General features: G+C 33.8%; 3 protein-coding genes and 2 long non-coding RNA genes across 5 annotated transcripts in view; 1 reads left to right on the forward strand and 4 right to left on the reverse strand.

Annotated features, from left to right (window-relative positions):
- The first annotated feature begins 15,881 nt into the window (after nt 1–15,881).
- Nucleotides 15,882–26,440, forward strand: LOC128183706 (uncharacterized). Its single transcript, XR_008243646.1, has 2 exons — nt 15,882–23,967; nt 24,317–26,440. It is a non-coding gene; the product is annotated as an uncharacterized LOC128183706 (long non-coding RNA).
- A 6,806-nt stretch (nt 26,441–33,246) lies between these two features.
- Nucleotides 33,247–37,417, reverse strand: LOC128183707 (uncharacterized). The gene is made up of 2 exons (XR_008243647.1): nt 36,788–37,417; nt 33,247–33,547 (listed from the first exon to the last, which is right to left on the reverse strand). It is a non-coding gene; the product is annotated as an uncharacterized LOC128183707 (long non-coding RNA).
- A 720-nt stretch (nt 37,418–38,137) lies between these two features.
- LOC128183703 (uncharacterized) lies at nt 38,138–41,990 on the reverse strand. Its single transcript, XM_052852825.1, has 2 exons — nt 41,067–41,990; nt 38,138–40,730 (listed from the first exon to the last, which is right to left on the reverse strand). The coding sequence occupies exons 1-2, from the start codon at nt 41,233–41,235 to the stop codon at nt 39,073–39,075; spliced, it is 1,827 nt and encodes a 608-aa protein (XP_052708785.1). The 5' UTR covers nt 41,236–41,990; the 3' UTR covers nt 38,138–39,072.
- A 6,722-nt stretch (nt 41,991–48,712) lies between these two features.
- On the reverse strand, nt 48,713–55,266 carry LOC128183702 (uncharacterized). The gene is made up of 2 exons (XM_052852823.1): nt 55,032–55,266; nt 48,713–52,779 (listed from the first exon to the last, which is right to left on the reverse strand). Exons 1-2 carry the CDS (start codon nt 55,264–55,266, stop codon nt 51,113–51,115), a joined length of 1,902 nt encoding a protein of 633 aa, XP_052708783.1. The 3' UTR covers nt 48,713–51,112.
- Nucleotides 55,267–68,831: 13,565 nt separating this feature from the next.
- Nucleotides 68,832–70,000, reverse strand: part of LOC128183704 (palmitoleoyl-protein carboxylesterase notum1-like) — a 15,181-nt gene continuing 14,012 nt past the window's right edge. The window contains exon 13 of the mRNA XM_052852826.1: nt 68,832–69,993. Coding sequence (XP_052708786.1) covers nt 69,701–69,993 — 293 coding nt within the window. The 3' untranslated portion in view covers nt 68,832–69,700. The remainder of the gene's footprint in view (nt 69,994–70,000) is intronic.

Consider the following 70,000-nt stretch of genomic DNA (forward strand, 5'->3'; position numbering starts at 1 on the left):
AACCACTGCACCAGAAATGCCAATATTTACACAAAAGCTTGTATATATAGTGAAGATTCTAAATTGTAACAATCGTGACCCTCGGACCAAAACTGGGGGCCCCAGGCGGGATTCAAAGTTTAACATAGATATACCTTAGGAAAATGTTTTAAAAAATCTTCTTCTCAAGAACCACTGCACCAGAAATGCCAATATTCACACAAAAGCTTGTATGTATAATGAAGATTCTTAGAAATCGTGACCCTCAAATCAAAACTGCAGCCCCAGGCGGGGTTCAAAGTTTAACATAGAACTACATATGAAAAATGTTTAAAAATTTTCTTCTCAAAAAACCACTTCACCAAAAATGCCAATACATACACAAACGGTTGTATATATAGTGAAGATTGTAAAAATCGTGACCCCTGAATAAAAAGTGGGGGCCCCAGTAGGGGTTTAGATTTTAACATATATAGGAAAATGTTTTTAAAATCTTCTTCTCAAGAACTATAGTGCAACTGTTTGGGATATTACTATGCATACATGTACATCCTTAAATAATGTAGATTCAAAAAATTGTAACTCCCGGACAATTGATGGGCACCAAGAGGGGTTCAAAATTTAAACATTTTAAAAAACATAAAGGAAAAGTTGAAAAATTTTCTTCTCAAGAACTACAATGTTTTAGTTTGTGGAATTTCTATGCCTTCGCTCATGTAGATTCCTAATTGGTAAAATTGTGACCCCCGGACCAATACTGGGGCCCCAAGATGGGGTCAAAGTTTATTATAGAAATATAAAGGTAACGTTAAAATATCTTCTTCTCGAGAACTACAATGCCTCAATTTGTGAGATTACTATCATGCATACAACCTTGGATAATGAAGGTTCGACAGTTTTAAAATAGTGACCCCTGGACTAATACTAGGGACCCAAGATGGGTTTAAAGTTAAATGTAGAAGTACCGGTATATATTGGAAAATGTTTAAAAATCTTCTTTTCGAGAACTACAATGCATCAATTTGTCAGATAACTACGTAAGCACCCTCAAATAGTGTAGATTCGAAATTTATAAAAGCTGTGACCTCAATCTAATACTGGGGCCCCAAGAGGTGTTCAAAGTTTAGCATAGAAATATAGAGGAAAAATGTTGAAAAATCTTTTTCTAGGGAACTATAATGCTTCAGCTTGTGAGATAACTATGCAAGCATCCTTAAATAACGAAGATTCCAAATAATTAAAACTTTAGCCCTGGACTAATACTGTGGCCCCAAGAGGGGTTCAAAGTTTAACATAGAAAGATATATTGAAAATGTTATTAAAAAGTTTTTCTCGAGAACTATAATTGCTACAGTTTGTGAGATTATTATGCAAGGATCCTCAAATTGTGTAAACTCTAATGTAGTGGAACCAAGAGTTATCTTTCTTGATGTTCTGTACAGTCTGAGAGTTATTTCTCTTGAAGTGGAACTCTGCTACGTTCAGTTTTTCAGGTTGTGTACGTGCGGCCCCTACCGCAGTGCTACACATTTTCATTCCTATGTTACTGTTTTAATGTTGTTCAAGCCAACCATAAACCTCGGACCATAACTGGGTCCCCAGAAAGGGGTTCAATGTTTAAAATAGAAAAAGCATATGCTACGAAATGTAATGTTACAAGGAACTGCTGTTCAGGTGAGCGATGTGGCCCATGGGCCTCTTGTTTTATCTTTTACAAGCCTGATACTTTAACCACTAAGCTATGACGATATACAACTGAATCAATTGATTACAAACAGTTTAACAACATTTAAATCGCCATCTTGTGACGTAGTGTCTTACAAAGTCTCGGTGAAGTGAAGTACCTTAATTAAATAGTGGTTTCATTAGACAAAAATTACAGTGTTAAATTTTATGAAAGCCTCAAAATACAAACTTGCAATCAACTCTAAACAGTTTTTTTTAAACATTGACTTTTTTATCTTTCTAAAAACGAAATTTGTTGATTTTATTCATCTTTGTGGTGTTTTCTATCTTTAATCATAAAATAAGAAGATAAAAATAAGATGTGGTGCATTTTTGCTTTGATTGGAAGGAATCGCCAGAAAAGTGCAACTGCAAAAAAGAAAAGAGAGAGAAAATGAGATAGTGATTAAGTAAGATGTTTTGAAGATAATCCTACTTATTCATGAAAGTTTATAAATTTCTGGACATGTAAAACAAAACAAAATATTACCCTATGATACACTAATACAGTAATGATTTAAAATCAATGAAAATTAAAATGAAATGCAAATAACGAATCACAGAATTTATTTGTAAAGGACTTACTCGTAGATTCAAAACAATTTCTAAGAATTCAGAAAAAAATGTCGATTATATCACATGAAACGCTCTATATAATATACTCAGTAAACAATATTTGCCAAATGATTTTAAGATTACAACAAAAAGCCAGACATTTCACAGTATATGCATTTGTGAATTAAGGCAATTTTTTATGATTTTACTGCAACTTTAACATTACTCCTAGATCAACCATTGTACTTGTATCATCCACATTTATTGTTAAAGTCAGTTTTGACAGCTTTGTTGCTTAAATTCGGTAGCACTACAATGATGCTTAAATTCACTAAACTCATGGGTAATACCAGTCAGAACTGACCATTTGTAATACCAATATATACTAACACAAAGCATGTAAATTAATGCATAGAATCTAGATTATCACAATAAAAACAAAATGTATATATACATGCATGATAACCCCTTTATTGAATTGTCTTGTGCGACTTTCAATTTATCAAAGAGAAGATCTAACAAACCCTTAGAGTTTTGTTTTGTTTTTTGTTTGGGGTTTTATTGGAAAGATAATTGTTATTTTTTTAGCTTAATCAAAATAATGTTTTCTATTGATAATTTAACCATTGAAAGTGCTTTCTTTATTTTATGATAGAATATTTTTTATTTCATTAATTTGATGCTAACTTGTTTTACAAAACGGTTTTAATTGACTTCGTCAGTATAGTTTTTAGGTCAAATGAGTAAACTCAGGTGACCTATTGCTATCCGTTTTCGTCCGTCGTCGTGCGTCGTACGCGTGCGGCGTGCGACGTGCGTCGTGCGTTAACAATTTTACATTTTTAACTTCTTAAGAACTACGAGGCTAATTGTTACCATTTTTGTGCGAGGTATATCTATGGTAACAGGAATCTAAATTGTGAAATTCGTGGCTCTACCACAAGTGAGGCCAAATATGCAAAAAAGCCAAATTTTCAAAACTCTTCTTCTCTACTCCCACACATGTGAGGAAAAAACTGGTTGCATGGTTATGATGTCCATGAAGCCCACTACCAAAATTGGGAAATTCATGGCCCCTGAGTCAGGGGTTCTGGCTCTAGGGTTGGGCCAATATGGCCATATAGTAAAAATGTATAAAATCTTAGAAAATCTTCTCTACTACTTCTAGATATATTTGTTAAAAACTAAATGCAAGATTATGATGTCCATGAAGCCTTCTATCAAAATTGTGAATTTCATGACCCCTGTGTTAGGGGTTCAGGCTCTAGGGTGGGACCAACATGGCCATATAGTAAAAATGTATAAAATCTTAGAAAATCTTCTCTACTACTTCTAGATATATTTGTTAAAAACTAAATGCATGATTATGATGTCCATGAAGCCCTCTACCAAATTGTGAAATTCATGACCCCTGTGTCATGGGTTAAGGCTCTAGGATGGGGCTAATATGGTAATACAGTAAAAATGTAGAAAATCGTAGAAAACCTTCTTCTCTACTTCCACAAATGTGAGGGGAAAACTGGTTGCATTGTTATAATGTCCATGAAGCCCTCTACAATAAAATTCGTTTAGTACGAACAGGGATATAGCGAATTCACGGATATAGAGAAGTCTTTTGGAGTCCCGGTAAAATTCTTAACAAATCTTCACGAAAGTTTACGGTTATAACAAATTTACGGATATGTCGAACTGATTTTGAGTCCCGTAGAGATGAATTTTAATAACATTTAACACTTTCATAACGAATGACTTTACAGTTTAAAAAAAATTTGCGCTACCCTTTAACATAATAGTTTGAATGAATTTATTTTCATATAATTTTTTCGACTTACAATCCAATTATTAAAGATATGAAAGTAATGCATTTTATTCGAAGCCTCAATTAGCAAAAAATTAGAGTCTGGTCTAAGAAAACATGTATACAGTGAATTCGCTATACTGTGGTTTCACCAATTTTCGTTGAATACCAATTTTCGTTGATTTCGTTTTTAAGTTGATCCATGAAATTAAATGTTCATTGAAATACAATTTCTATTAACATTTTGTATTGATGGTGTCATTGACCACGAAGTTACGTATCCTTGAAACTGTGATTTTCACTTTATCCACGAAAATTGATACCCTTGAATATAAATGAAACCACAGTCGTTATTATTACGAATTCGTTATTCGGATATAGCGAATTACGGATATAACGAAGTAAATCCATCATTTCATAGGACTTCGCTAAAACCGAGTTTTAATGAACCAAAATTGGGAAATTCATGACCCCTGGGTCAGGGGTTCTGGCTCTAGGGCGGGGCCATTATGGCCATATAGTAAAAATGTATTAAATCTTTAAAAATCTTCTTTACTCCCACACATGTGGGCAAAAAACTGAATACATGGTTATAATGTCCACTAACTCCTCTTCCAAAATTGTGAAATTCATGGCCCCTGTGTCAGGACATTCGGGGGGGGGGGCAATAAAGTGTTCATATATATAATATTAATGTTTAAAAATTTTCTCTATTCTCACACATCTGTATGAAAAACTGACTTCATAATCATCTTTACCTGGAAGTCCTCTACTAAAATTTTTCATTTCATGTCCCCTGGAGTATGGGTTTTGACTCTAGGGCAGGGCCAAAATGGATGTATAGGTGTTAATGCATATAATGTTTAAAAATTATCTTCTTTACTCCCACACACTTAAAGAAAAACTGAATGTATGATTTTGTAGACCAGATCTTTTAATTTTTTGCAAAAATTATAGGTTGCATGGTTCTTTTTAAAAGATTTCAGGCAGGGAGATGGTCGTCATTACAAATTTATAATTTTTGTACTCCAGAATGAAACCCAATTAAATGAATATATGAGATTCCTCGACAAGTTTGTGTATGGGCTATATGCTACTCAGGTGACCGTTAAAGCCTATTGGCCTCTTCTTACATTGTAAGATTCATTGTTCTTACTTAAAATTTCTAAAATTTACAACAATGACAGGTATTTAAGCACTGAAAATGATGTTGCTATGGAACTTGTATATCCTAGCAACAAACACACATTAAACGTGCACTGTACTGTGATAGTATTAACTGCTTATATCTAAACATGTTTATAAAGAAGTGACTGTAAATTCCTTAATAAATGCGAGGAATTAATATCCACGTGAAATCGCAAGAAGCACATCTCGTGGACTTTAAAATCTCGCATTAATTTTTTGGACAAATATAAACTAAATGAAACTAAATAATAAAAATTCGGCGTTTGCAATTTTAAATTTTTGCGATTTCATTAAAAAAAAGGATGAATTGCAGAATTAGAATTAGTGTAAAATAAGAAATTTACAGCTACTGAAATTATATTTTGAATAAATTGCTCCTTGAGTGATTATTAGGCGGAGTAGTTATTAAACCTTTGATAAAATGTTTACTGCTTAATTAATTTCTAACCAAGTTTTGGTAGATCATGTTTTTGTCAATCAGAATTAATGTAATCTGAAATTGTAATGTTTATTGATATGAAGTGAAATACAGTTGCAAGAAGTAACTTTAATTTTATGTACATGTACAGGAAACCGAATATATGTCGTCCTATCAGAAGACCTTGTTGACCTATTAGAAGTACCGATCAAAATTAAAGCGACAAATTACAATGAAATATAAACGTATTCAGTCATAGCGGTTGAAAGTTTTGATATTTATTCCGATTGTTGAAAAAAATAATTTTATGTTTCCGTCGCGATTTCCGAGATAACATTCAAAATAAATTGTTGAATTAATGTCGATGGCTTTTCTGATGACATCTATCTTGTCTTTTTTCATATGTAAATGAAAGAAAAAATGAAACATTATTATACAAAAAATGTTTCATTTCTTGTAAGATTTAAGATTATTTTCAATTATTTATCACAATTGGAATCAATTTATATTGCGTCGGTTTATTTGCATTCACATATTTTAATGTACATTTTAAAGAAAGAAATGTGTGACATTTCCTGATTAATGAAACTATGGAGTCGGAATGACATTGAAGAAATGGGTACAAAGATAAATATAAATTGATAAACGATTTGGAGAGTACAGAATAACTAGTTCCGGTTTAATAACATACATTTTCGAAAATATCAGTAAGGGTAATTTTATGATCTTTTGGGACAATGGCCTTCGCAAAGAGGGGGGGGGGCTAATACGTACTCAGGTGAAATGGATGTTCGACTTCCTCACTTTAATCCTGATACTGCTCTGTTCAAAATTCACCAATTAACTAGACAGTAAACATATGTCTAAACAAACATATTAATGTTCAGACCTACTCATGTCCACTTTACAAACTGATTTCAGAGATTCTAAAAAAAATTTGTAGTTACTCTGTTTTCGCTCGGACATTTATACATGTATATCAAATAAATAATTGTATCAACAGATGGTATTTTTGTGAAATTTGTGTTTATGAAGAGATTGGCTTCACTTTGCTGACAAATTACATCGCGTTGTATTGTACTATTGTTGTTACATATAATACGCAAAAATGGCTTCATGGATGTGTCCAAGTAGCCCAGTGGACCTTGTACTTGATTCTCACCGCTGCCACCCGAGTTCGACCTCTGTGATCGACAGTGGCTGTATGTGAAAAGGCTCTACTGTGTCTGCATGGACACGTAGATTTTCTCGTGACACTCCACTTTATTAATGACCCCCTCATGCTGTGCCAACGAAAGATATTCATAAAAGTAGCGGAACTTGCTTATCAGTCGTTATAAAATAAATAGATTTCTGCTTTAAAATAGCTACAATGAATTCATAAAAGTCAATTTTGCGTGTTTTGAAAAAGAAAACTTAAAATTCATAATAAACCAAAGTCAAGTTTCTTTTAGAGAATTTCGGTACTTTTGAAGTAAACAAATGATTATTTATAGAAACCTGTTAGGGTGGTGCTCGGTTTGACATATGTAAACACAGTATTACCAAGTATAATATAAGGCACATATAAGGATAAAGAAAGGCCATTTATTAACTGAATACATGATAAAGCAAATTATGCAACATGATAAAATGTTAACTAACTAAATAAAAGCAACATTTGTAAGTAAACAATTTCACAAAAAACACTTTTAAACATTAAAAGTATGTTACATGTTATAATACAAAGATATAATCAAAAACATTTGTCAAAGAGTGGGCGCCATCGGCACGCCATAAACAAAATATTCAAAATCAAGACCAGTAGCCTAAGGAGGTGGGGAGGGTGATGATTAAAGCTACGCTGTAAACATACGTTCTCATCAGAAGTAAGAAGTAAAAAAATGGAGACTGATGCTATCTAGTTGCGCATGTGCGTGGCAGAAAATATAGGAGCCCTATATGGGCTATACGCAAAAACGTAAAAAACAAATGCATAACCGCTGTACGCAAGAGTCTCATAAGGCATAAACAAAGCAGCAAAAATACATACATAGCTATCAGTTTTTATAAATGTTTTTATAGATAAAAATTGTTTTACATAATCTCATTGGGGGGGGGGGGGGGGGGGGGGGCAGGGCTGCCAACAATCCCTAGTTTCTCTTTTGTTCTGTCAAAATCTCTTTACTATGTGATGTTACCGGTATTCATGTTAATCTGTTCTTTTTCAGTTCATTTTAATATATAAAAAAAAATCAGTTATTTAAACCCGCCATGTTGTAACTTGATTTGCAATGATGGTTTACATAGAAACCAAAATGATGTGTTCCCCAGCAGAATATAGGGGAAATGGCCAAGACATAGATTGACTTATGTCAATCTGTCATGCTGTAAATTTTGAATCCACTGGATGGTTGTAAATACAAAATTTTCAATATGTCAAATTTTAAGTTGTAAATTTAATTTTTACTGCTACCCGGTAAATTTTAAATTTACAACATGACAATATAGATGTAACCATACTGTCTTGTTCCGTTTATTTCATTGTTTTAATAGTGAATTAATTACATCAATCTATCTAAAGAATCAAATGACAAAGTTGAGGCTTTCAGAAACCATGTGATTGCATTTGTAGGCCATTAACATGTTTGCCAAGAGGTAAACCTGAAACATGAAATCTTGCTGAATATATTAAGATAAAATATTTATCCATATAAAACAGATGAAACAAATGAATTTAACTGAATATCGATTGTATTTTTTTGAAAGCGTAAGTTGCACATATCATAAAAATCTTTCGTTTTGTTTCAGAGCTGTCGATAATACCAACTGAAATGCCAAGTAGATTAAACACGAGATATTAAGAAATACGAGAAAGATTTAATTTGCCACACAGGTACGTGTAAGTACAAAAAGAAAGTTTTCAATCTTGTTCTTAAATATTTTGAAGTTAGTCAAGTATGCAAGACCAGATATTTATCTAATTACAAGTCAAAAGCAATCGTATGTTTTTAGCGAAGGCATTAACTTAAATTTACATTGACACTCTATTTTTTATCTTTATTTGTAATTATCGAAATACATTAGGGACAATGAATGTTAACGTTAAGTAGGATTTTACGGCATCAAAAACCACACGGATATACAAAGCTGTTAAACACTTCATATCATTAATTGTTGGTTATATAATTATTATATTTACCAACAATTTTATGAGTATGAGTATTATACATGAACATTTCATTCAAGACCAAGATATATCTTCTCGGTTTGATAGAATCTGGTATATCCGGCATTTATATCTCTTAACAAGGTCACTACATAAATCTTTTGTACACCTGAAGCGTGTTTAACAGACCGAGCGCTCGCCAAAATGTGTGTTGCGGATACTGGGATTTGGGCGAGCGCTCGCTCTGTTGAACACGCCTCTAAATTACTTTTTTTTTAATATAAAAGAAGCTCAATTTATATTCATTCTATAGTATTGAATAATGTATTCATTTCTTTATCCTAGTCTTACTGAAAAATAGAAACAGAATATAGCTTACTTAGTACACATTGTTTTCCATTTACACCTTTTTCCCATCCGCAAATACAGATCTACATGAATGTATATGTTTGTGTTATTTTCTTTTCAAAATGTAAGCTAAGTGAGAAGATACGTGAATTTCAAAGCTATAACTTATGTGTACTAAAGTGATTATACACCAGTTTGTACCCGCAAAGAACAATTGAATATTTCATACCGATATTACCGGAAAGACAGATTTGGGTATATGTTTAATAATATCAAAAAGGAAAAACAAACTTATTTGTATAATTTCAAGTTGTACCGATCATATCTTTATGAGGCTCAAAGAAAATTACTAGAAAAATAGTTTGCGTTGCTAATCACAAAATTTTCTTCTCTTCATCCAATCACTTTTCCATTTTATGTACCTTTATTTCATCCTGCATGAACCGATAATGTGTTTATATATTTACAGGTCCATTTCCGCTTTCTTTATAAATGTACTATAAATTATACTGCATGCAACTTTTGTAACTTAATTTCTTATTCGAAAATGGATCATGAACACGTGAGTTTTATGCTGTGTTAATTCACATAATAACATTTCAGTTAAAAAACCTGCTGTTGCACAATATTTTGACACCAATGATTTGTAAAATAAAGTAGACGCAAATTAAGGTTGAATTACATGACTATATCAAATTCAGTTTCTTTTTCTGCGTGCTTTATTTATAAACTGAATACTTTCTTTAATAGTAATAGTAATTGCGTGACAACACAGCCCGATCATTTTGGGTGTTGATAATATCTGAGTAACTGTTTTGAAACGGATACAGTGTGTGTGAAAGTGACATTATATTCATCTATTTTAAGTAGACAACATAACAATACTAAAAATAAACCTTTTCATTTTTATTAAATACAACTTTTACAAAAGAAAGAAACGAATACAACTTTCTGGTATTTACTTTTTAATAGATTTGATCAATACATTGCTCTAAAGGTATAATATTTAAACATTTGCATATTATCAACAGTATAATTTTATTATATTGTCATAAAAGAACATGTACAATTACATACACACAAATAATACAACTACCTAACAAAATGTGTTTACTAAAATAAGAAATTATTTGTATTCAATTCAAATCACTCACAGGGAGGAGGGAATGGGTAGGGAAAAAATATAAATATACAGGATAAAGGGGTGGTACAAGAAAAGATGAAAGTTATTATCTATTATTCTTACCTTTGAAAATGTTTGACAAATATTTATTGTTTTAAAGGAGAATATATTTTTAAAAAAGAGTCTGTTGATAATGAAATGTTACAGTACCTCAATGTTTAAAAATGTTAGAATGTTAGAAAAACTAAATTAACTTGCACACACACACACACACACACACACACACACACACACACATATATATATATATATATATATATATATATATATATATATATATATATATATATATATATATATATATATATATATATATATATAGTTTTAATATTAAGATGAATGTATTTCAAAGGCGATGTATATCACTATTCATCTATTTGTCAAACAGAATAGATTTGTAATCAAATCTCAGATTTAATTGTAAATCTTTAAGAACGCATTTGATTATGCACCACAGTTCTATTATGCGGTAGCATTCAGAAAATAAATGGCCTGTTGTTTCTGGTATTACAATTGTCCACAGAAAGAGCAATTCAATGAGCAGAGTTGATTAAATTTCAACTACATATTACGTAAATCTTTGCTACAGAAATTGTGTGAAGTAATTTGGTTTAAAGCAATTGTTACCTAGTTTCTTGAGATATAAACAGCAAATTATAAATCTCGTTCCATTTTTTCTTGACACATATTCTTCCCATTTTTTTTAGATGTTGGCAACTCTCGATTTTGAGATGATTTCCTTACAGCCTCTATTTGAGTATATAAAGATTATTACAGTTTTGAGATATGTAAATTAAAATCTTTCTTAACAACACTGCCATTCTTTTGATAAATTTTAATTCCTGAGGTAAGTCCTGAATATTGACGAAAATTTAATTTTCGTTGAAAAAAGGTGTTAAAATGATGAAAAGAAAGGTAACTACCATGTGCATTCTATACGTCACTAATGAATCTTATCCATATTTTTATAAAAGGAGTGTTCCCTTGTCAATTGTAATATCCGGATTATATCATAATTGGTCATTCGATATGTTTTGAATTATTTACCTTATAAACCTGTATCCAACTTTAAAGGACATCCTTTTCAAATGTATTTCTATCTTTTAGAATTTTGACGAAGTGTTCATAGATTTGAAATAAAAACAAACCTTGATTATTAAGTGATATCATTTTCTTTACCGTTTTCGGTTCTTTTGTTCCAATTCTCATTCAATCAGTCATGAATACCTTGTCTTTCAGGGTTTTTAAAAAATTTATCATCGGCTTGATCATTTTCATCTTTGTCTTTTAAAAAGATCCTACATAGTTTTGTTTTGTTTTTTTTTTTAAAGTCTTGCTTGGTTTATTGCTTCGTGTGAAACATTCATCCGATAATGACTTTAAATGTAATTGTTTAATTCTTCTTGATTATAGAACGCTCGAAACAAAAACAAAAAAAAAAGCCATGTTGAAGCATATGCAATATTTAAACAATGAAATGCTTTCTTTTACAAAAGTACGTTAGCTAAAAGAAACAGCCAAATCGTCTCCTGTGAGACTTTGAGTCTGGAATCGTCATGATTATTTCGTGCAGTCCGGGATTTTACTAAGGTCGCTGTAGGTTCAGACCAATCGATATACAGGGCGTGTCAATTTCAGTCCTGTCACTTTCAACCGCTGTAGATTTCGACCAATCGATAAATAGGGCGTGTAGATTTCAGTCTGGTCAGTTCTATAAAGCTATGCATTAACTATAAGTTTCCGTAAGAAATAGAGGAAATTATGCTTGGTGTATATATATATATATATATATATATATATATATATATATATATATATATATATATATATATATATATATATATATATATATATAAATATATATATATATATATGCAGCTCCATTTTAAAAATAATTGAGTGGTTTTGTTAGATAAATAGTAAAACACGCGTGTGTCGTATGAAATGTTTCATTATTTTTCCTGATTAAAGGATAAAAGCAAATTTGCCTTGGCAAATAGATACTTACCTTTGAAATAAAGTTAAACAAGTAGAATATTATCATTTCTACAGAGACGACGTGTTGGGTTGCTGTAAGAGTTAAAAAGTGATAGATCGGTAGGAGTGAAATATGACTGTCCTTTCTCCGAAACGTCGTAATTCATAAACGATTTGATATCAATCTTGATACTGTAACAATAGTTAGAATGTCCAAATTTTTACGACTTACGTAAACCACCACAAGAATAGCTTATAGTATACATGCTACAGGCAAATATTTTCTAAAGCATTAAAAATGCATTTACACCAAACACTCTGCCTTTACTAAAACATGTTATCCCATTGGGTCAACATATTTCAATGTTTTATAGTGATGAGAGTGTTATTAAGTAACATTTTCAAGATTGTTTTAAGTTCAACTTCCAATTTTCATTCCCTGTGAAAAGATATGTGAACAATTTTAGTATATAAAAAGTGTCACAGTATATGACATGTCGAGAAAGTATATTCATAAGACACATAGACTAAGCTTGTTTTCAAATCAACAAGTTTATTCAGGTTGTCTTTTCTATTCAGTCAAATTTAATGTAATCATTCTCAAGGGCTATGATACTAGACTCTATGACTTTAAATTTATCTACTTCGATCGTGATGCTTGTAAAATCACATTCAGATGTTTATTTCATAAAGCTTTTCTGGTGGAAATTAATTATATCAATAACATCAAATATCAAACAAACAGATCGATCCACCAATTCTTATATAATGTTCAATAATTAGCCTGTCTTATCTTTACTTCGATCTGTATACGAACAGTCTTATTGTTCTCTAATTTTTATGTTTTAACCTACCACGAGTTATAATAGTTTTATTTCGGATAACATTATTTGCATTCTTCCTTATGTTTGCTGCTTTTTTAGATGATAGTCGGTACATATTTACAATTGATTGTCGTTATTGCTAGTAGTTGTTCATTTTACTTATGTTTTGTTTTCTAACAATGAGGCAGTGATATCTTATTTCACAAACTTTCTGCAAAAGGTTTACATCGGCTACAACTTTAAAAGCATAGGATAGATAACAGATTAAGGGGATTAAGATACCAAATACAGTTACATGAATGCTGTAGTTCTCTGATTAAAATAAAACTTTGCAGTCAAAAACAATGTAGGGTAGTATTTACAGTGCATTTTGCATTTCATAGTGTAGCCAAAAGGAATCAAAATGATAGCTTATTCAGTAAAACATGTCTAAACTAGAGACGAGCTCGTTGCAAGCAACGATTAGGTTTTCCGTCGTAGCTGCGTCATACTTGTGACGTATTACAAAAAATTGATAGGTGACCATCGTACAATATTAGATGTGTAAACACTGAGAAACAAAGTATTATATTTCTGTGACCGCGTAGATTTTACGGTGATAGAGAATTCGTCTGGATCTGCATCGGTCGTGTGCAGTACGACCCGGGTGAGGGAATGTTGGCGTAAAGTGTATAAGGTAAAAGGTTGGGGCGCGCTGTGGGCCGTAAGCTAAAACGAAGGGTAGGATTGCCGTATTCCCGAAGGTCCACCAGTATACAGTTCCAGAGAACTAAACAGGCAATTGATGCAGGATTCCACATTATTGGGCGACACTCAACGATGGCAACATTATAACAATTTAACAGACAGACATGTTACAAACAAGTCGGATATGGCCAGAAGTGGCCTCCGGACTCAAGACTCTGGGAGAGTCGGACGTGTCCGGGGCTGGCCGCCGTATTCCAGACTGCGCATTGACAATTGTACATAACTATTTATAAGAATCTTAACAATGAGTATAAATTGCAATAAACAGGTATTGATATAAGTAAGCTGAGTGAAATGTTCACAAATATAAACTAATTAAATAAACTCAATGAGTCTTTGATGTCCAAGAAATGAAAATCTGATAATTGCACAATGTTGTTTTAAGAGATTAACAGTCCTTGAGACATGACACTTTGTCTCTTTGAAATCACATATAAAGTCTGAAAAGTGTCAATCACTAAATAAAAAAAGTAACTATGTAAGAAATAAACTGTGAGAAAAAATTACGAAACAGATGTTGAATTTTACAAGTAAAGTAAAAAAAAAAATATAATTGAACAGTGCATTTTGCACGATGATACTACATGTTTATAAGCAAATACAGATCTTAACACGTTGTCTCTAGTTTGATTCGCCGCATTTTATTCACAGAGTGGGACTGTGGTTATGCCCGGTACGATAGTAAAAAGACCACTGGCAAACGTTTGACACGCATTTTTATCGAACGCAAACGCCAATGAATCTATTAGTATATATGCGGAGATCCTGGAAATTTTACAAGGGGTTTTGAAGAATAATTTTGTATTTCGAGGAGGGGGAACATGCGCGGATCAGAAAATTTTTCCGGGGTTGGGGTTGAAAAGTCAGACGGTTATTTGAGTTTGCCAAGGGATGTCCGAGGCATATTTGGTAAGTTTATAATGTACACGTAATTGAAAGACATTTCGCTGGGGGGGGGGGGGGGGTCTGGAACCCTTCCCCTTCTAGATCCGCGCACGAGAAGACCGATGCCGGTAATTTTACTGTAATTTTAACTATTTTTATTTAATTATTCATGTTCATAATTATCAGAAAACCAATATTACCTTTCAAAGCAGTTAAAACTTAAAACTTAAGATACGAACCATTTAGTCTCGGTGAGTATTGCGTCCGCGTACGAAAATAATGGCAATTTTTAAGAAATTCGGATGGACGATCTGTGTCCTAGGTCGTCCATCCGATTCTTTTTCTGACTAGAAGCTACAGACCTGCAGTTAGACATTTTCAAACTCTTATTGATTATGTCAATTTGTTTGTCTCAAAGAATCATTTTTTAAATCAATAAAGTTTTACCTTAAAAAAAGAAAGAAATCGGGCACAATTTTCAATGTTAGCATTTTACAATTTTATGGTCTAATAAAATTTCAAGAAACAACTCTTCATTTCTCTATCCGAAATATTGCATGAAAAAAATTTACATCGCATTTTTTAAATTACAAAAGGATATTCAAAATGAACTTGGATTAACCACTAACAAACAGGCATAAAGAGAGACTGAGAACCAATTTCTTCTCTTTTTTTTTACATCAAAAGAAATTCAAAAATAAATCAAAATATATATTTTTTCTTTGTATGCGTTAATGAAAATGTAGATCAGCAAGGGGGTTCTTTTTCGTGCAAGTACCTACTTAACAGATTGTTACACGGGTCTACAACGATGACAAATATCGAAAAGGCAATATTGTGGTTGAAGGATGAATGTGTAGTTTGTGTTTTAAGTTTATTTTTGATACATGTAATTATATTTATCTGGATCGGTTATGTTTGTTATTAAAGAGGGGAATAAAGAAATGAGTAATTTCCAAGCAAGTAGCATTGTTTTTGAAAGTGGGGGGGGGGGGGCAAACTCATCCAACAAATCTTGACAAGCAAAAAAATATTAAAAAATTGAATTTTCCAAAATTCTCAAAATTTCACTCATAATTATATACCATTTTTTTTACATGCTACCAAAAGGGGGGGGGGGGGAACTCCATGATAATTCAATTTTTTTTTATGTAAATTTTATAAAAATAGTTGCTTCGAGAAAAAGTGAGGAGAAGACATCTTTATGTCATATAACATGTGAAACTGATTTCATTCCACCCACAAGTTTGAAATAATGAAATAATTTTAATGAAAACAATATAAAGAGACGTCATAAATCCCATATCAAACGCCATATAACCACTTGATTCTGTGCGTCTTTTTAATGAATTTAGAAACAGGGGCAAATTCTAAAATGTATTTTTAAAGGTAATGTTAGCTGCAAGTCTGTAGACCTTGTATGAAAAATTTCGGATGGTAGTCAATTTTTCCGGGATACAGACAGAGCGGTACATGTATGCAGCTAAGGTAACTAAGAATGATCCCAATAAAATACTTTGTTGAGTAATGCAAGCTTTTAAGAAAGCAATACTTATATTTGTTTAAAATATAACACCCAAATACTTCGTCTTACATTCGCTATTTGTAGAACAAGCAAAACAGTACATGTATCAGTCTGACCGGCCTCACCATATACATTGTTGGAATGTTATTGTCCTAGCATTGCAATGCTCTGCATGTACACAATTTCTTTTAAAATTCAATCACTTAAAGTGTTCATCTATATGGCTACACATAACGTACACACGTGATTCAAAATAACCCAGACGGAAAACGGTAAAGAATTCAGCCATTGAGTCTACGTTTTATAGAACTTGTAAGAAAACACAATGCGGGTCTGAATGTTTGTTGATATGTCAATCTATCAATGTACAGTTTGTTAATTATTTTCGATTGCTAAGGCTACAGCGTATTTGATGAACATTGAACAACATTTTTTCCATGCCACTTTTTTCCATGGAAGATAGCGAATACAAGTATAAAGCATTTATAAAATTTATTTAATTACCTCTTTAGAATTGTGTATGGAATAAATAATTTATAAGTTGCTGCTGAAGGTTGTTTGGTATTTTCGTTTGTAGATGCTTTGCAAGTAAAAAACCTGAAACGCGGGGCAAGTCATAACTAATATCCCTAATAACCGTAACTTAAAACTAGCGGCTTTGGATTCAAATATTATCGTATACGAATATTAAGTTCACTTTTTAAAATCATCTCCACGATGATAATTATATTATATCCATCGCAAATCAGTATTTTTTTTTGCTTTAAAAGAATTGTTCTATCGGGAGCAATCCCGCGTTCGTTTAAATTGTCATGTCAGTAATACACATTGTGCTTTATATGACGGCCGTGTATAGGTATTGTAGAAAAGTTGAATTTAATTACCATGCATTGGAACCATTTTATTAACACATCTCCCAGTACTGAAACAATTCAAAATGTCTCTGTTACAGTAACACAGTGGGGCGTTAATCGTGTACGTCCAGCTCTACAAGCACATGCACTGTCGTCTAGGCGACGGCCTGAATACAGCTAGCGACTCTCCTATCGATCGGTTACCAGGGGCACAGTTATGAAACAAACAACAAAAATAAGGTCAAAGAGGTTTATCTATATGAAATGAAAATGTACATATGTATAAAAACATTTGGGAATTTTATGTGGAATTATTTTTGCGCGCTACATGTATCAGTTAGTGCATTACAAGAAGCCCTTTCATAACCTCATAAACGTGCGCACCCCCACAAAAATGGACCGAACTGACAACAATTGTTTCTGCAAATACTGACTATAAATTACGAAAACATTAAATTGAATACTATAGAAGGATTCAAAATTATTTTCTTTACAACTTTGCTTCAATAATGCATTAGAAATATTTATTCCTTTTTAAGTTATTGACAAGAAACTTTGGACGCCTCTAACTCCCTAATTATAAGGGCCAGCCCCTTTTTCGGTATACCGAATGAAAGGTCTGGGCAAGACCAAGAACTTTTAAAATACATGTTATAACAAATTTTTATCAGGTAGAAAACTAACACGGAAAATACGCGAATTTTTTTGATTTTTTTTTCTTACCTTTGTTTCAACATCTATACCACCCCTTTTATTTGCATTTAAATAATAAATAAAATATATCTCGCACAAATTCAATGTATTAGCTTCCAAACCAGCCCATCTTTGAGACTCTGCCAGTCATCGTTAAAGCTAAACCCCCTGGACAAAAGAAGTCGTTAAATTTTACTAAAAGGGGAATAACTCAAAACCGGATAGGGATTTTCCTCAACTTAAATATGCAACGACAACATCACGCGGCATGTTATCAGTCCTGAAAATTTCAAAACAATCGGTGAACAAACGAGCGAGATATTAAGGATCAAAGTTAGCGTCTAGAAGAAAAAAAAAATAACTAGAGCAAAGCTCGTTGCAAAGCAACGAGTGGGTTTTTCGCTAATGTCGAAAGCAACGCTAGAAGTACGTCTAAGAAGCAGAGTTCTTTATCTAGTAACAAAGAAACCTAAGTACAAAAAGATAAAAAAAATTGAATGATTCTTGGTACAACTTAACATAATCCGAATGTTTTTAAGTACGACTTAACCAAAAACCCTTAACCATTTCAAGAACGACTTAACAAAAAAAACCAATGTGTTTAAGTACGACTAAACAAATTTGACTTCATTTTAGGTACAAGTTTACTTTACCTTGAACTAACATCTTTTTTCTTAACCCAGAATGCAAAATTAAAATTTACGTAAAAAATCAATTTTGTTTAAAACATAATTCTGAGCAACTTTTTCTCTTCACTGCTTTTCAAAGGGTTGACCTTTCGTACTGTGTGCTCGTTGCGTCATTAATTGTCAGAAACTTATCGATGTTAAGTTTACTGTACCTCTGTGAATATTTTCTATGTAAAATTACTATGAACCAGACAACATTGAAATGGTGAACATTTCAAAGGGCCCCGCTTATGTAATTTCAGAGAATTCTGCTTTGACCTTGAGCTATAACTTGAAATTTTTCCAGCTGGCATAGAACTTTTAATTCAATTTCATTCCTCCTAACATACATGCATTTTTGTTCAATCTGACCAAGATTAAGCATATTTGGAAAATAATCTACTGTCTAAAACTAATTTTAAAAAGATCTGCTATGACCTTCCAGGGCTCTACATTAACTTTTTTTCCTACTTGTCCATTCGGACAAGTGACCAAAACATTTACTTGTCCGAACTTCAACTTCACCTGTCCGAAAAATTTTCAATATTAAAGATCAAATATTGTCAACTTGAGAACTACAGTACTCTATTACTAAAATAGTATCATTTATTGATTAATACTCTAGCTATAATTAATAACCTGACTTTTTAAATGGAAACTTAAAGTGTCTTTCCTATAATTATGTACATGTATTTGTTCTATATAACATTAAACATGATTTGTCAGCTGTAGCTTTGTCATGGCAAATTACAAGACATCTTAAATTTAGCATCAGGTTTAAAAATACATGTAACTGTTATATTGATTTCTCAGCTGTTTTTTAAACTAAACATGGAATGTCATCATAGTCTATCAATGATGAATGAAACCTAAAATAAATTACATTTCTTTCCATAATCCTTTATCTTTGCTACCTTTTCTTCCTTTCTTTTTCTTAACATATGTGTTTGGTACTTTGTAAAAACTAAGATCCACACCTTGAAAGTTGTTTGAAATTAGTGAACTTCAATCCCGATCAAGAGTAACTCAATTGCATTGCAATTTGATGTCGGGATCGAAATTCAAAATAACTAATCGATAAACTTATAACGAGACTACAGATAAACTTATCACAAAACTTTCTTTTCTTTTTTAAATGTTGGAGACTTCTTACTATAAAAAATGCACTTGTCCAGTCAGACAAGTGGCCAGCAATATTCACTTGTCCGCATATTTTTTTAACTGGTACCGGACAAGCGGACAAGCGTTAATGTCGAGCCCTGCCTTCACATTGACAGACTTGGTTCAAGGTCACTGCACGCCATTAACCAATAAACTCTGTAAAGGTAAAATATTAGCCAAATTGGGGCTAAAAGGAGAGTATATCTATGCTCTTAAAATATGGATTTTTGTGTGATCTGATATGACCTTGACTCTTCATCTACAAATATCATTCGAGGTCATTGCATATATTTTGATCAAAGGCATCATGTGGGTGAAGTATGAGGCTGAATGGAGCAAAGGGAGAGAAGATATACTCCGGACAAGGATTTTTAAAAATATAATTCTGCTATGACCTTCACAGTTTCTTTTCACTGAAAATAGGTTCAAGGTCACTACACACCCTTTCACCCTTTACTCAAACGCTCTGCTTATGTGAAGTCTGAGCCAAATAAGGGTTAGTAGAAATTATATATGCTCTCAAAAAAGGATTTTTGCATGATCCGATATGATCTTCACCCTTTACCTAGAAATTTCATGCAAGGTCACTGCACATCGTTTAACCATAGAGACACTCTGTGAGTATTAGCCAGATTGGACCAAAGGGAAAAAAGATATGCCCCAGACAAGGATTTTATATATATAATTCTGCTATGACCTTAACCTTATACCTAAAAACATGGTTCAAGGTCACTGCACATCCTTCAACCAAAGGAACCCTGTGGATGAGATATGAGCCAGATTGGGCCAAGGGGAGAGAAGCTATGCTCCTGTCAAGCCATCTCGGATGGACAGACGGACAAATTGATCACTAGAAGGCGCCCGCATAAACATGCCTTTTATCTAATTTAAAATAGTATCCATGCTATCTGCCCATGGTGAATAGTCATCAATATTTACAATATTTAACCAAAAAATAGCTTTTAAAAATATTTGAAAAGGTAAAAATTGTAAAAACCCCAGCGGGATTCGAACTCATGACTTACAGGTTCCTAGTAACCCTCTAACCCACTGTGCTAAGGAGTTATGTGACCATTTTTGAAAAGAAACTACATGTACTTATATAATTACACTTTATTTTATTGTTTATTTCGATAAACAATACGTCACAACATGGAAGTGTCCCATATCACCTTAAACTCGGAACACCTCTGACCTAATAAGATCGCATCATTAAATACAAAGTTTGATTTAACTCTAATTTGTTTATCATCAAGAAATTGTGCATCGCTGACAAATAAAGTTTTCTTCTGTATAATGAAATACCAATTAACTGACTATTCGGACAATAGCAAGTTTATTGTCCCACTCCACAGCAACTATTTCCCCTGGCTTTGCCTCATTAAATAGTTGCTGTCTTTGGGTACAATAAACTTGCTATTGTCCTCATACCCAGTAAATACTAAATAGGCATATAATATCCCATCCACCTACATTTCATGTTATATAACCTCCCGTTTGTAACCTTCAATTTCACTGTAAAGTCAACATATCTGTCATAGCCGCAAGTTTCACAATTTATTTCTGCTTCTCATGTACTTAAAATCAGGGGCCTTAATATTGCTTACCAATTCCAACAAGTGACATCCCTCTAACTATTGATAATCATTAAATTTCATTTCATGAATCTACGCAACAATGATAAACCTTCAAGTACAGTCACTCTCAATTTTACAAAAATATTGACGGTACTTTATCCGAAACTGTTCCTTGTACCTTTAACTTAGTACACTAACATTTTTATGAAAAGACTAAGAAAGCTAATGCAATTCTGAGAAAAAGAATACCACATATTGCCAATTCCATTGAGGTTTAATAAAAATATGGCCATTTAAGTGAACCCACCATTTCCAATTTCCTTTAGTAAACACAGATTTACAGGGTTCTCCATAGTAAAACATCTTTACCTGACCTTTTAGAGGTCAACTTTTGTTCAACCACCTTTAAAAAGAAACCTTATTCAATACAACATACCCCTACATGATATAATCATGATAAAAGCTTCACATCACTTAGAAATACCCTTACATGTATACCCCCCACCCCCCAATCTTTTGATTTTCATAAAAAGTCATGGTTTGAAATGTTTTACCTAATTTTATGAAACGTGTGGCAATTTCCTTGAGTAATTTCTCACACATATGAAAACAATCATCAATGATTCTAAAATTTGATCTTTATTTGTTTATTGTATGATTTGTACCATTTTAATTAACAGATAGACAGCTGTCCTGCTTGTGATTTCTTGTTTTCATGAAAAAAGTAAGCTAACAATCATATTTAGTGAATATCTAATCTATTCTGATTTCTAGTCTCCTTCTAACCATGCTAAAACAGTAAGTTACAACCTACAAGTTAGACATCTGCCTTAAATTAAAATTAAATTCAAACACACCCAGGTAGCTGGAGACAGATCGAGTTGATTTCAATGAAAAATTTTCAAATTTGACATGTTTTTCTACTTTTTTTTATGCATATATACCTTAGAAAGGTAGAAATAGGTTGTTTCTTGTTCATTTCAAAAGTAATTATCATAGCAGATGTTATTTCAAAGTCAAATGTACATTTACATATCCTACATGTAATCTTAATGCAGACAATTAAATAGAGGGGGGGGGGGGATTTTTCAATTATGTAAACACATCTAAATATCTTTATGAAATAAAAAATAAAGGAAACATAATTGCATACTTTTATTGAAAAACAAATTTTCACAGCAATTATGAATTTCTTTATAAACAGCCTTAATTTTGTTTTCATAATTTCTTATCAAACACAAACCACAACATGGCATGATGCTTTCTTCAAGTTCCATTATTGTTTATGCATTATCGGATTTAATTTGAATTACCGGTAAATAGTCTGTAGAACACAAAGGAATATGCATGTGGATAGAGGTGACAGGTTAATCTCAGGAGCTGACCCACAAGAATCAACAGGTACCGGTAAAAGCCATGTGGTAACAAGAGTCTGTTTTGAGATGAAATAAAAAAAAAAAATAATTAGCTGCGTTTACATACATGTACTAGTAATAGCTGTGTTTACATTAACATATGCATAGTATTTCTGGAAAAAATACACTGACCATGCAGTGTAATAGGTCCCTTACCAAAGTAAAATTATTGCTGCAACAATGCCGCAATATTGCGGCAATATTGCAGCAACACATTTTTGTTACCAGAAACCAGATTTTGAGACTAGTGAAATGTTGCCGCTAGCTGCAACAACTTCTGGTAACATTTTGGCAATACTGCTGGAGTGTTGCCGCTAGCGGCAATAACTTCTGGCAACATTCTGGCAATACTATTAGAGTTATTTCTGTTAAAAATTATTGCCACTAGCTGCAACGACTTCTGGTAATATTCTGGCTACACTCAGTATCATACTGCCAGAAATAATTTTCTGGTAACATCTACATGTATTTGATCATTTAAATCATGAACTAATTTATATACATATAATATACATGTATATAATTCGATCTGGCAATACTGCTAGGCATCATATTTGATTTCTGCTTTAATTATAATTTAAGGAGAAGCCGAGCAGTGGAGGGAGGTTAAAAAATTGTAAATTATTTAGATATGATTTCAGTTATAACACCTCGAAATTTGCCAGAAGTTTACCACAAACTTTTCTTTTTCCTCTGATGTATTATGCTTACCGAGCTTGCAAAAGCTTTAGCAGAATTTGGACCTATAAAATTTTACACATTCAGCACAAGTCTTAAACTGTCAATTATAATTGCATGGTTACGATGTTTCACTATATAGAAGACTGTTTGAATCACACCCTCCCCCCTCAACTCATGTTTTACGTGAATACCGACCTGTCTGTTCTTTTGTAACGGTATATTCTTTTTTATTAAGTTAAAATACCAGTCTACTTAGATTTGAGTATCCAAACTGCTCGATGCATGTTGAATTAAGAATTTTCGTATGCTGTTTGTTTCCACTTTTACTTTCGTTTCAATGTTAAGTTACGCGCGCGCTGATTGGTCGATCAAATCGCTAGCCGCCAATTTTCACATTCGAAGCTGCCATGTTGTCTGCCATCGAACCTCCTGCCATCACTGGAGATGGTGAAATGAATGAAATACGGGAATTATCTGTAAACAAGGTTAAAAAATACACTGTCAATGGAGTGTTTATCTGTAAAAAAAAAATCAACGGCTGAACTGAGGACGAATCTGAGTGAACGAATCGAGTGTTGACATCCCCTGCACCATCTGCATGAGCACGTTTTTGAAAAAGTAAGTTTAGCAATAAAAATATACTCATTGAATGGCAGTTAAAACATGTTTGTTATAAGAATATAAACCGAAAGACTGCGATCTACCATTATACCAATGGGTTTAACACTGTTAAAGAACCATGCGCTGATCTAGAATTTTATTCGGGGGGGGGGGGGGGGGGGGGTTCGACGGTTATTTGAGTTTGCAAGGGGAAGGGGGTCCGAGGCATATTTTTGGTAATTTTATAATGTAATTTAAAGAAAATTGAAGGGGGAGGGGGTCTGGACCCCTCTGACCCCCCTTAAAACTGCTTAAAATCTGAAAACAATTTCCAATGTGCTTATATGAAATCCTTTTATCTTCCCAGTAGGTCTGCCCTGGGTTACACAGACCTGAAGAAAACCATGAAAAAAGCTGTCACTTTACTGATTAAATGAATGATGGAACTGGCAACCAAAAAAGAATGATGACGTAATTTGTTTAAGATTATGGAGAGGAACATATACACAACAGTGCTGAATTCCAATGTGGATATTGTTGTGAATTCCAATGTGGATATTGTTGTGATATTCTGATAGCTGTTTTTGTGATTGTTTATGTGTGAAATCAGAATGCCCACGAGGCTGTCAAAAAAAGGACTTTTGGAATACCTAGGACGAATGCCTTGATCAGTCGTAATACAGCAAGTGGTTGTGCAGGACTTGTGAACTATATGGTTTGAGCTTTGCTTACGGTAAACAGTAAACTTTTGTCCATATCCGTCTGTGCGCGTTGTGTCAATCCATCTGTGCGCGTTGTGTCAATCAAACTACAGTACATGTTATTCTGCAGCAATAAATTGTCACTGATTGGCTGAGTACTTTTAGTCAAGTTTCATCATGATTTGTTCATCATATTTGTGTTTATTGTATTTATGTGTTAAATTTAAAGATTATTAATTTTAACTGGCGTCCTTTATAAGCATGTTGAAATTCCAGTTTCAGGTCTCTAATATTATACATTATATTTTTAATTCAATACTTATTTTGTGCATGTTACATTGAATGATATAATTTTTTTACTTCTGTAATATTGTGTAATCACAAACTGTTTTTTATTTTTGAAAGAATGCGAATTGCCGAAATGTTAGTCTTGTTGTAACCTTTTTGCATCTTTAAAAAAATAAAACTGTAATGGCAATTAAAGATTTTTTTTCATTTTGGTTGTAGATTAATATAATATACATGACTGCTTTACTGTATACATTTATTATTTATAAATATTGCATATATTGTACCATTCATGCCAGAGCACAGAAAATGCATTGAACCAATATTTCTGCAATGTCATTTTTCTTATGCAAATATATTGCCTGAAAGGTGTTGCAGCAAAACTTTTGCGGCAACATCTTTCTGGCAATATTGCCGCAATCTCATTTGCATACGAAAAACGCTACTGCAGCAACATTGCCGCAATGTATTGCCAGAAAGGTGTTGTCGCAACAATATGTTGCAGCAAAACTTTTGCGGCAACATCTTTCTGGCAATATTGCCGCAATCTCATTTGCATACGAAAAACGCTACTGCAGCAACATTGCCGCAATGTATTGCCAGAAAGATGTTGTCGCAACAATATGTTGCAGCAAAACTTTTGCGGCAACATCTTTCTGGCAATATTGCCGCAATCTCATTTGCATACGAAAAACGCTACTGCAGCAACATTGCCGCAATGTATTGCCAGAATGTTGCTGCAGTATTGCTGCAATAATGCCAGAATGTGTTGCCAGAAGGTCCATATTTTGGTAAGGGGTATGACATATCCCAATACATGACATAACATTTAGGCAGTACAAGATCAAAAATTTGCATATCAAGTCATAATATTAAAAAATTTTCATAGGTATAAACACTTATCAAATTGAGAGAGAGAGAGTTTGAGAGAGAGAGAGAGTTTATTACCGTACTTGTAGTGCAACAGTCAATATTTCAATTCGTAAATTACAAACGAATATTACCCACCGAACAGCGTCAAAGTACATGTACTGGTATTAGCTTCTGGTATACCATTTTTTATCAATTCTACTGTGTTTTTTTTTTTGCAAATAAATTTAGCAAGGGTTTTTGCTTATTTTCTTATAAATTACATGTTTTAAAAACAATACTATGTGTAATAAGCATAAAACATGTATGAGTAAACTTAATGAAGAATTTTTAATAGATTATTTTTCACAGAATGTGGTACATTACATGTATGTCAATCTTTATAAAACTAGCGTATATTTCGTGCGCCATAAATTGCAAGTTTTTTGTAAATATCATTTACTTGCATGATAGGTATATATGGTCTAACCAAAATTTTCTTCACAAAGCTACAGCTGTATGTACCACATATATGTTTTGTCACAAGTATACATTTAAAAAAAAACAACCCCAAATTCCAACAGTTGAAATAAACTCAACTCATTCTCTGATAAGTTCATTGTGTTTTGTGCGTGCATATCTTATTTGTCTGCTGCAACAGCAGCCAATCAGCGGTAAGCTGAATCCACAAAAAGAAAGTTTGTGTTTTAGGAGCGGGTAAATTGTTTATGCGACACTGTCAAGAAAACCACACCAAATAATAACAGGAAACATAAATATTCACTTATATGTATTGTGTTGTAAAGTAAAGGTTTTTAACACTTATTGCATCTTGCAAAACATGTGATGACCCTTAATCATCTGTCATATATCTGATATACATGTATATGTAAAAGATGGGAGAAATAACGACGGAACAAACTGGGATTCGAACCTGGCCCTCTGAATCTCTAGTCAAGTGCTCTACCAACTGAGCTACATGTATCTGGCACCGGTATTCAAACCAGTCTGACCGCCACATTCCTTCCCCCTTAAATGATCTTCACCCTCGAAGATCACCCCTGGCAGGAGTTAACCTGTTAGTTCCAGGGGTTGGTCACAACACCAATATTGTAACAGGATGGGAGAAATAATGAAGGACCAAACCGGGATTTGAACCTGGGCCCCCTGAATCTCTAGTCAGGTGCTCTACCAACTGAGCTATCTGGCACTGGTATTCAAACCGGTCTGATCATCACATATATAAAGAATTATATTAAACAATGTTGTTCAATAAAAAATAACACGCGCAACCTTCAGTTTTTGTCTGTAATTAATCAATATTGGCTTGCGATCAGTTCTCGCCGAGTACCATTTCTCACCAGTGCATTGTTACGTCATTTTATCAACACATAAAATTATATACGAAAATATGATGTTACAGTGCACCAGCGAGAAATGGTCCTCGACGAGAACTGCTCGCAGGCCAGTACTGCCAGTAGTCAGATTCAAAAAAGAGAATAAAAAATTACATTTAAAACATTAACAAGGACAATTTAAGTACACATCATAACTGCTAAACAAGAAAAATTATGTGAACTGGTAGAATAGTACGCATAGTTCTAACTTGTAACCTACATGTACAAGTACATGTACCGGGTACCCGTTGGTCTGCTAAACCTTTCTAATGATACAATGATTGGCATCATAAAGATATTAAAGTCATGTTTTAACTCTGAAGTCTGAAGTATACAATTTTATTTTATACTTGAAGTTATGTCTACAGGATATATATGACTACATTTGGAGTCTTCTGCACAAGAATATATGATGTGTTTCTAATTAGACCCTGCTTTGAATTTTGAGTTGAAAATTCACAATCTGTTATTTTTTAAATAGATAAATTCAGTTACCCTTTCCAGTCCCCCATGAACCTCGAGCGAGTCTAAACATCCATGAAACATGTAAAAATTACACGTTAGCCTAGTAAACAAACACCCACACCATAACAAAAACAAACAGTGTGCACGTACTTACTGTCTTACATGTACATCTATACTATATACTAAATTTTAACTTTAACTTTTTTAAACTTTAAAAGGAGTAAAAGCCTCACCTTCTTCAGTAACATCCACATAAATCACACACTTTAATGTCCATCTTTTCCCCTTTATTACTCGTAGCTTATCAACGGCTGATCGTCGACAGAAGTGTGGCTGTCAGAATTTCCTCGTAAACGATTCACACGAGAAAAATATCCTCCTTAAACAAATATGTAGTATTGTTCCCTGTGCATGTTCATATGTTTCACAGTAAATTGAAAATGCATTTGTACGTCGAAAGAATACACAACTTCTCTTCTGCATTACGGCTCTCTCTTTTCTACAATGCCGTTCGTTACTGTTTACATTCGGCGCGCGCGCGCGGGGGTTACAAACAGGGGCGCCCCGACAAATAGTTGCACATAGAACGTTAAAATAATGTGTGTTCATTGAATTCATAAATGATATAGATGAAAAAAATGAAATTGAATCACAACTATTTATCTAAGACGCAACACAACGTAATGCAGTATATGCCTGGGCCTTAAAGTGGCATTTGTTCGCTTGTGTGTCTATGTAGACAAATTAACTCGTTCATGTAACGTTACGATTCACACATATTTGTTTTATGAAATTTGAAAAAAATAGGGCACAGAACTTTTTAAATTTGATACCAAATGACATTATTTAATATATTAACAATAACTGAATTAATTTTTTTTCATAAAATGATAACGATTTTTGCTATCAGAAAAATACGTGTATGAGCTGCTGACCCCTAATTATAGGGGCCAGCCCTTTTTTCTTAATTTTAAATGAAAGCTCTCGTTATTCTAAACAACTTTTGTTCTATATGTATTAACAAAATATTTTTAGTTTAAAGGTTATAATACAAAAAGCAACAAAATTTCAGCCCCGAAAAAATCTTAAACTTTGGCGACAAATAGCTCAAAAACTAACAAAGAAATTACCAAAATTTTCATGTCAGCAAAACTATAAAATGTTACCGACAATCTCGCTAAATTTCATGCATCTATCATCTGTAGTTCCCGAGATCAACTCTGGACAAAAGACCCCCCAATTTTCAATTAAAGGGCAATAACTCATAACCGGAAGTGAATTTTAAAAATTTGAAAAAAACGTCTAGAGATATTAATATCATCTACATACCCTGAAAGTTTCATAGCAATCATACAAAAAATGTTCGAGAAATCTCGTGCACAAAATTTGCGGGAAAAAAAAAATAACTAGAGCAAAGCTCGTTGCAAAGCAACGAGTGGGTTTTCCGCTAATGTCGAAAGCAACGCTAGAAGTACGTCTAAGAAGCAGAGTTCTTTATCTAGTAACAAAGAAACCTAAGTACAAAAAGATAAAAAAAAATCGAATGATTCTTGGTACAACTTAACATAATCCGAATGTTTTTAAGTACGACTTAACCAAAAACCCTTAACCATTTCAAGAACGACTTAACAAAAAAAAAACAATGTGTTTAAGTACGACTTAACAAATTTGACTTCATTTTAGGTACAAGTTTACTTTACCTTGAACTAACATCTTTTTTCTTAACCCAGAATGCAAAATTAAAATTTACGTAAAAAATCAATTTTGTTTAAAACATAATTCTGAGCAACTTTTTCTCTTCACTGCTTTTCAAAGGGTTGACCTTTCGTACTGTGTGCTCGTTGCGTCATTAATTGTCAGAAACTTATCGATGTAAAGTTTACTTTACTGTACCTCTGTGAATATTTTCTATGTAAAATTACTATGAACCAGACAACATTGAAATGGTGAACATTTCAAAGGGTCCCGCTTATGTAATTTCAGAGAATTCTGCTTTGACCTTGAGCTATAACTTGAAATTTTTCAAGCTGGCATAGAACTTTTAATTCAATTTCATTCCTCCTAACATACATGCATTTTTGTTCAATCTGACCAAGATTAAGCATATTTGGAAAATAATCTACTGTCTAAAACTAATTTTAAAAAGATCTGCTATGACCTTCCAGGGCTCTACATTAATTTTTTTCCTATTTGTCCATTCGGACAAGTGACCAAAACATTTACTTGTCCGAACTTCAACTTCACTTGTCCGAAAAATTTTCAATATTAAAGATCAAATATTGTCAACTTGGGAACTACAGTACTCTATTACTAAAATAAAATCATTTATTGATTAATACTCTAGCTATAATTAATAACCTGACTTTTTAAATGGAAACTTAAAGTGTCTTTCCTATAATTATGTACATGTATTTGTTCTATATAACATTAAACATGATTTTTCAGCTGTAGCTTTGTCATGGCAAATTACAAGACATCTCAAATTTAGCATCAGGTTTAAAAATACATGTAACTGTTATATTGATTTCTCAGCTGTTTTTTAAACTAAACATGGAATGTCATCATAGTCTATCAATGATGAATGAAACCTAAAATAAGTTACATTTCTTTCCATAATCCTTTATCTTTGCTACCTTTTCTTCCTTTCTTTTTCTTAACATATGTGTTTGGTACTTTGTAAGAACTAAGATCCACACCTTGAAAGTTGTTTGAAATTAGTGAACTTCAATCCCGATCAGGAGTAACTCAATTGCATTGCAATTTGATGTCGGGATCGAAATTCAAAATAACTAATCAATAAACTTATAACAAGACTACAGATAAACTTATCACAAAACTTTCTTTTCTTTTTTAAATGTTGGAGACTTCTTACTATAAAAAATGCACTTGTCCAGTCGGACAAGTGGCCAGCAATATTCACTTGTCCGCATATTTTTTTAACTGGTACCGGACAAGCGGACAAGCGTTAATGTCGAGCCCTGCCTTCACATTGACAGACTTGGTTCAAGGTCACTGCACGCCATTAACCAATAAACTCTGTAAAGGTAAAATATTAGCCAAATTGGGGCTAAAAGGAGAGTATATCTATGCTCTTAAAATATGGATTTTTGTGTGATCTGATATGACCTTGACTCTTCATCTACAAATATCATTCGAGGTCATTGCATATATTTTGATCAAAGGCATCATGTGGGTGAAGTATGAGGCTGAATGGAGCAAAGGGAGAGAAGATATACTCCGGACAAGGATTTGTAAAAATATAATTCTGCTATGACCTTCACAGTTTCTTTTCACTGAAAATAGGTTCAAGGTCACTACACACCCTTTCACCCTTTACTCAAACGCTCTGCTTATGTGAAGTCTGAGCCAAATAAGGGTTAGTAGAAATTATATATGCTCTCAAAAAAGGATTTTTGCATGATCCGATATGATCTTCACCCTTTACCTAGAAATTTCATGCAAGGTCACTGCACATCGTTTAACCATAGAGACACTCTGTGAGTATTAGCCAGATTGGACCAAAGGGAAAAAAGATATGCCCCAGACAAGGATTTTATATATATAATTCTGCTATGACCTTAACCTTATACCTAAAAACATGGTTCAAGGTCACTGCACATCCTTCAACCAAAGGAACCCTGTGGATGAGGTATGAGCCAGATTGGGCCAAGGGGAGAGAAGCTATGCTCCTGTCAAGCCATCTCGGATGGACAGACGGACAAATTGATCACTAGAAGGCGCCCGCATAAACATGCCTTTTTATCTAATTTAAAATAGAATCCATGCTATCTGCCCATGGTGAATAGTCATCAATATTTACAATATTTAACCAAAAAATAGCTTTTAAAAATATTTGAAAAGGTAAAAATTGTAAAAACCCCAGCGGGATTCGAACTCATGACTTACAGGTTCCTAGTAACCCTCTAACCCACTGTGCTAAGGAGTTATGTGACCATTTTTGAAAAAAAACTACATGTACTTATATAATTACACTTTATTTTATTGTTTATTTCGATAAACAATACGTCACAACATGGAAGTGTCCCATATCACCTTAAACTCGGAACACCTCTGACCTAATAAGATCGCATCATTAAATACAAAGTTTGATTTAACTCTAATTTGTTTATCATCAAGAAATTCTGCATCGCTGACAAATAAAGTTTTCTTCTGTATAATGAAATACCAATTAACTGACTATTCGGACAATAGCAAGTTTATTGTCCCACTCCACAGCAACTATTTCCCTTGGCTTTGCCTCATTAAATAGTTGCTTTCTTTGGGGACAATAAACTTGCTATTGTCCTCATACCCAGTAAATACTAAATAGGCATATAATATCCCATCCACCTACATTTCATGTTATATAACCTCCCGTTTGTAACCTTCAATTTCACTGTAAAGTCAACATATCTGTCATAGCCGCAAGTTTCACAATTTATTTCTGCTTCTCATGTACTTAAAATCAGGGGCCTTAATATTGCTTACCAATTCCAACAAGAGACATCCCTCTAACTATTGATAATCATTAAAATTCATTTCATGAATCTACGCAACAATGATAAACCTTCAAGTACAGTCACTCTCAATTTTACAAAAATATTGACGGTACTTTATCCGAAACTGTTCCTTGTACCTTTAACTTAGTACACTAACATTTTTATGAAAAGACTAAGAAAGCTAATGCAATTCTGAGAAAAAGAATACCACATATTGCCAATTCCATTGAGGTTTAATAAAAATATGGCCATTTAAGTGAACCCACCATTTCCAATTTCCTTTAGTAAACACAGATTTACAGGGTTCTCCATAGTAAAACATCTTTACCTGACCTTTTAGAGGTCAACTTTTGTTCAACCACCTTTAAAAAGAAACCTTATTCAATACAACATACCCCTACATGATATAATCATGATAAAAGCTTCACATCACTTAGAAATACCCTTACATGTATACCCCCCACCCCCCAATCTTTTGATTTTCATAAAAAGTCATGGTTTGAAATGTTTTACCTAATTTTATGAAACGTGTGGCAATTTCCTTGAGTAATTTCTCACACATATGAAAACAATCATCAATGATTCTAAAATTTGATCTTTATTTGTTTATTGTATGATTTGTACCATTTTAATTAACAGATAGACAGCTGTCCTGCTTGTGATTTCTTGTTTTCATGAAAAAAGTAAGCTAACAATCATATTTAGTGAATATCTAATCTATTCTGATTTCTAGTCTCCTTCTAACCATGCTAAAACAGTAAGTTACAACCTACAAGTTAGACATCTGCCTTAAATTAAAATTAAATTCAAACACACCCAGGTAGCTGGAGACAGATCGAGTTGATTTCAATGAAAAATTTTCAAATTTGACATGTTTTTCTACTTTTTTTATGCATATATACCTTAGAAAGGTAGAAATAGGTTGTTTCTTGTTCATTTCAAAAGTAATTATCATAGCAGATGTTATTTCAAAGTCAAATGTACATTTACATATCCTACATGTAATCTTAATGCAGACAATTAAATAGAGGGGGGAGGGGGATTTTTCAATTATGTAAACACATCTAAATATCTTTATGAAATAAAAAATAAAGGAAACATAATTGCATACTTTTATTGAAAAACAAATTTTCACAGCAATTATGAATTTCTTTATAAACAGCCTTAATTTTGTTTTCATAATTTCTTATCAAACACAAACCACAACATGGCATGATGCTTTCTTCAAGTTCCATTATTGTTTATGCATTATCGGATTTAATTTGAATTACCGGTAAATAGTCTGTAGAACACAAGGAATATGCATGTGGATAGAGGTGACAGGTTAATCTCAGGAGCTGACCCACAAGAATCAACAGGTACCGGTAAAAGCCATGTGGTAACAAGAGTCTGTTTTGAGCTGAAATAAAAAAAAAAATAATCAGCTGTGTTTACATACATGTACTAGTAATGGCTGTGTTTACATTAACATATGCATAGAATTTCTGGAAAAAATACACTGACCATGCAGTGTAATAGGTATGACATATCCCAATACATGACATAACATTTAGGCAGTACAAGATAAAAAAATTTGCATATCAAGTCATAATATAATATTAAAAAATTTTCATAGGTATAAACACTTATCAAATTGAGAGAGAGAGAGTTTGAGAGAGAGAGAGAGTTTATTACCGTACTTGTAGTGCAACAGTCAATATTTCAATTCGTAAATTACAAACGAATATTACCCACCGAACAGCGTCAAAGTACATGTACTGGTATTAGCTTCTGGTATACCATTTTTTATCAATTCTACTGTGTTTTTTTTTGGCAAATAAATTTAGCAAGGGTTTTTGCTTATTTTCTTATAAATTACATGTTTTAAAAACAATACTATGTGTAATAAGCATAAAACATGTATGAGTAAACTTAATGAAGAATTTTTAATAAATTATTTTTCACAGAATGTGGTTCCCGTACGAATTTTTGAGGTGGAATCCGCCTGGAATATAGGTGGATTCTGGCAGGAATCTGCAAATTCCGGGCGTATTTGGGGCGGAGACGGAATTTTGAAAAGTTACGCCTAAGTAGAAGAGGTGGTTTCCAGGCGTCATTAGGCAAATTCAAATTTTCCTGGCGTAAAATAACAAGAAAATTGAAACAAAATTCCGCCTGGAAATTTAAGCAGCAGTAAAATTCTCTGATTGGTCAATAATAATTGATGTTTTAGGGTCATTTCAGCAAGGTTTAAGTTTGAATCAGTTAGAAAGGAGGGAAGTTAGTGTGAACGTAATGGTTAACACAGACAGGCTTTTTACTTCTGGATTATACAATATATGCTGGTATGTAAGTTGATCATATTGATACCTTATTCTAGTAAATTTGAATGTACAGTACATGATATTGCATTGTTACTGAAATTTCACTGGCTTGAACGATTTACAGTTTTCTTGAACAATTTAGTTCTTTGGTGTAAGGCGCTGTGATTTAATTTAGAGTACATTGTAAAGTATTTAGTTGTGTATGATTCAGAATGTGATTTCAGTGTAAACTTTTAGAGCATTTCAAAACTTTCTCATGTTTTTTGGAAATTAGTGTACACTCATGACAGTATTTGAAAATCTTAGTTGAAAAAGAAATGGCTATTCAGGTCTGTAGGTCACTTGATGTTGCATAATAAATAGGACTTTCCAGGCGTAAACCTTTTCCAGGCGTAATCCTTTTCCAGGCGTAATTGCATTTCCTTGGCGGAATTTTTTCCAGGCGGAATTTTATATTTCCGGGCGTAGCTCATTTACATTTTTCGCCTCATATTCCGGCCCGATTCCGGTTGGTTTACACCTGAAACCTCTACATAACCATATATGTAGAGAGATAAACTGACGCCCGGAATCCTGCTCTATATTACGCCTCTATTCTCTCTATATTCCAGGCGGAACATTTCGTACAGGTACATTACATGTATGTCAATCTTCATAAAACTAGCGTATATTTCGTGCGCCATAAATTGCAAGTTTTTTGTAAATATCATTTACTTGCATGATAGGTATATATGGTCTAACCAAAATTTTCTTCACAAAGCTACAGATGTATGTACCACATATATGTTTTGTCACAAGTATACATTTAAAAAAAAACAACCCCAAATTCCAACAGTTGAAATAAACTCAACTCATTCTCTGATAAGTTCATTGTGTTTTGTGCGTGCATATCTTATTTGTCTGCTGCAACAGCAGCCAATCAGCGGTAAGCTGAATCCACAAAAAGAAAGTTTGTGTTTTAAGAGCGGGTAAATTGTTTATGCGACACTGTCAAGAAAACCACACCAAATAATAACAGGAAACATAAATATTCACTTATATGTATTGTGTTGTAAAGTAAAGGTTTTTAACACTTATTGCATCTTGCAAAACATGTGATGACCCTTAATCATCTGTCATATATCTGATATACATGTATATGTAAAAGATGGAAGAAATAACGACGGAACAAACTGGGATTCGAACCTGGCCCTCTGAATCTCTAGTCAAGTGCTCTACCAACTGAGCTACATGTATCTGGCACCGGTATTCAAACCAGTCTGACCGTCACATTCCTTCCCCCTTAAATGATCTTCACCCTCGAAGATCACCCCTGGCAGGAGTTAACCTGTTAGTTCCAGGGGTTGGTCACAACACCAATATTGTAACAGGATGGGAGAAATAATGAAGGACCAAACCGGGATTTGAACCTGGGCCCCCTGAATCTCTAGTCAGGTGCTCTACCAACTGAGCTATCTGGCACTGGTATTCAAACCGGTCTGATCATCACATATATAAAGAATTATTTTAAACAATGTTGTTCAATAAAAAATAACACGCGCAACCTTCAGTTTTTGTCTGTAATTAATCAATATTGGCGTGCGATCAGTTCTCGCCGAGTACCATTTCTCACCAGTGCATTGTTACGTCATTTTATCAACACATAAAATTATATACGAAAATATGATGTTACAGTGCACCAGCGAGAAATGGTCCTCGACGAGAACTGCTCGCAGGCCAGTACTGCCAGTAGTCAGATTAAAAAAAGAGAATAAAAAATTACATTTAAAACATTAACAAGGACAATTTAAGTACACATCATAACTGCTAAACAAGAAAAATTATGTGAACTGGTAGAATAGTACGCATAGTTCTAACTTGTAACCTACATGTACAAGTACATGTACCGGGTACCCGTTGGTCTGCTAAACCTTTCTAATGATACAATGATTGGCATCATAAAGATATTAAAGTCATGTTTTAACTCTGAAGTCTGAAGTATACAATTTTATTTACTTGAAGTTATGTCTACAGGATATTCATGACTACATTTGGAGTCTTCTGCACAAGAATATATGATATGTTTCTAATTAGACCCTGCTTTGAATTTTGAGTTGAAAATTCACAATCTGTTATTTTTTTAAATAGATAAATTCAGTTACCCTTTCCAGTCCCCCATGAACCTCGAGCGAGTCTAAACATCCATGAAACATGTAAAAATTACACGTTAGCCTAGTAAACAAACACCCACACCATAACAAAAACAAACAGTGTGCACGTACTTACATGTACATCTATACTATATAATAAATTTTAACTTTAACTTTTTTAAACTTTAAAAGGAGTAAAAGCCTCACCTTCTTCAGTAACATCCACATAAATCACACACTTTAATGTCCATCTTTTCTCCTTTATTACTCGTAGCTTATCAACGGCTGATCGTCGACAGAAGTGTGGCTGTCAGAATTTCCTCGTAAACGATTCACACGAGAAAAATATCCTCCTTAAACAAATATGTAGTATTGTTCCCTGTGCATGTTCATATGTTTCACAGCAAATTGAAAATGCATTTGTACGTCGAAAGAATACACAACTTCTCTTCTGCATTACGGCTCTCTCTTTTCTACAATGCCGTTCGTTACTGTTTACATTCGGCGCGCGCGCGGGGGTTACAAACAGGGGCGCCCCGACAAATAGTTGCACATAGAACGTTAAAATAATGTGTGTTCTTTGAATTCATAAATGATATAGATGAAAAAAATGAAATTGAATCACAACTATTTATCTAAGACGCAACACAACGTAATGCAGTATATGCCTGGGCCTTAAAGTGGCATTTGTTCGCTTGTGTGTCTATGTAGACAAATTAACTCGTTCATGTAACGTTACGATTCACACATATTTGTTTTATGAAATTTGAAAAAAAATAGGGCACAGATCTTTTTAAATTTGATACCAAATGACATTATTTAATATATAAACAATAACTGAATTAATTTTTTTTCATAAAATGATAACGATTTTTGCTATCAGAAAAATACGTGTATGAGCTGCTGACCCCTAATTATAGGGGCCAGCCCTTTTTTCTTAATTTTAAATGAAAGCTCTCGTTATTCTAAACAACTTTTGTTCTATATGTATTAACAAAATATTTTTAGTTTAAAGGTTATAATACAAAAAGCAACAAAATTTCAGCCCCGAAAAAATCTTAAACTTTGGCGACAAATAGCTCAAAAACTAACTAAGAAATTACCAAAATTTTCATGCCAGCAAAACTATAAAATGTTACCGACAATTTCGCCAAATTTCATGCATCTATCATCTGTAGTTCCCGAGATTAACTCTGGACAAAAGACCCCCCAATTTTCAATTAAAGGGCAATAACTCATAACCGGAAGTGAATTTTTAAAATTTGAAAAAAACGTCTAGAGATATTAATATCGTCTACATACCCTGAAAGTTTCATAGCAATCAGACAAAAAATGTTCGAGAAATCTCGTGCACAAAATTTGCGGGAAAAAAAAAATAATAATAAGAAACAGTAGAATAACAGAAGGGTTTTCCGTTGAAAAACGGAAAACCCTAATAATAAGAAACAGTAGAATAACAGAAGGGTTTTCCGTTGAAAAACGGAAAACCCTAATAAGAAATTTGAAAATTTTTCAGAATAATAGTAAGGTTTTCCGCTGAGAGCGGAAAACCTTAATAAAAAATATGGTGAATTTTGCAATGGTATCAGACTTGGTGTGTCACCTTGTTAAAGCATTTTGATAATTACATTCAACAATTCGCGAAATTAAATCTACGCTCGATATGATAAAAACCAATAAGTCTGTCAAATTCTTTTTATAAATATTTGGTTGTATAACCTTTCAATCATTTCAATCAAAGCATCCACATCCAATACTAGATTTCGTGTATGTTCCTTAGTTCACACCGCACATAATTTCTTAGTTATTAGAGTGTGTTTTTGCTGGAAATTTTCTCCCTTCTTTATCAAAGTATATCAAAAACATTTTTGTGCAATCTCGTCTTTGTTTGTTATTTGCAGATTGCAATCAATAATTCAGCGTTGAACACAAGACGACTTGCACGTTTGCAATCGTTTCCTTAATTCAGCCAGTTGACAAAGTTTGTAATTAAATGGGTTTTTAGCTAGCTGTGTGATTCAATGGATCGTCTTTCGATCTGAAATTTCATGGCTACAGAACAGTCTTGAACAGATTTGATCGTAATCTGCATTCTTCTGTTTGATCACGGGCATATTAACAGAAACATTTTTACTGGTAATCTTGATAGAGTTTTAGATTGTGTGCGACTGTCCACTTCTTTCCTCAGGACAAAGGACTCAAAGATTCACTGATATGCACCCAATTATTCGTTCCGTTTTTAATTGGATAATTATATATACAATGCGTTGTGGTAACCATTAATTTTGCTGTAACAATTTGTCAGAGGGGTGCTTCTATTGTCTTCGCCTAACATTTAAAGTCTTTATCGAATTAAATGAATGATGTCAATCTTCGATGAAATCATTGTTGCACATGAATACATTGATCAACTAAAACCTATTATGCCATGCACTAACAGTTAAAGATAGCATACGTTCATTTATATGTTACAAACATTTTGCCTGTTTTATTCAAGTATAATTGATCATCTTTATTTTTCTACTCTTTTTTCCAGCCACAAACAATGTGTTTTTGGTATCGACACATAAACTGAATGGACAATCCGATTTGTCAACTGCAATATAACGGAGAAAATGTCCATCTTGATCTACAATGTGGATTCTCTTATTGTGACTGTCCGCAGTCAAAATCTGACTGTGGCTATCTGTGGCGATGCCGTCTGGTTTAAGTGAAGTTTTTATAGTAGAAGGAGAGCCTGTATATCTAAAACGAAGACGACCGGTCTGATTGACAACTACTACAGCAAGAGAACCCCTGTCTGCCACGCAGATATCAAGGTTTTTATTCTCACTAACAAACTTCTTGCTGCTTTTGGAATACAGAGGCACGCCTTTGTTATCAAATTGAGCTGTTAGGCTTTCTTCGAAGCTGTCCGTATAGCGGATAACTTTTGATTGTTTCTTGTCATTGCTGATCATGGTCACCAATAGGCCATCAAGGGAAGTACTGCAAACACCGCAAGGTGTCCACCCATGCAATGTGATAACTTCTTTAATGGTTTTTTTCTTCATCCTGTTAATGGTTTTAGAGTCTGGGTCCGAATACACAAGATAGCCTTTCTTTGTCGTTGTTATACCCCCCACATTATACCCTGACTTGGTTTCAATTTGCTTCAGAAGTTCTCCGTTCAGATTGCGTAATTTCATAACTTTGCACCAAGTTGTCCAGACTTCGCTATTACTACACCATTCTATGCTGCTGGTGCCTCCCTTTTTTCCAGTTGTTATAGTGTTGATAATTTCTGGTTTATGGGCTGAAGGTTTTGTCATGATAAAGCCATCTTTATTCTGTGTGACAGCTGAAAAAGTGAGAAAACCAAAATTTTGGTGTAAATTGTTTTCATCTATTCTATTTGGTACAAATTTGAGAAGTGGAATTATCTTCCTAGATGGCATTCTGTTGAATTTTGAATTCTTTGATTCGTATTCAGAGGCGATAAATTCATCACTGGTGTCAAGCAATTGTTTCAGTTTCAGAATGTGGCGATCTAATTTAGACATTTTCTTAGCAATACTAATTTCCTGTTTTTCTAGAGTTGAAATGTGTTTTGATTTCCCTTCCATAATACACGATTTTCCCTTTTCAACAACAGCTTTCATTTTTTTCAACAAGTTGTCTCCATGTTTTGATACGGCAGCATCAAGTCTTTCGTAGTGTTTTTCAACAGCGGTTTTTTCTCTTTGTAAATCCAGCGCTATATTTTGGTAAAAGGGAAATATGTTTTCTTTCAATTCTTTCAAATCTTTTTTAACCTTTTCCCTTTTGCCCTTTTTTAGATCGTCCGAGATCTTGTGTCGTCTATGTTTTGCCGATGAAAAGCACGTATGACAGAGAGAAATGTCACAGTCTTCACAGTAAAATTGACAATAGTTTTTAGCGTGTTCCTTGCATTCCGGGTTTTTAGTGGCAGCATGTTTTTCTTGGTACGGCACAACTTTGTGGGGTTTGGATAAACTACAAGTGTGTTTGTCAACACAGTTACTGCAGAGACTTACGCGACAAGGGATACAATAGCTTGTGACAGAAGACCTACTGCAAAGATTGCAAAGTATGGCGTATTGGGCACTGCGGGTTGGGTGCAACACTTTTGGTTTTGTTGATGCACTATCTGCCAATTAATCAAAACTATGTGTAAGACAAATATGATTATTATGTTTGCCTTTAAAGTTAGTTGAAATATGGAATAAAAAACCATACATATGCTCTGTTTATTTTTTTTAATCAACAGGAAAAAATATTCCATTTATTTTTATATTTAGCATGTACTGATCTGTTTATAAATAGAATTTTTAATGCTGAATCTTTCAATTTCTACTTGAGTGATCTACGACATTGTTTGATTAAATTCCAAGCAAAACAAAAACAGACGCGTATTTATTTCTGAACCCATTTTTCCATTATTGGTTCTTGACCAATTTAAGTTTCCTGTTCTGTATAATCTTACCTTTGTTATTGATATCTGATGATGGTTCATCGATTTCGTCGTCAGTTTCACTTGCATCCCAAAATTCATCTTCGTCAATGTATAATTCCTTCACCTCCTCCTCCCCTTCCTCATCATCAGAATATTGTTCTTTAGCCGTATCTGAATCGCTGTTTTCTGAATCCGACATAGCTCTAGATATTTCTGAATGTTCATTTAAACTTTCCAGTTTTATGGTTTCCAATAACTACATATCCAACGTCAGCACTTAGTTACCTGTGTCGAATATGTTACAAGTATCAAGTTCCAACGGCTTACTCGGTGGGTTTTAAAGACTAAATGAATGATCCTCAAAAAAGGAGGGAGGGTCGTATCAGACTTGGTGATCTAATTTTACCAAGAGCATTGTGATAAATCTTTGAGTGCAATCTTTCTTGGCCAAAAGATTGCGGCAAAGAAAACTCAATGTGTCTTCTACTTTGTTACGTTAGATTATAAATATATGATATGATATGAATAAGGGGGAGTAATTAAAAAAATCTTATTTCCAAAAAATAAAATGGCAATTATAATTTACCTCTTACACATAAAATTTTCTTATTTGTGAAAATTTCAGTTGCTAAAACCATGACAGACCAACCCATTCCAATCCTGCAGGAAATAAACTTTACCAGGAACGAAGGGGTCAAAGGTGCAAATAAGCATAAAACAAAATTCAAATTATCTTGCCTGTTCTAGGCTTTCTGATATTGGAAATCTGGGAGGTTTTTGCAAATAAACATAGGAGTATTCCCCACTTTCCCTATACATCCTCCGCCTTGCGCATTAATATGAAGCTTTTTAAATTGCCATGGGGCTTTAAAACAAGCGTATAGCTTTATTTTTGAAATCATTTACATATATGTGTGTCCTTAAGTTGCCTGTCGTTGTCCTCATCGTCGAAACTTTTTTTAAATTTTCTTCTGAAGAACCTCGTGATGAAATTAAATTTTGAACAACGCATCATAAGTAAAAATGTTCTAAAGTTTTTTTTTAGAATCAAAATGCCAGTTATATTAATCATTTCCATTAGTTTCCTACTCAATAGTATACACATGTACTAGATAAAATCCTGTACAAGCGCGGGGATTAACACGTTACACATTTATTTGATACAATGTTAACATGTTGAACCATATTTTGTTTTCATTGTTATATATACTGTGTCCGATTTTTTCTTGATTGCTTTCTGAACCTGTTTTTCTAAACTGAAATATAAAGCTAACTGCATAACTTGATATTGAGATGAGGGAGAAGGGTGAAAAATTTAAACTGAAATGGATGATGTATACATGTACGTGGCCTTAATTTTTTATTTTTTTTATAGCAGCTGACTAAAAAAAACTTCCTTTAATTTGATTTCAAACTAGTTAGTAGGTATCTAGTGCGTTGTATCTCTAACGTTTGTTCTTTAAGTCCAATTTCATTATAATTTTGATCACTGTCCCAAATAAGAATTTCAGATAATGACTGTTTCGAAAAGAAAAAAAACAATCGGGGAGGGAGAGCCAACCCCTACCCCATTTAACTTCCCTGTTTTATGCATACATCATTCGTTCATATAGACGTAGGACACAGTCTGTTAATTGTTTACAAATTAATGTCTAAGGTTTACTAATGCTCTGTCGTGGTAAAAAATGTATTAAATTTAAAAGACGCTAATGTATGTATATTTATTTGCATATTCTAAACCAAAGTTTCAGATCCAAAGTGTCTGCCAGATGGTTAACTCTCCCTACATTTCTCGCCATGATGTTAATTATACTTTGTCCAAAGATATCCTCGATTCACGTTTTGCTTTATTACTCGATACATGTACGTGTATTTGTAAATACCCCAGGTTTCAAACGATGTTCAAAATCATGAAAACTTTCAAGATTTCTGCTTTGAAACGCCCCCTCTAGCTTATAAGGTTTTCATACACGGCTAATAAAATGTGATGTCTACGGGGATTTTGTATTGCAACAGACCCGGATGATAACGTTGAAAAATAGTGCGAGGTATTCCGAGTGACTTCCGAAAGGAGACAAGATGACAACATTCCCCATTATAAATCTCCGTATGAAATCAGTTTTTATTCCTATTAATTTTTACGAATGAAAAATAATAACGTCTGAATGAAATTATTTTGGATATTTTCCTTTTCATCTATTTCAATTTCACTTCTTTCACAGGTATGTATATTTTTATTAAAATTCGTCCAAATGTGCTGCATGAATATCTTGGGACAGACTACAGTCAACCCGCGTTCCTGGGCATCGCGTTCTGATAAGTTCTTTCAATTAAATCTCAGTACGTATTAAATTATTCCATTTTAATTATTAGCTTTAATTATTAACCAGAGATGTCTGATCGCAGGTATCTGCCCGCGATGCATGATCAAAACGTCCTACACTTTTAGCCATTATATTCTTAGTTACCACGTTCTGAAAAGTTCTATCCCATATTCTCACCAGAGGTCATGCTTCGCAAACGAATGAGTTTTATCTATCAAAACTAAAATCGCACACTTAAAAATTAATTGCCTTATTCTATTTATTCAACATTTGTCAAATCTTAACTTCTATGTATACTCTACGAAAGTTCTCAATAAATGTATTCACACTTTCCGTATTCAATATTATTTTATTGCAAGTATATATTTTGATGCAAACTCCCACTGACTTGGATCCACCAAAGCGTGTCCACCACCACCTTATTCTCAGTTTTTCTATTCCAGGCTGGTTTCTTGAAAACGAAAGAAGGTTTTACAATAATAACTTATCAGGTAAAATTCAATTATAGTTTACGGACATTATATCACACGTGTTCAAATACCAAAAAGTGTAAGTAGTTAACTGGTGCAGGCATTTATTAGTTTGTTGGCAAAATGTCTTAATATATAAGTATAGATCGGGAGGGCTAATATCTGACTGCCATTTCCCTAAAACATTGAAAACAATTTGATATCAATCCTGACACTGTGACAATAGTATTTCTATGGATTTTCAAATTGCTACGACTTACTTAAATTACCACAACAATAGCTTATAGTAAACATGTTACATCGTTTATGAGATGGCAAAATCATCACCATACATGTCTGTTTGAACCTATAAAGCACCATCAAATAGGTATTGATATTTACCTGTATGGTCAGATTACCGCCTGACAAAGTCTATATAATTTATATGTCTTAAATAAGTCTTTTCACCAAAGAAAATCTTCCATTACCATACATGTTATCCATTTGGATCCATATATTTCGTCTAATTTTATTCACTGTGAAAAGATATATGTCAAAGTATATGTTATGTCCAGAAAGTATACTTATGATAGTTATATATGTAATAGTGTGACTTATTTTTATTTTTAGTTTTATACAGCATTAAGATATTTTGATTCACATCTCATTCATTCACTCATTTATTCAATCTCTCACTCTTTTCGCTGCACTGCAATACTAACTGTGTGTTAATTGTTATTAAATCTAAACACCCTATTTAAAATAATGGTTCAGTCAAAATATATAGAGTAAAGAAATTGTTTTGGAATATTCCATTCTAAAAAGGTGTTTTTGTTATCCTACGCTTTGATTGGTCAGTGTTGGTCACTGCTGACAGTGACGGGAGTATTTCTTTTGTTATCTGGTTTTGTAATTAATTCTGCAAGACTTGGTGAAGAGTGAAGAAGGGTGTGACTTGTCCACTTTGTGACTTACGACAATTTCCACTCTTAGACCTGTCAGTAATTGCAAAAGTATAAGTTTAAGATATAAATAAATAATAAATAAATCTGTTTAACCAGTATGAGTGTGGAGAATGAATGTTTTTAATCAAGTATATGTGTGCAACTTTGTAATGAATTATCATGAAAAGCAACAAGTGAATGTTTTATTCATAAAATTGCTCAATATGTAAAATTTAAAGTAAATTTACGATATTAATTGTATATAGGTCATATACTGAGTATGGTGATAGATTCATGATATGAAATCCAGTAAATAGGAACTTCACTCAGTTCCATAAATTGATAACAATATGTTTCTGTCATTGCTGTAAATAGTTTTATTGATATTTATTACCGTATATATTTCTTATCATTTGGAAATTTTATGTATGTCTTGTTCTAGGGTGATTTCCTGCAATTACCATATTCCTACAATTTATTAAAAAAGGAATCGAACCCTAAAAAATCGACTTGGTGTTATTATGTCATCTGCATCAAAACCCGGTTACATATAAACTAAGCTTTTCTATTAACAACAATTTCACGCAGCACTGGTTGCATATGCTTAAATTACTAAGAAATATATCATTAGAAACGAACTACAAATATGATTGTCATATAAATCAAAACTCGCATACAACTTTTTTTCCAATATACTATTATTATAACTCTAGTGACCTATGTGTTACGACACACAAGTGCATTTAGAGTCATCACGTGTCTATTGCAAGGGCATACCCCCGTTTCACATTAAATTATTTTGCATGTATAATTTAAATGTGATCTCCTTCACCCAAAAATATCTGCTGCTTTATTGAAATCGAGTTAATTACAGCGCCATATCCACGTCATTTTTCATAAACGAATAAGGCAAATCCGGAAAATAAAACAAAGCAGCAGCATTTTTTAGTTACCTCAAAACCTTCTCGATCACTGTGTAAAATATCAAATGTAGACATGCAGGTTATGCCCTTGCGAAATTGCGTCGAAGATGATATACATGTATTTTCCTTAACTCAACCGATCTATATTTCGGCTAAGGGAAATAACTCTGCAGATATAGTGTTGTGGGAAGTTTGAAATGCGTTACGAGCATTTTGCGATATTTTCCGTGGGTTGTTGCTCGAGAAAAAATTGTAACTTATGTATAGATTATTTTTATACATTTATAGATTTCAAGTGACAGCGTGGGTCAGTAATTCATCAACAGAGAAAACATGAGGGATAACTACGACATGCGTTACCTCTTTATATTCAGCGACAATCAACAAGCCCATGCATTTTTTTCATTCAATTAATTTATTTTAGACGTGCGTTTCCATTTAAATCAATAAATGATGTGTGAAATATATTTTATTCACATTCTTCCTCAACATTGCTGTTTATTTTTAAGAAAGTGTTCTTCAACATTGCTGTTTATTTTTAGAAGAAAGTACAATGACAAAATCCTGAGATCCCCCCCCCTTCCCCAAGAACAAATACAACAACAATACATGAACAATTTTTGAGTGTTGATCACAAAAAACAAATATATACATTTTTTAACATTTATTATTCATTTTTCAAGGGAAATATTGAAGAAATACTTCATAGGTAAAAAACTGTTAACAAATAAATCATGGTTTTAATAAATAAATATTTGCATATTAAGATTAATTTTGACTGTTTACGTTTTGAATGTCATTGATACTATTTACAAAATAAAAACAAGAGTTGCAAAATCTTTAGCTCAGATTCAATGTAAAAATATAAAGAAGAGGATTGTACATTTATAATAAATACATATAAGGATGTTAATACTTCTGTTTTGGAGTTTTAAATGCAAATACTTGCTTTTCTCGTACAAAATCATGCCAATGACCTCCACTTAAGAAAAGCTGGGTAACAGGCAGATGAGGAACAGGGGAAGGTAGAACTAGCCAATTCACCGATGCAGATGGTCTCACGCATACGCCTACAAAGTTTAACATAGCTTCAAGCACACTCATTATAAATTTTATCACTTGCACTTACAACAGTATAAAAACTAAAAAATGTGATATGACGAAAAATGAATTTTTACACTGGGGAATCTTTTTTGATAAAAGTCAACCCTATGAGCAATTTATTAGCCTCTGATGTTTACTCAAAGTTCTTGTAAACAATACCGAACACAAAAAATGCCAAGATGGACATACAATTACAAAGAAGAATCGTTGGAAATGCCACTTACAATTACATAGAAGAATTATTGGAAATGTATCACTTAGGCATATACCTGAACATGTATTATATGTTTTTTCTTCCTAAATTTTGATTTCTTTATCTATTAATACTAATAACATTACAGATTTACTTGCGGCAATTAACATATGTTCTCAATATACTGAAGAAAATCAAGAGTTAACTTAATACTCCAAGATGACTCGGGTATAAATGTTTACAATAACAGAAAGTACCCCCCCCCCTCCCCCGCCAAAAACAATTATCATCAAGGGATAATGCTGGGCAATCAATATTTTGATATAGAATATACTCTCACAGCACGTTTAATTACATTTCAGGTAGATTGAAAACACACAAATACATGTAGGGTAGACAGCCATCCACAGAAAATATATGTATTAGGCACTGTATTTTTAAATCTTACCAAAAACATGTTAAGCGCATTTGGATAAATTCAACTCATGTGATGAAAGCAGTTGATTGTAATGAGACACTGGTGCATACAGCACATGGAATCAAACACCATGACACAAATAGACCGCCCCTCTCACCTCTTCTGCACAACACAAGCAGTATAGGAATCTACAAATGAAGTACATGCATCAGCTACGGCGTAATTAAAATCATCAAATTACCACCTATTTAGACTTGAACTCAAATTTTATGCAGCGACACAAGTAATAGTTTATCAGTATGTAGTCTTTGAGGCTGGCGATCAGTTAATAAAGGTGTGAAAGACCAAAATAGTACCACATATTTTGAAACCTCAAAGCTATCACTCTTTTTATTTCTATGTTATGTATTCCAATGTAAACAAATAAAGTCAAAATTTTACAATGCATTACATAAAAGTTTTGAATCTGCAGTTTCAATGGAATGTTTTGACTGACCCTTGTCATTGACAGCAAGGTGTACTTGCATGATGCGAGTTGAATGAAGGTGATGACAATCTAGTTGTAGCTATTAACAATATAATGCTACTTAACAGGGATATTTGTATTGCTTTGAAAAATGTTTTAATTATCTGCAAGAACAGTCAACGTGCCTAACAAGCAATTTCATTTAAAAATTGTTCTGATAAATTAAACATGTTAAAAAAACCTGATCATGTTGATATAGTTAAAGACAGGTCAGCGAAATAGTACAAAATTACAGATATTAATTCTCACTGCAACCTATTCATATTGTATCATCTTTTAATTCTAGACTATAATGGTATATACTTGTATACTGGTACCAGTATACTGGTAAAATAACTAATTATGACACACTGTTATATTGAAATTAATTTAATTTTTAATAAATATTAAGGTTCCTTAATTTCGATGTAAACAAGCTGCGCATTGACATCTTTTTTTGAAACCACATGGATCAGCAATCAGAAAAGATACTTTTGTGCAGTTTGTCAGAGTAAAAATTATTTCTTTTAATTGATTGGTACAACATGCAAATAACAAAACATTGATCATGTGTTGATGTTATGTACATACAAACAGTCCTACACAGTTACACTACTTGTCATCTATATTTGTTACATGTATAGTGTCCCTGATTAAAATAATCAATGTGGAAGGTTATGTATTCATGTAAATTCTAATGTCTAATGGGTAAAAGCTGATAAATCGCAATCGCCATTTTTTTTGGGGGGGGGGGGGGAGGAGGGTCCAAGAAGTTTTTAACAAGTGAGATTTACATTATATGCTCCTAAAATATTCTTTAAAATAATATGTTTTATGCAAATAACGAATTGACATATAATCATCGGTGAAACAAAATGATATGTAGGTGCGTTGTTTAAGTAAATAAAACTTTATCATTATTTACAAGATGTGGCCGTAGGAACACATCTCGCTCCGTACATCAATTTGTAATTATGGCAAACACTACTGCGTTTACGTTTCTTATCATACTGCTTGCGTTAATTTATGGAATGATTTGTCCAATACTTACCATATCTCCTGCATACTTCGACATCTACACGCATAGTATCAATCCACAACATTTCGGCGCACCTGTTTACACCCACGCTTGCCATCTTCCTAGCAGCTAAAAATAGTCGACGCGTCACGGATCGATACAAGCTTCGGAAGCAATTAATGTTTTCATTGAAAATAAGTAAATAATGATCATTATTACACAGTGAGGGGTTTGATATTTGATTTAACTCTTTTTAACAAGAAATCAAATCCATAAAGTAATCAATTACCATTTATACATGTATATGTTATTTAGGTTAAATAGCATATCTAATGAATATTCATGAGTTCAAAGTTTATCAAAATAAACCCTGCCTCCAAATTCCAGCATTAACAGTGCTGCGCAGTTAGATTGTCTTCTACTTTTGAAAAATGAAATCATTCTTAAGGGCTTTGATACTAGAATCGAGGATTTTTATCTACTTGTACTTCGATTTTGATTCATGTAAATCACGTTCAACTTGTATTACAAGAAACTTTTAGGTTGAAAACTGCTTTAATTAAATCAAGAACATCACTCAATATCATATCAAACATATATACAGAATGATCCATCAATTCTAATACAATGTATTATGTTATATAATTAGGGTGTCTAATTTTTACTTCCAACCATATACAACCATTCTTACTGTTCTCTAATTTTTATGCTTCCAATCAACCTGCAAGGAGTCATAAATGATATTATTTTGGATAACATTGCTTGCATTTCTTTCTTACTTTTGCTGCTTTTTTAGATGATAGCTGGTACGTAACAATCTATTGTCCTTGTTGCTCGTGGTTGTTCATTTTCCTCATTACCAATAAACCAGTGTGATGCAGAATTGATATCTAAATTCCAAGCAGTTTCTGCAAAGTTTTACATCGGCTACAATTTTTACAGCAAAGGATAGATAACAGATTAAGGGGATCAAGTTTCATAATGCAGTTAAATGACTGCTTAGTCTTTTAATTAGTTATGAAATTTTGCACAGTCAACAACAAAATGATAAAAAAAAATATGGTTCATATTTCATTTCATACTGTAGCCAAAGGAAATTAAAATGAAAGCTAATTCAATAATACATTTCTAAATGAACAAAAGTGTGAAATGTTGTAATGGTATCAAAATTGATGTATCACCCTGTCTAAGCATGTTAAATACATTCAGAATTTGCTAAATCAAATCTACGTCTGAAATGTTGAAATCTGTAAACCAACTTTTATTCGCGCCGACTTTATTTCGCGAGTAACTTCCCATAAACTGGTTCGCAACGACTAATGTTTGCGACCAAGCTCTATCAAGACCCGTGTTGTTATAAAAGCTTTTGCGAACCTCGCGAAACGCGAAAAAAGTTGGTTTACAGTAATCAATATTTGCCAAATATAGTACAAGTTAAATAAAACACGTTCACAGTAATATTTAGGTTTTGTCAAATTTAGTTAAACATTTAACCATTTCAATCAAAACATCCTCAGCCAATACTTGATTCCGTTTATTTTCCTTTATCTACACCACACGGAATTTCTCAATCATTAGAGTGTGTTTTTGCGTGACTTGTTTCTTTTTCGTTCTCAAAGTGTATAATATATAATTTTTTGTGAATTCTCCCCAATGTCTGTTATTTGCAAAATGTCCCTTAATTGATCGATAATCACTGAGAAAACTGGCACGTTTCCAATAATTCCCTTAATTCAGCGATTTGGCATTCCGCTATGTGATTAAGTGGAATTAAAATTGTCTTTTGATCTGATCTTTCAAGCCTACAGAACAGTGTCTACTTTTGTTTTGATCTGCATTCTTCTTGATCACGGGCATAGCATATTAACACAAACATTTTTTAAATGGTAATCTTGATAGAGTTTTATTCTGTGCGACGGCTGTCTACTTCTTTCCTAAAGACAAAGAGCTCAAAGATTCACTGATATGCACCCTATTCTTATAAAGTTAAGTAGTGGTAACCCCTAATATTGCTGTATCAATTTGTCAGCTTTTATTGTCTTCGCATAACATTTAAAGTGCTCATTGAATTTAATGAATGATGTCAATCTTGAATGAAATCATTGTTGCACATGGATACATTGATAAACTAAAACTGTTGACACCATGCACTAATAGCATAGGTTCAATAACATGTTACAACACTTTGAGTGTTTTATTTAAGTATAAGTGATCATCTTTATTTCTCCACTCTTTTTTCCAGCCACAAACAGTGTGTTATTGGTATCGACACATAAACAAAATGGACAATCCGATTTGTCAACTTCAATATAACGGAGAAAATGTCCATCTTGATCTAAAATGTGGATTCTCTTATTGTTACTGTCCGCAGTCAAAATTTGACTGTGGCCGTCTGTGGCGATGCCGTCTGGTTTGAGTGACATTGTTAAAAAAGAGGGAGAGCCTGTGTATCTAAACCGAAGACGACCATTCTGATTGACAACTACTACAGAACGAGATCCCATGTCTGCCACGCAGATATCAAGATTTTTATTCTCACTGACATACTTTGTGTTGCTGCTTTTGGAATACAGAGGCACGCCTTTGTCATCAAATTGAGCTGTAATGCTTTCTTCGAAGCTGTCCGTATAGCGAATAACTTTTGATTGTTTCTTGTCATTGCTGGTCATGATCACTAATAGGCCATCAAGGGAAGTACTGCAAACACTGCAAGGTGTCCATCCATGCAATGTGATAACTTCTTTTATGGTTTTTTTCTTCATCCTGTTGATGGTTTTAGAGTCTGGATCAGAATAAACCAGATAGCCTTTCTTTGTCGTTGTTATATCCCCCACATTATACCCAGATTTGGTTTTAATTGACTTCAGAAGTTCTCCATTCAGATTGTGTAATTTCATGATTTTGCCCCAGGTTGTCCAGACTTCGCTATTATTACAACATTCTACACTGCTTAGGCATCCCTTTTTCCCAGTTGCTACAGTTTTGATAATTTCTAGTTTGTAGGCTGTAGGATTTGTCATGATAAAGCCATCTTTATCCTGTGTGACAGCTGAAAAAGTAAGATGACCAAAATTTTGGTGTAAAACGCTTTCATCTATCATATTCGGTACAAATTTGAGAAGTGGAATGATCTTCCGAGATGGCATTCTGTTGAACTTTGAATTCTTTGATTCGTATTCAGAGGCGCTAAATTCATTACTGGTTTCAAGCAATTGTTTCAGTTCAAGAATGTGCCGTTCTAATTTAGACATTTTCTTAGCAATTCTATTTTCCTGTTTTTCTAAGGTCGAAATGTGTTTTGATTTCCCTTCAATAATACATAATTTTCCCTTTTCAACAACAGCTTTCATTTTTTCCAACAAGATGTCTCCATATTTTGATACGGCAGCATCAAGCCTTTTGTAATGTTTTTTGACGGCGGTTTTTTCTTCTTGTAAATCCAGCGCTATTTTTTGGTATAAGGGATATATTTTTTCCTTCAATTCTTTCAAATCCTTTTTAACTTTTTCCCTTTTGCTTTTTCCCAGATCGTCTGATATTTTATGCCCTCTATGTTTGTCCGATGAAACGCATGTATGACAGAGAGGAATGTCGCAGTCTTCACAGTAAAATTGACATTTGTTTTTAACATGTTCCTTGCATTTCGGGTATTTAGTGGCAGCATACATATGTTTGTCTTGGTACGGCACAACTTTGTGGGGTTTGAATTTACTACAATGGTGTTTGTCAACACAGTTACTGCAGAGACTTACGCAACAAGGAACACAATAGCTTGTGACAGAAGACCTGCTGCAAAGATTACAAAGTATGGCGTATTGGGCACTGCGGATTGTGTGCAACACTTTTGGTTTTGTTGATGCACTGTCTACCAATTAATAAAAAAGATGTGTAAGACAAATAAAATTATTTATGTTTGCCGTTACAGTGGGTAAAATATAAAAAAACAATTATACATTTGAAGTACTTATTTTAGTCAACAGGAAATGAAGATATTTCATTCACTGCATGCACTGATCGGCATTTTAATAAATAAAAGGCTTGTCAGGTTGAATCTTAAGTTTATATTCCTAATTCAAGATCTATGACATTGTTTGTATATTAGATTAAATTCCATCCAAAGCAAAAATCAGACAGATTTATTTTTAAACTCATTTTTCAGTGATGGTTCTTGATTAATAGCGAGCGTAGCGAGGCGGCGCAAAGCGCCGCTCGGGTAGCGAGCTCCATAGACAACGTGTACAAACGGAGGAAATTCGAGTTGAAATCTGCACATTGTTCAAAGAAAATTTTATGAGGCCACGTGAAAAAGTTCTACATATCCCAATAATCCTTTGCGGTGCATAGCAACATGGTGGAACAGGAAGCGGTTCGAAGGAAAATTCTTACCTCTTAATCGTATACATCTATTTCATTTCAACAAAAATCCTTTAAAAACACTAAAGTAAACAACACATATGCTTACTTAAAAAAAACTGTACCTATCTGAACTTTTGCTCACATATGACGTCATTTCCTTTCCCGAATTTTTCCGACAATTTACGAGAGCTGTCGAGCGCAAATGAAAGTTAAGTATGACGTCACAGTGACAATTTTACAGGTGGATCAAGCATATGTACTGGGTGTAAAGTGTAGTAAGTACTCAGTATCAGTATTAATGGTAACTCTTTTGCTGATTAGTTTTGTTTTGATCATATTTATTTGCTAAGTAAATACACATGCAAGTTCCATACTTAATTTACTGTCATATTGATTCAATTGTAATATGCATGCGTGAGGTAGGAGACAAAAAAGTATTTAAAAATGTGTACAACGCATATATAGCATACAAAAATTAACAAAACTAGATACGATCTCGTTACGAGTAACGAGTAGGTCTTCCTTGCGATTTTTGTTTTAAATCATACCATGAATAATCGATACAATTTCAGAATTACACCCCCCCCTCCCCCCACACACACACACTTTCAGATAATGTTTACAAATCCCTAATTACGTAATAAATATGTGTGGCAATGAGTTTTCCAGATAGATATTGCTACAATCAACAACTTTGCTTCTATAATGCATTACGAAATCTTAATCGTTTTTATGTAATTTGTAAAAGACTTTAAGAGTCTCTTGCCCCCCCCCCCCCCCAAAAAAAAAGCCAGCCTCTTTTTCTTGATTGAGTTTGAAAGAACTTTTAATTTTCTATCACTTTTGTTATATATGTCTTAACAAAATGTCAACTGATAAAAAGATATAGATCGAAAGGTATGAATATTTTGAATGAAAATTCGTTCCCAATTTTCGTGCCTCGGTGAGCTCAAGAAAATGGCGCAACTGGCGTAAAACAAAATAATAGTGCACAACTTCAAACTATAGACTACCTATCCTGAAAATTTCATTGTCATATCTCATATGGTTTCCGAGTTTATAGCTGCACAAAATGGGAGGTTAAAAATTACAAAATGGCTGATAATTCGGTACCGGAAGTAACTATGAAAAAAATGACAAAAATGTATAAAGTTTAGATCATGTCCAAACATCTGTGAAAAAATGTTTTGAAATCAGTCGAATAGTTTTTTGAGAAATCGCGTGCACAAAATTTGGGGGGGAAAATACGAAGAAGAAACAGTACGAAAACAATAAGGTCTTCCGCTGGAAACGGAAGACCTTAATTATAAACGAATTGATGATACATAGGAAAATAACAACAAGGAACAAAATGGGAAATAACACACTCAGACAAGCAGTTTATTGTTTACTGATTTTAATGGTCATTATTAAAAAGAAAAGGAATGATAAAACATGATTGTCTTTTTATAAAAAAAATAATCAAACGGCTTTGATTTCAACATATTTTAATAAGTCAGTACGTTTTACATTTAATTTATGCTCAGTGGTAGTTTTTTAAGTGTATTAGGCTAAAATGGACAATTGGAATAAATGTTTGATAACTTCGGGTTCCTTGCGGTGATAAAAGTTTTCGAGACAAAGCCAAAGTTTTTAGGTTGGGGCAAGTCCACGGGTTAACGTTGCATTTAACAATGATGTTTGGTTCCTTCTGCGCTCGCCCCAACGGTCACACCGTAAAACATATTATTCATGTTTGTTGTGTGGTTTGTATTTTATTACCTTTGTTATCGCTATCTGATGGTGATTCGTCGTTTTCTTCTTCAGATTCGTCGTTTTCTTCTTCAGATTCACTTACATCCCAAAAATCATCTTCATCAGAATATAATTCCTCCTCCTCCACCTCCTCCTCCTCCACCTCCTCCTCCTCCACGTCCTCCTCCTCATCTTCCTCCTCCTCCTCCTCCTCAGAGTATTCTTCAGATGTCTCTGAATCGCAGTTTTGTGAATCCGCCATTTCTTTCGTTCTTTCTGAATGCTTATTTAAGCTTCCGGTGTTATGGTTTCCAGTTACTACATATCAAACGTCAGCACATAGTTACCTGGGTCGAATGAAAAGATTGCCACTGCTGTCACACATTCAGAGGTTTTTAAAAGAACTCAATGTGCCTTCTGCTTTGTTCTGTTTAGATAATCAATTTATCTTCTTTTTCTTTAGATTTCATTGTTATTTTGCTTGCTTTTCACCATAAAGATTGTGTCTGGTAATTCATGGGTTTTTTAAAAGGAAAATAGAATGATCAAAAGGTTTAGGATTTTGAAATTTAGTATAAAAGCTTTGAAAGGTTAGTTAACTCTAACGAAAAAAGTCAAAAGATTTGTAATTCTATTTATTGGCATATTAGAGACCATCTCATATCTTACTAGCAGAAGACACAGACCATTTTAGTGAGTTTATGAAAATTACGTCCTGTAATATACTAATATGGAAAATAAAAAACAAAATCATAATGATATGTTTGGCTTCATTAGATTTGGAAAGACATTCTTTCATTCTTCCCCTGTATATGACTGTAATTTAAAACGCTGTCAGTTTCTTCTCCCACTCCATTTTGTTAATTTGAAGATATTACAACATATAAAGTGTTATTCCGTCTTGGAAGGGAAAATGATTTGGAAATTGTATAAATAAGGTAGAGTAATCAAAAAAAATCTTATTTCCAAAAATGAAATGGCAATTATAATTAAACTTTTACACATATATATTTTCTTATTTATGGAAATTTCAATTGATAAAACCGTGACACCACAAACCCATCCCTTCCCTCCAGGGACTAGGAACAAAGGGGTCAAAGATTCAAATAAGCAAATTTATAACAAGCGTATAGCTTTTTATTTTGAAATCATTTACATATATATGTGACCTTAAGTTAGATGTGTCTGTTGTCTGTCGTTGTAATCATCGTCGGCGTAACCTTTTTACATTTTCTTCTAAAGAACCATTTGAACAACGCACCATGATAAGTTAAATGGCTTTGAAAGTTCAAATGTAGGTTCATGTACAATCCGAAGGTAATATAATAAGAAAAGAGTAAAACAGGATAAAGTGTTCTTAAGATCTTTTTGAGAATCAAAATGCCAGTTATATCAATCATTTACCATTAACTACCTACTCTATAATATACACATGTTCTATATGTAACCTTGTGCAAGCGCGGGGATTAAAACTTTACATATTTATATGAAACAATGTTAACATGTTAACCATATTTTTTGTTCATTGTTGTACAATGTTTATTTTGTGTCCGAATTTTTTCTTTATTGCTTTCTTAACCTGTTCTTCTAACTTGAAATAAAAAACCAACTGCATGACTTAATAATTAGAGGAGTGGGCAGGGGTGAAAAAATCTAAACTGAAAGCGATGAGATAAATTTGTACGTGGCCTTATTATTTTTTTTTGAGGGGGGGGGGGGCAGTTCACTGAAAAAAATCAATTTTTTATTTAATTTTATTCCAAACTAGTAGTTACATGTATTTAGTGCGTCGTTTCTCTAACGTTTGTTCTTTAGGTCAAATTTCATTATAACTTTGATCACTGTTCCAAATAAAAATTTCAGATAAAAGACTGTTTTGAAAAGAAAACAATTGGAGAGGGGGTCAACCCCCTACCCCATTCAACATCCCCGTTTTATGCATACATCATTTATTTATATAGACATAATTGTAGAACACAGTCTGTTCATTGTTTACAAATAAATGTCTAAGGTTTACTACTAATATGTCGTGGTATAAAAATGAATGAAATTTTTTTTAAAAAAAGCTAATGTATGTATATATATTTGCATACTTTAAACCAAAGTTGTCAGATTCAAAGTATCTTCCAGAAGGTTAAATCTCCCAACACTTTCTGCCATGATGTTAATTATACTACGTCCCAAGATATCCTCGATTCACGTGGAAAAGACTACAATCAACCTGCATTCCTGGGCACCCTGTTCTTTCAATCAAATCTTAAATTAAATTATTTCATTTTAATTATTATCTTTTTTGTATTTACCAGAGATATTCGATCGAAGGTATCTGCCCGCGATGCATGATGAACTCGTCCTAGTGCACTTTTCGCCATGACGTTAATTAATCAACCCGCGTTCTTGGTTACCCTGTTCTGAGAAGTTCTATCCCATTCTCTCACCAGAGGGTTTGCTTCACAAGCGAATGAGTTCTATCCATCAAAACTAAAATCGCAGTTCAAGAAACCAATTGCCTTAGTTTCTTTATTCAACATTTGTCAAATTTTAACTTCTCTGTGTACTCTAAGAACGTTCCCAATAAATGTATTCACACTTTAAGTAATCATTCAATATCATTTCATTGTAAGTATATATTTTGATGCAAACTCCAACTGACTTGGATCCACCAAGCGTGTCCACCACCTTACTCTGATATTTGCTATTTCGGACTGTTTTTTTGAAAATGAAAGAAGGTTTTACAATAATAACTTATCAGGTAAAATTCAATTATAGTTTACGGACATCATATCACACATGTTAAAATACAAAGGGTGTAAGCAGTTACTCTAGTGCGGGCATTTTATAGTTTATTGGCAAAATGTTTAATATATAAGTATAGATTTAAACATGATCAGATCATAGTATCAAGGAGTCAGGAAGAGGCCTTTACATGGGTTAAGATTTTTTAAAAGAGTTGACTTAGATGTGTTTTCCCTGCTTTGTGATCTCGTGTTTCAGATACTGAACATGTTTTGTTTAAAAAAAAAACTGCGCTGTGTTTAAGAACCTCAATACGTACTTGGATTTTTTGTACAGTATGGCCACAACTCAGTAAATTTAAAATGAACGATATTATTATTGATTTAATAAGCGACACTTATTCCTATAGAAATTTGTCTTAATTTGCATGTCTGATAGCAGAATTCATCTACAAGTAATTGAAACAAATGTCGGAATCGAGATCATTTATCCCATTCTGTTTACTGGAGCTGAGTAATAAGCGCTTCCGGTTTATCACTCCCTTTCGATCCTCGTTGATCACGTGGGTTGTTATAGTATATAAGCGGCTACAACGGAGGTTGTAAGGCTGTTGCAGTCTGAAGCTGAAGGTGTTCACTTCGTAATAGGTGAGGACAAACCCTTGGTATAAGGATAAGTCTTATGTGCCTGAATAAGGCTTTCGAGACTTGAGTTGTTATTGTATAAGATTGTGATAGCTGTCAGGGTTAATAGAGAGCGCGCGCGCTCCATAATAGAGTGGGATATTGTAAATATTATTGATTAAAATATTTGATTGAGAAAGTTATAGTTTATTTACATATTTCTTAAATTGCTCAGGCAGAGCAGCCGAATACCTGAACCCAGAAACGTTGCATAAATTTGGTGGCAGCGTCGGGATTCGGCAAGAGGTATAATCTATACTAATAATTTTAAATCAGTATTTACAATGGAGGAAATAGTAAATGAAGAAATCTCTTTTTTGGAGAGTAGTTGCGAGCGATTGCGCAAGGAGATAGAGAGATACTCAACACCGTTAGATAGACGAGCGCAAGCGCGCGACTCGGGTAAAGCGACTTTGGTTGGTGCGACCGGGAACCAGAGTCATGCAACTGATGATACAGTGGTACTGCAGGAAAATGAGCAAATTGGAAACCTTGTTGAAGGAGCATCAAATGAACATGTTACAGCGCGACCAGCGAGAGCGCAAAACAGAATTGGCAGAAGTGAAAAGGAACTTGCGGATGCGCTGTATAATTACAGCTTAAGGAATGATGAACATCCAGTTATGGTGAGCGCACAGCGGAGAGCGCGAGCGCCGTCGATTGTGAATGCTTCTGCTTTATAAGCGAATGCGCCAAATGATAGACAAAGAGATTTTCATAACAGCGCACAGACGCATAGCCTGGGAGATGGAACCAGAAATTTGATAAATGAAAATCGACTACGATGGGAATTTGACCACGGTAATAAAGGTTCAAGGTGTAACATTAAACCAGCGACATTTGATGGAAGTAATTCTCGGCTTGACTACAAGTCCCATTTTGATGCATGCGCTACTATAAACAATTGGTCGGAAAAAGAGAAAGGCCTGTATTTAGCTGTATCACTTAAAGGGACAGCTCAGGGCGTACTGGGAAATGTTTCGAAAGAAACAGGGCAGCATTATGACTTGTTGGTAAAAGCTCTAGAAGAACGGTTTGTGCCACCCAATCAAACCGAACTTTACCGGGCGCAGTTAAAGGACAGAAAACAAAGAGCGTCTGAGACCCTGTCCGAGCTAGGACAGGCCATCCGTAGATTGACGTGCCTTGCTTATCCTACGGCGACAGCGGAATTAAGGGAGACGCTTGGTAAGGACGCATTCATTGATGCACTAGTTAATTCGGATATGCGCTTGCGCATTAAACAGAATAGGCCTGAAAACTTAAATGATGCAATCCGACTTGCTGTAGAACTAGATGCATACTTTAGAACAGAAAGGCGAGGTAATTTGCGGATGATTGAGGGTAAGGAACGTGAGTGCGATCAACCCGCACAATCAACAGAGCTTATTGAATTAATGACGAGGATGCAAACCCAGTTAGATAACTTGGAAAAACAGGTCCAAGATCAGAATATTCGGAGGAGACGAACATTACAGTTGCCAGTCAGAAACACAAATGATGGGGTGGCTTGCTATTTTTGCAAGGAAAAGGGACACATTCGTAGAAATTGTTCGAAACTTAAAGATAAAGAAACAAACAGAAACAGTAATGCATCAGCGAAGAAAGGTGGCAATGCGCGGCAGATTCGTAGTGAGCGCAGGAGGAAGCAGCGCAATGCGCAACGATATGTTGGTGGAAGCACCATGATTAACGAATCTGGTATTTTTGTTGAAGCTGATATACATGGAGTACGGTCTAAAATGTTGATTGATACAGGTGCATCATTGACGTTGATCTCAAAAAGGGTGCATGATATAATTTCAGCAGAAAAACGCCCAGCACTAGAGGAGAGTGGATAGAAAGTTTTGAACGCAAGTGGAAACCCACTTTCGCTATATGGAAAAGCAGAATATCATCTCAAAATTGGAGAGACTGAAGCATTTATCCCAGCAATGGTTACAGATATTACGGTCCATGGAATCCTTGGTCTAGATTTTCTGAAGAAAGGCAAGGGTATTATAGATCTCAACTCTAATACAATACGACTTAACAATGAGGAATATCGCATTTCTTGTGAGGGGACCCTGGGTTGTTTTCGTGTTGTTGCGGCCGACGATATTTGTATCCCTCCTAGGAGTGAAATGATTGTAGAGGCTAAAGTTCCAGGACAGAATACATTTGGAGCCTCAGACTATATTTTCGAGCCAGAAGAGAGATTTCTTGAGAAGGGGCGTGCTTTCGTAGGTAGGACATTGGTTAAGGGCAGTGAAACAGTGCCTGTATGGCTGATGAATGTTACAGACGTTGCTCAGCAAATATACAAGGGAACTTTGCTGGCAAAGATGACGGCTGCTGATGAAGAGAATCCGCAAGAAACAGCGGTAGTAAATATTTCAAAACTACGACCTGATTTGCGAGAATTGCTTGATCGATGTAAGAAAAATCTATCTAATGCACAAGCTATGCAAGCCGATAAATTCCTTCAAAGGTATCAGCACTTGTTTGCTTCTTCGAACTTTGATATAGGTCGAACCTCAGTAGTTAAACACAAAATTAACACTGGGCCTATAGAGAAACAAATAAAACAAGGGGCACGCAGAATTCCTTTGCCTCTAATGCAAGAAGTTGATAAACGGGTGAACGAAATGTTGGAGAAAGGGGTAATTGAACCCTCTAATAGCCCCTGGGCTTTACCTTTGGTTCTTATGCGCAAGAAAGATGGGTCGATGTGCTTCTGCATAGATTATAGACGACTCAATGAAGTCACAGTTAAGGACGCGTATCCCCTTCTAAACATAGAAGAAGCATTTGATCATCTGTCAGGACATGCTTTATTCTCTACGCTTGACCTCAACAGCGGCTACTGGCAGGTTGCAATGGAAGAGGATGACAAGAGTAAAACAGCTTTTGTAACGCGCAAAGATTTATTCCAGTTCAAGGTAATGCCGTTTGCTCTTACCTGTGCGTTTGCAACATTTGAACGCTTAATGGAGACGGTCCTTGCAGGTCTACAATGGGACAAATGTCTTGTTTATCTCGATGATATTATAGTTATTGGTAAGTCATTCAACGATATGCTTTGCAATCTTGAAAGGGTATTTGATAGACTGCTGAGAGCGGGGCTTAAACTAAAAGCAAGAAAGTGCAATCTGTTTGCCACTAAAGTCTCGTATCTAGGGCATATCATTTCACAACAGTGCATTGCAACAGACCCGGAAAAAATCAAAGCAGTTGCGGAATGGCCAGTTCCGTCTTCTGTGTCTGAGGTCCGCTCCTTTCTAGGATTGTGCAGCTACTATAGGCGATTTATCAGAGACTTTGCTTCAGAAGCAAAACCGTTGCACCGCTTGACAGAGAAAGGGCGCAAGTTTCAATGGGCAAAAGAGGCACATGATGCTTTCGAGACACTTCGAAACAGGCTGATTTCTGCACCAATATTATCACTGCCAGACATATCAAAACCATTTATACTTGACACAGACGCAAGCAATTGGTCTATAGGCGCAGTGCTTTCTCAAGGTATAGATGATGGAAAGGAGCGCGTGATAGCTTATTCAAGTCGCACACTGACAAAAGCCGAAAAACGATATTGTGTGACTCGAAAAGAGTTATTAGCTTTAGTGCACTTTATTAAAGACTACCGCCATTATCTGTACGGCAGACGGTTCCTACTAAGAACAGACCATGGATCGCTTAGGTGGTTGCTTAAATTCAAGAACCCAGAAGGCCAATTGGCAATATGGCTCGAGGTCATTAGCACGTATGACATGATGATTGAGCACCGCCCAGGTAAGTGACATTAAATTCAGACGCGCAAAGTAGGATACCCTGCCATCAATGTGGATATGTCTCTAATTGGGAAGATTCGCCTCTTCCATCAGTGAAAACTTTGCAAGCGTTTCCAAAACTCGATAAAGAGTACTCTGAATCAGAAAATGGAAATCTACTTGAAGCGCAAGGAGGTAACAAAGATATTCAGCTAGTGCGCCAGTGGGTCGAAAATGGCAGACGACCAGCATTTTCTGATGTGACACAATATGGTTATGTAGTGAAGTCACTATGGAACCAATTTGAGAGACTGGGCATTCAAAATGGATTCTTAGTACGGCGATGGATTTTGCTTCCTTCAAACCGAGAGACATTTCAAGTCTTAATACCTGACTCAGAGAAGAGGAATGTACCAAAGATGTGCCATGATAATAAAACATCAGGCTATCTTGGTGTTACGAAGACATTGGCCAGAATTAGACAGAGGTATTATTGGCCGGGATTGCAACAGGACGTCCATCAGTACATAGCAGGATGTGATGCTTGTAGTAGACGAAAGAATCCAATCCCTAAGCGTCGGGCTCCAATGCAGATTGTAGCATCTGGTGTGCCAATGGAAAGATTGGCCTCTGATATTCTGTGCGAATTACCCGAAACAGACAGGGGGAATCGTCATATTCTCGTCGTGGCCGATTATTTCACGGAATGGACGGAGGCGTTTGCTCTGCCGAATATGGAGGCGGAGACTATCGCCCGCACAGTCATGGAGCAAGTGATAGTAAGATTTGACGTGCCCTCTGTTATCCATTCAGATCAGGGGCGCAGTATGAAAGTAAGCTATTTATGGAGATGTGTCAGTTGTTGGGAATAACAAAAACCAGGACTACCCCCTACCATCTAAATCGGATGGGGTGGTTGAGCGCTTCAACCGAACGCTGATATCAATGTTGAGCACTTATGTTCAAGAAAATCAAAAGGATTGGGACTTGCATCTTCCCTATATCCTTATGGCGTACCGCTCAACAGTACATGAGAGTACCAACTTTTCCCCAAATATGCTAATGCTTGGAAGAGAGGCAACAACACCTCTAGATTAAATGTTTGAAATGCCAACAGAGATGAAAGACATTCCAGCGCATCAATGGGTCTGGGTTTTGTGCGAGCGCTTAGAAAACGCGCATGCGGTTGTAAGAGAACATATGCCAGGTGAGATGCTTCGACAGAAAAAGTATCATGATACTAAGGTGTCTTGGTCTTCATTCGAGACAGGAGATTTGGTATATATATACTTTCCGGTAAGGAAGAGTGGATGCTCTCCAAAGTTAACATCTTTTTGGATGGGGCCTTTCGAAGTACAGAATAAACTGTCTGATGTTCTTTACACGGTCACATGCGGCTCTCGCGGGAAGAACACAGTAATACATTGTGATAGAATGAGAAGATGTCAACCTCAGATCCTTCAGGGAGAAACTGAGGAAGATCTGGTTGAGAGAGAGGATGATCAGATTGTTGACGAGAAAACTCAAGACAATGTTCTTGTTGCTGAGGGACCTTGCGCATTAAAAGAAGAAATTGGCGCATGCGAAAATAGTAGACCGCAGCGTACTAAAAACTTACCTAAATGGCTGCAGGACTATGAAGTCGATTACAGCGCTTAGAGCTTTAAAATTTCAAAGTAGATAAGTGTAAATGCTGTGTTCATTTGAGTTGTTGAAATTCACGAGGACGAGAATTGGTTTTAAAGAAAGCGTTTTTGCAATTGTTGAATGAAATCTTTTGAAATCATAACATTTTTTTTTTTGTGATCATAAAACAGCGGCGCTTGCGCCATTCATAAATCATTGGCTGATTTGTATTATGATGGATTTCTTTTTACGACAATGACTCTTTTTGCTGATTTTATTTGTTCTTAGAGCATACTCTATTAATCATTTGTTGATTTATCAGAATAATTGAAAGTCGTACATTTAGTCTTTTGTTGTTGTCATTATTATAGTTTTCATGTCCCTTGCGTGATAGTTAGACCAGGTTAATGATTTAAATGCGAGACGCATTTCCTGGAGGCGTGGGTAATGAAACAAATGTCGGAATCGAGATCATTTATCCCATTCTGTTTACTGGAGCTGAGTAATAAGCGCTTCCGGTTTATCACTCCCTTTCGATCCTCGTTGATCACGTGGGTTGTGATAGTATATAAGCGGCTACAACGGAGGTTGTAAGGCAGTTGCAGTCTGAAGCTGAAGGTGTTCACTTCGTAATAGGTGAGGACAAACCCTTGGTATAAGGATAAGTCTTATGTGCCTGAATAAGGCTTTCGAGACTTGAGTTGTTATTGTATAAGCTTGTGATAGCTGTCAGGGTTAATAGAGAGCGCGCGCGCTCCATAATAGAGTGGGATATTGTAAATATTATTGATTAAAATATTTGATTGAGAAAGTTATAGTTTATTTACATATTTCTTATATTGCTCAGGCAGAGCAGCCGAATACCTGAACCGAGAAACGTTACATAATATTTATTACATGTAACTTAACGCCATTAATTTACTTATATTTTTTAAGAACTTGCCGTAAGTTGTTTTGCGTATAAGTTAAATTGATATATCAGAAAATCATGTATAAATTTAATTTTAGATGACCAAATTTTTTTTTACTTTTTTTTTTTTTTTTTTTGGGGGGGGGGGGGGGTTAATCAATTCCCGAATGAAAGGTGGAATTGATGGAATGGGTAAAACATGCTTGGGCATGGTAGATTGTTGCTAATCGTGGCACTTTCAACCAAGACCCCGTAGCCTGTTAATGACACTATTCATACGGTGTGGACCATATTCACCATCTTTATTTTTTTCTTTTTCTCTTTTTTGTATTCTTTTTTCTACGCACATGTGTAGATTCATTAATTATTTTTTTTTAGAATATTGTTGTTATTTCTCAGAAAACAAGAGTTGTCGTAATTAATTATATTTTGTTATTTAGAAACTTTCTAAAAGAACTCACCACAACTTTAGGCAAATAAAAAGCTTTTAAGATAGTTCAACTAAAATTAAAAAATGCAAATATGAGGATGTTTAGCTTTATTTATGCAATATCACAATACTACCATGCTCAATTTTTTCAATTAAAATGTTTCTATTATATAACCTTTTCTCAATTTTTTTTTATAAAAGAAATTGTATAATTCATAAGCCATGAAGAATATATTACAAACCAACTTTGAGTTTTGCCAAATATTGTACAATATCTTGAAAATAACTTCAGTATTTATGATTGTACACTTTCAAATTACAAATATTGTGTAGTAAGTTAGAATTCGTCTTTTCCAAATACTTAGTAGCTTTTAAGTTTTTCTTTCTTTGTCCAATTTAATCTCAGAGCATTGATTTCATAGTTATCTTGCCAAATATCAATTCCTAAAAAGATGTTTTGGTAATTCTTTTTTCACTGATAAAAGACTAATTGGTCTTTTCATTTACATGTACAGGTGAACAAGTAAATAATCATTCAGGGTTGTTTTGGGTATTTTCTATATTAAGTCTAGGTCCGGCAACTCTTGGAAAGTCTTAAGATTGTTCATGATGTTATGATTTATACTGTGTTATCTATCATCACACTTGTGCGATCATCGACTTATCTAAACGATTAAACTATTTTTATAATTCTGTTATTTGTGATATTTTTTAATAGAAAAGCTCTTTAATATCATCATTACTGCCTAGTTGAACAGAAAATATTTCTGGTACAAATATTTTTTAAAAAAAATAAAAGAAGTAGAAACCAGGCAGTCTTGACGAATTTCTTTTTGCTTTGCAAAACGTTTTGACATCTTTTTTTATTATTCCTATGAAATTGATCCAAAATTTTCAACTTTAAAATTAGATTTTTCAAGATAAAAGCTGGAAATAGTTTTTCATAATTAAGATTGGAAATTCCAACTTTTATGATGGCATTTAAGAATTTTTTTTGACAAGTTGCACTCATATACTTATGTAATGATTATAATCGAATACAATGCTTCTTCAAAACTAAGAAAATTTGATTTTTTTTCTCTAAATTATTTATAAATAGTATTCAATTTTTAGACATCCAGTATCAATCGTGCATGTTCGTTTATATATCCACCTTTTATTTTGCCACTTTGTTTTATGCGTTTATTAGTTTTAAACTGTCAGGCTGGTGAAGAATATGATGCAGAAAACAAAACAACTTTTGTAGAAATATATTTCCGAAGGGAATTGCGCAGTGCGGAACTCCGCGATTAAATAAACCTCATGTCCCGAGATATCTATTTGCATTCTGCAATTGCCTATATGGATAAACTTTGATAATTCATGCGCAATGAGCACGTCAAACATAAACGTCACCACGTGTTTTGAGTATATTTATTTTTGTAAGATTAAATGAAACGTTCAACCTTACATAACTTCCATACATAACCAATTTGATGTGTACTTTTAAAAGAAATGATCATGAAATTATATCTACTCCTTAATTAAAAAGATTTTTTGGGCACTATACTTTTAGCCGGGGAAATACTTAATAACATGTTAATATGGCTGTTCCATGTCTGTTTCATATCCCAGACAGAGAGCGTATATAATGGATTAACAGCGACGATACACATTTCATACAAAAAAAGACATCAGTATGAATACAAATAAATATAAGCATTGAATGCTTATTTTTGGATGTCGTCGGTCCTGTGACACACCAATGCAGTGCAGACAAATTATCATACCGCAGTATTCAATTTGTCTGCACCGCATTCTGACGACATCCAAAAATAAGCATTCAATGCTTAAAATGATGTATTTCCAGAATAAGAATAAATAACATTTGGCATATTTGGTAATAAGATGTGTAGGACTTGTCATCACCTTTCTCAGCCCCTCGTGTTTTCTCATTATTGTTCTAATGTTACATGTAAAACGGGACCAATGGTATAACACTTTTGGACATAAATGATAACAAGTACTTAGTACAAGTTTTTTTTTATATATTCCCATCCCTAAAATGTAATTTTAGCCCAATAATAAACAGTCTTTGAGGATAAAAATGTATCCTAAAATGTTGGAATTGTTGTCGCCCAAAAAAAAAACGGCCTATAGAGAGTGAACATATCCTCAGCTGGTCATTTGCTGAATCACTTTAACCATAGACTGATATATTTATCAGCTCTCTATATTTATTTCAGCATACTGTATTTTGATATCACTAAAGTTATTTTTTAAACATGTATCTAATCAATGATATATCTTATTTCTTAAAAATTTAGAGCAAGTCAGTAAATAAAATATGTTGAAATGTTTTCAATTGGAATATTTTTTGCATACTTAAATCTTAATTTTATTGGAACATGTATATTTGTGTATTTTTGGTTTTTGGTCGTTGAAAGTCGATTGACTTTAAACAATTTTGGCTGAGCTTAATTTATTCTGATATATTAATTTTCTTTTCAACTGAAAAGAAATTTCAAACACTGCCCACTCTGAAGATAACCCGAGTCAAACGTTGAAATTTTAGAGTTACTCCTCTTTCGCTTCTACTGCGCATTAATAACAAATCGTTACATGGTTAACGACCCGTTCAACTGTGAAGATCCAATAAAATATTTATGTAACTATTTCATTTTCCCTCTATATCATTTTCTTTTGCAAATAAACAAGTTGAAACACATTTTCATGTATATGGGATTTTTTGTTTAATTTTATTTTTTATTTAATAATCATATAGCTAACAACATGTAATTTCCCATAGTAATATTTTTTTTCATGCTGCTGATTATGAATTTTCTCACTCACACGAGGGAAATAGTTAACTTGTTGTATATCCAATGCTTCATTTTCTCATTAAATCTATAATACTTCTAACTAATGATAAATAGTGCAGATTGGGTACTTTAACAACTAATACTGTAGATTCCTTATTAAATGCGAAGAATTTTAAAATATCAGTGTAAAATCGCGAGAAGCAATCCCCCGGAGATTTTAAAATCTCGCTTTTATTTTTCAGCTAGTTTTGAACTATATGAAACTATAACAAAAAATTGGTGCTCGCGATTTCATTATTTGTGGTTTTTAAAGGTGTCAAAAAATTTGACTCCCTTGCTCTGTCAAAATTTCCTTGGCATTATTTACGAAATAAAGAAAGATCAAATATATATCTTTCGGTTGTCAAATTAGTCTGAATAAATGATTTCTATTTTAATGATTAGTTTAATTCAAAATTATCATACATTTTAACAATTTTAATAGCAATCTTTTGTAATCATGATAATAGTACTTGAGGAAGATGTATCTCAACCCCTAGACTTGCTGAAGTCTCTGTATTAATTTAATTTTTTTATTTCACCGTGTTCAGAAATTTTAATTCCTGCTCTCCAGCATTCTTAAATGTTATCAAACATCTATGTTTGGCATCATTTAAATGTATTAAAGAGCGGACTAAATTTTTTAAACATATAGACGAACAAGTCTACTCAACCTTAAAAGTCGAGTTTTCTAAAAATTAAATTTAAAGAAACCCAGACCGCTTCATCGCCTGGATTAGTTTTCTACTGGATCACAAAATGTTGTCTGAGATATTTAATATTATCATTTAAATAACGGGTGTTGTCTCTGACAAGATGATTTATTTATCTTGTATAGAATTTGGACAGAAAGGAAAGTATTTAATTTTATTGAAAGCATCGCCATTTACAGTCCAACAAATGCTTTGTATCTCTAAACAATTTTACTCAACTTCTTTCAAGAAATGACACACAAAGATGCTACATAAAACATTTTAATGATCAAATGTTTCAAAAAAGAATATTGCTTGAACAATCGCTACAAAATAAAATTATACGTACAGAATAATAAAAATAACAATATAATTATATACAAAATACAATTCATATTCCCTGAATTGCTACATATCACAAAATGATTTTTTTTTCTCCTTAAAAAAAACACATAAATATTTACAAATCATTTTTAAATGTCGAATTATGCATCACAAATTCTTTAGCAATAACTCTGTAAAATTGTAGGCAGCAAACAATGAATACCCCGGGGGAAATCTGCCATAATACGACAAAAGATAAATATGACATGGTCATTTGTAGAAACGATCCAGTTTTTGTCCAAATATTCTTTGCATATCTATCTTGCAAATATACAAAACAATGTACCTCAGACAGAGACAAGATGTAGCGACCAACCCTCCAAACGAAATACATTCCATTTCATTCAATTATTGAATATCTGAATGGCATTTAAGTGTTAAGTTATAATGCTGCTTTTGGGTTGATTGTTAAGTAATTAAAAATATGTAAATGTATGATGTACAAGAAATATTAAAATACTGCCTAAAAGTGACACGCGATTACTAAGCATTTCCGATGAAAAACGTCAATGGAATATATAATTTTTAATGTTTATGAGAGTGAATTCTATAAGTTAACGGTTCGCCACAGAACTTTTACATGAGGTACAGGTCTCAAAAGGTAAAGACCTTCTAAAAAATACAAAACAAACAACCGTTTAGAGCTTTACTGAGGCCTCTTTTGTCTGAATGTGTCCAACAATAGAGTAGATATTGTGTTGGCGTTCATCGCGTTCACGGTTGACGTATTCACGCCCAGGAGTTCCGCCATTGATTTACTGTCCATACCGGAAGCAGCGAACACTTTGAAAAAGTCAATCTCCTGTCCGTTATACTGGTTCCGGAAGGTGGGACAAAAACTATTGCACCACTGAGGTAGGGGGCACTGCTCGATCAGGTGATGGCTGCAGTTACTAACGTTCTTTGCAGATCGCTGAGACCTGTTCTTCTTTCTGTTTTCTGTAAA

This window comes from Crassostrea angulata, chromosome 5, assembly GCF_025612915.1.
Source record: "Crassostrea angulata isolate pt1a10 chromosome 5, ASM2561291v2, whole genome shotgun sequence".
Lineage (NCBI taxonomy): Eukaryota > Metazoa > Mollusca > Bivalvia > Ostreida > Ostreidae > Magallana > Magallana angulata.

Excerpts from the sequence above, each read along its gene's own strand:
- LOC128183703 (XM_052852825.1), bottom strand. The coding sequence starts at position 41,235 with ATGTCGGATTCAGAAAACAGCGATTCAGATACGGCTAAAGAACAATAT. Across the intron at positions 40,731-41,066 it reads ATCAGATATCAATAACAAAG|ATAGTGCATCAACAAAACCA; the intron begins GTAAGATTATAC and ends ATTAATTGGCAG.
- LOC128183702 (XM_052852823.1), bottom strand. The coding sequence starts at position 55,266 with ATGGCGGATTCACAAAACTGCGATTCAGAGACATCTGAAGAATACTCT. Across the intron at positions 52,780-55,031 it reads ATCAGATAGCGATAACAAAG|ACAGTGCATCAACAAAACCA; the intron begins GTAATAAAATAC and ends ATTAATTGGTAG.